Source organism: Psittacula echo (assembly GCF_963264785.1).
Source record: "Psittacula echo genome assembly, chromosome: 25".
NCBI lineage: Eukaryota > Metazoa > Chordata > Aves > Psittaciformes > Psittacidae > Psittacula > Psittacula echo.
In genome coordinates this window covers 5,952,574-6,023,659 of record NC_137760.1, presented here as the reverse complement: position 1 = coordinate 6,023,659, position 71,086 = coordinate 5,952,574, and the positions used below count along the sequence as shown (strand labels likewise).

At 52.1% G+C, this 71,086-nt stretch overlaps 1 protein-coding gene across 1 annotated transcript; it reads right to left on the bottom strand.

Moving 5' to 3' along the window:
* Nucleotides 1-47,195: 47,195 nt before the first annotated feature.
* Nucleotides 47,196-69,638, bottom strand: GFRA2 (GDNF family receptor alpha 2; the record flags this gene model as incomplete). Its single annotated transcript, XM_080634569.1, has 9 exons — nucleotides 68,965-69,638; nucleotides 63,860-64,174; nucleotides 60,777-60,860; nucleotides 56,491-56,839; nucleotides 48,486-48,595; nucleotides 48,270-48,410; nucleotides 48,012-48,187; nucleotides 47,543-47,596; nucleotides 47,196-47,324 (listed from the first exon to the last, which is right to left on the bottom strand). Exons 1-9 carry the CDS (start codon nucleotides 69,002-69,004, stop codon nucleotides 47,196-47,198), a joined length of 1,398 nt encoding a protein of 465 aa, XP_080490695.1. The 5' UTR covers nucleotides 69,005-69,638.
* Between the last annotated feature and the right edge of the window lie 1,448 nt (nucleotides 69,639-71,086).

Below are 71,086 nucleotides of genomic sequence, written 5' to 3'. Positions count from 1 at the left end.
GGGGGGGGGGGTGGTAAAGAAAGAGGGAAAAAGCAGTGAAAAAGGATCATGAACAGTTTAAAACAATCTTTTCACACTCTAAGAATTGGGCTTGTGACCTCTGTCTGCAAACTGCTGCCTCTGGTTTACCACCCATCCCTCCTGCAGCAAACCAAGCAATAAAGAAGTTTAATATTGTTTGCATATCTTCCATTAACACACTTTGATTATTGATGTGCACGAGGCCCCCTGCTTTGGCAGGACTGGGGTCAGTCCCTTCCCAGCCCAACAGGTCTGGAGCCATGGCACAGGCACAGCTCATGGATGCAGCTCGCTGTGATGCCAGCCAATACGGTAGCACCTCCCTTTCTGAGTCAATACAAGGGAATCGATGGCCTGGCATTGATCAGGCTCCTCGGGACCTGAACCCATCTGTCCCTTCTCCCCACTCCTCCAACTCGATCCTTATTAATTAAACAAGCTCCCCATGCTCCTGCAAACCCCCCTCCCCTTTCAAGGTGATGTCCTGCCTGTGGTGCAGTGAGGCCAAGCCTCTGCCTGGCCAGTTGCCTACAGGCACCATGATCTACACATTGTGCAAGCAGGAGAGGTTGTAGCAAACTAATTAAGCATTCTGTCCTCCTTTTGCCTCAAAGAAGCTATGCAAAACCAAAGCCTATTGAATGTTCAAGCAGAATTTGTATTAATTTTACGAGGGAGATAGGAGAATAATTACCTGGAAACCTGGTTTAAAGAATGGAAAGACACTCTCTCTTCTTTCTTACTTAATTTGTATTGACTTCTTTTATTTTTATTTTTGGGAGCTGAAAAGCAGAGTGTGATTTTCAATGCTTTTAAATGTGTATTATGTCCCCACTTAAGGACTTGCTGTGAAGTGGGTGCAAGCAAAATAGTACCAATAGTAATAATAATGCAAATGTCAGGCCTGTCATAGCACCACTTTGCAGAAACACTTGAGCTGGTGGGAATTGCCTTTGCCAGCCCTAAGCGTGAGGAGTATGTCACACAAGCACACAACCAGATCCCATCATGGTGCCAAGACCTCTCTCCCCCTAGGACAGCCAGTCATAAATCTCCCAGAACAGCACTTTCCTCACAAGGGAATGAAAAAATCATTTAGCTGGGAAGAGAGACAGGGCAGGGAGAAAGGAATGGAATGGGAGGAAGAGGAGGGTGAGAGGGATGGGGAGGCAGGGACGCAGCTCAGCATCTCTGCTGATGCTGCTCGCACCCCTGGTCCCATCACGGCGTCACACACTCTCGCCTTCTCCATGTTCTCCATGCAGGAGGATTGGCAGTGACCTTTAAATGTCACTTCCAAATGCCAGCTCGAGCTAAGAAGCTACAAAACGCTGTGTTTATGCTAGATTATGAGTAGTGATGGGCCTGAACCGCTCTCCTCCTGATGGGAATGTGACAGGGATGCTGAAAAAGCAAAGGGCCCCTTGGGCAGTCCGTGACCACCTTTTCCTCCACCATCATTAGAGAAATTAGGTTGTCCAGAGAAGCTGTGGCTGCCCCATCCCTGGCAGTGTTCAAGGCCAGCTTGGCCAGCGCTTGGAGCAAGCTGCTCTAGTGGAAGGTGTCCCTGCCCATGGCAGGGAGTTGGAACTGGGTGAGCTCTGAGGTCCCTCCAACCCAGTCCATTCCAGGATTCTATGAGTTTCTGGGAGATCATCATTCCCTGGTGTGGAAAATGGGGCTCTCAGATTTCCAGGGGTCAGGTTTGTACCCCGCCAGGCATTGCTGATCTGTGGCATGCAGCAAGTCAAACAGCAGCATGACTTTTCCTGTTCTTGATCTCTTTTAATTAAACTGAATTAGCAAATCACACCAGGAAATAAAACCCAACAAATCTGATGTTGTGTTTCAAATGCATTGTGGCATTTCTTTCCATGCTCCTGAACGTGCGCCTTCAATTAATCCCAGCCATTTACTGCGGGAGAAAAATCATTCAAGACTTTGTTTTCAGCTGATTTAAGTTGGGGTGAACAAGCTGTTCCTGCATGGTTTCCATCTGATCCCAATTAAAACCTGCCCCCCCCCACTTCTCACAGCACACCCCAGGCTGGCCAAGCCAAAATCACCCTGACGCGTAGTGCTTTTATGATGGAATGAAATGAAAAGCACTGGAGTTGCTGCTGCAGTGGCTGTCACGCTGGAAGCATCAGCATTACCCGGAGTGAGATAGCAATCCTGAGGAAAGTGAGAAGCTTTGGCTCCACAAATTGTATTTCCCTAGGCAGCGGATTAATTAAAACTATCAAATGTTCCCAGCTTTTTGAAATTAACTTTGAAAGTGTTTGGATTAAAAAAAAAAAAAGCCTGAACATATTTTTTTGTTGCTTTTCTTCTCTCTTGAGTGCAGGGAAAGAGGAGAAGAGGTGGAATTTCCCCCCCTTCCCAGACTATTTGCCATGGAGAAGGCCCACAGGGAGTGGGCATCATGATGCTAAACCTGGGCTCACCACAGACCTTGGTCCTTGCTATTAAGTCTCTATCTGGGGGAATGTGTGGGTTTCTTCATGGCCCCTTTGGGCTTTTTTCTCCACATCTGAGCAGGTGTTCCCTCTCCATCCCAACCCACTGGTTCTGTGCTCAAGGTGCTCAGGAGTGATGGAAACCCCAGGAGGAAAAAGCCACTGGAATGCTCAAACAACACCTGATGAAACAGGAGGAGATGGGGAAATAAAAAAGCAGAGAGAGAAAAAAAACCTACCCGACAGCCTGTGTACAAGACATGAAGGACTCTCAGGAAGAATCATACTCAGCACAGGATGAAGAGGCTGCACCAAACCTACAGGAGCTGGTTGCCGCCAGGGATGGCTTCGTGATCTAAGAGAGCAATCGGGAAGACAGTGCCTCATTCCCGAAGGATGGAGGTTTATTTCTCAGCAGGTTCAAGCCATGCAGTAGGTAAATCATTCTCAGCCATACTTCCTCAGGTCTTATTTCATGGCCCAGTGATAACTGTGCTACTGATCTTCCAAAGGCGGTTGTTTCTGGGCTGGAGAGGCCTTATAAATAAGGATGTGGAAACCTTCCAGAAGAGACAATAGCTAAACACACCATATAAACATCCTGTCTTATGACATATGGGGTAAAATACAGCCAAAGAGACACGGAATAGGAACATTTCACTATGCACCAGCTCCTCAGTGTTGGCAAAGAGAAGCAGGGGATGCTAACCCAGCCAGGCAGAGTAATATGCCTGCTAAAGGTGAGATACTTGCAGGAAAAAGCTTCATTAGGTTTAAAGCAAGCTCTCCTTTCTGTCAGTGCCAATCTGGGTTAGCACCAGGGCCTCACTGGGGCTGCCCCAGTTTTAATCTGGCTCCTGTCCTCCTCCTCAGCCCTTTCCCCAGAGCAGAGCTGGCTGGGAGCAGAGGAGACATCACTCCCATCGGCTGCAATGCCCACACGCATCTCCTTCCCTGTGAGCCTGGAAGGAGCATCACCGTGTTTGCTGGCATCGTCACCCTCGATTATCCCCAGATTTCACCATTTCTGTCTTTTGGGACAGACGAGCCTCCCACATTACATGGATGTCCCGCAACAGTGTCCCTGGCTGTGCCTCTTCCAGAGCTGCCTGTACCCCCTGCCCAGAAACCTCCTCCCAGTACCATCACACGTGCTGAAATTCCATTGCTCTGACACACACCACTTCATGATCTTCAGTAGAACATGCTGGGAGTGGAAGGAGCAGACCTGGCATCCCGAAGGGTCCTGCATCAAACCTAATTACTCTTCAAATGACTTCTAATCGTCTCTCCCGCTCTGTTCCCTGCAGCATCCATTGCTCGGGCAGCTGAGGAGCTGAAAGGAGGAAACAAATGCAAAACAAATCATTAGGAAACAACAAATCTGCCCAGCTCAAGTAGACAAAGAGCAGCTCAGGGGCTCTGCAGGATGGCTCGCCCTGCCTTCTGCTGCTCAGCGGGGTTCCTGGCACATGTTGGCTGCCTAAGGAGAGGTTTCCTCTTTCACTCACTGCCTCTGCACCTTATCTCCAGGCTCAGATGAGCTGCTTTGGCTGTGAAGACTGTGGAGTCACTAATCCTGCCTCACCCAGGGATGGTGGGAGCAGAGAGAGCAGCTCAGAGCATTCATCCTGACTTCCTCCTCCTGCTCAGCCCCTGTGTCCCCCGCCCAGGCTTCTCCTGTGATCCATCCACATGCCATGGGCTTTGGGGGACCTCAGCACCCTCCACCTGAAGCCCCCAGGGAAGGTTTTTCCCTGGCTCAGGTTTGGCATCACAGCTTGCAAAGCCTGCCCTCCCAGTTCTCCCAGTCTGACCAGTGGAGAAGGGACTGCCCAGGTCCCGGGGGGGAGGGCTGCCCTCCAGCTCCGTCACCATAGTCCCCACAGTCCCTAAGGAAGCTCCAGCACAGACTGGAGCCAAATACAGCCACAAATGCCTCCTGATCCCAAGCCCTCCCCTTCCATTAGTTAAAAACAACGATAAAAAATCAATCAGATGCTTTTTATTTGCTATTTTTCCCACGGCTGCAGCAAACTTTGCCAAGCACAAACATCCCATCCTGGCTGCTGGCTGTTTCTCCATCTCAGATGGTGGGATAGGGGAGCGGAGGCTGCAAAAAGGGCTGTGGGATCATGGAATTACAGAATAGTTGGGGTTGAAGGGACCTTAAAGCTCCTCCAGTTCCAACCCCTGCCACGGGCAGGGACACCTTCCAGCGGAGCAGAGTGCTCCAGGCCCCTGTGTCCAACCTGGTCTTGAGCACTGCCAGGGATGGGGCAGTGATGGGGCTGGGGTGGTCCAAAGCTGGCGACATCATGGAACAGGGCAGGGGGCACCTCACTGATTAACACCACGATGTAAAATACAACATAACACAAAACCTGCTCGAGTGTTCTCCGAATTACCTTGGAATTACAATTACACTAGCCCTGGATATCCCCACATCCCAGTGATTCCAGCCAGTTTACCAGCCTCCAGCTGGGATGTGATAGTAACTGCTAATCACCTCCTCTTTGTGCAGGGAAGAGCAGCCACTGCCAGCTGTCCTTGTTCGGATCAGTTCGTCAGCATCCAAAACACAGTGAGGGACAGGGATGCAGGGAAGGGGCTGGATTCTGCTTCCCTCCCAGGGCAGCCTGCTGTCCCCATCAGTCCCTTTTTCCCTTGGGCTCCATTACTGCAGCATTTGCATCCTGAGCATCCCCACCACCGATCACCCAGCCTTCCTGTGCTGCTCCCATGGGAGCAGAGAGATGAAGTTCCATTGGTCCTGCCTGATTTGCCACAAGGGAAAATGGTCAAATCCCAGGAACCAAGCAGAGGTTCGAGCCAAGCCGCCGTCAGTGCCCACCTACCAAGGGGAATGGCTTGAACACCCAGCTGCAAACAGCATCAGGATTACAGGGAAAAGATACAATAACAGCAGGGATAGACAGAGAAAAGGGTAAAAAAATCCCTCCCCAAAAAAAAACCAAAGGAAAAGAAGCCCTTTGGATTGTAGAAAATACTCTCCCTAGAGACTGATTTCAAAGACTTTTTTAATTAACTGTGCATTTCACTGGAGCTTACAGCAGAATTATTGCGCATTAAATAAATACCAGTTGATTATTAAGAACATATTTACTGAGTCTTAAGCACCACAGGTCACAGATGTAAGCTCCTGTTGGGTACAGTTGTTTCAGGGTAATCAGTTATCTACTTTACACCCTTTGATGCTGCAGGGAAGGGGAGAAAATCTAGGAGCAGAGTCATTCCCAGCCCTGAGAAAGCTGCTCTCCAAGGGGTGACGACCATAAGGCACAGGGAACTGGGGTGGAAAAGGTTTTTCTTACTCCTTTTTCCCTTCCACATCTGCCATAAGGAAAAGCCACCTTTACTGTGCATATTTATTCAAGCTGTAACAAATGAGGGTCCGAGCCTTTTCCCCTGATGATTGATGGACACAGGGATTAGTTTAAGCACAGGGGGAAGCTAAGTGGTCTGGCTCGGACCACAGCACATTCATCACATCGACAGGCAGAGCACAGGTCTTACTCCTGTCTTTGCTGGAACCCTTTTATTTTAAACAAAAAAAGAGTACTTTGGATTTTATTAGAGGAAATATACATGTATCATCTTCATTCAAGTTAACAGCAAGTGGTTGTAAGCTGGCCTTGGTTCACATTGAAGTAGAGTGTGTAAACAGCAACAGCCATTCCTGCCCCAAACAAGCCACCTGCCCACTTCTACAAGCATCCCCACCACACTGAAGCCTTCAGCATGGGGGTAAATCCAAACCCACCCTCTTTATCCCAGAAAGGGGCTGCGGAGGTAGCTGAGAGCACAGATGCAGGCATCCAGCTGTGGTTCCCTGGGAGGCAGACCTGTTGTCCCAGCAGGGCCCAGACCGCTCAGGGCAAAACTCATGGGAGCCTATGGGTGCTGGTGGAAAATCAACCCCAGATTTTGTGGCTCCCAGCCATGTCCTCTTAAAAAGCAATTCATGGCTCCTGCATGCCCGGACCATCACTTTGCAGGGTTTATGCACAAACCACATGCAAGTAGAGTGGAAACATAAAATTATATAGGGCAGTTAATTGAAAACCCGCCTGCACCGCGTTCAGTAATGGCCAGTAAGTGCTGTTTGGAGCAGGAAATCACTGATATTAAACAGGCTCAGTGGTACCAGAACAGTGCTGAGCAGCGCTGGGACCAGCCCAGCACCGCAGGAACCAGGACTTGGAGAGAAAAGGAAGTTTCCATGAAACAGGGTGTTGATACAACACAGGTCCTGTAGCATGTTCCAAACGGGATCACCAAGCAAGCCTGATGGGAAGAGTTGTAACTTCAGGAGGTGGTTTAAATCAGTGCAAGGGAACACAGCTAATGACCTTCTTATTTATCTTCCTGTAAGTAAAGAGAGTAAAAGCTTGCAGCCCCCTGTATTTCCTGGGGTTAGCTGTAGGATTTTAACCATTCACTGAGGTCAGCCAATAACTATCCCGTGATGGGCCCCATGGTCCTGGTCATGTCACATGGGGGCTGTATGCGCGCTGCTGATGAGCACTATCATTGCAAGGCATCTAAATACATGAGGAAAAAATTAGGAGGTGAAAACCAGAGCAAAGTGCTGGTAATTGCTTGGCCAAAGACACCCAGCAGGGCAAAAATCCTGCTCCAGTTATCTCCAGGGTAGGAATAACACTGTCCTGCTGCTAGACCCCAATGTGGGGGTCACCAGGAACCCCAGTTCCCCCTCCCTTGCTCTGGTGACAAGGCAGCATTTGCTCTTGGTTTCAGGCTTTGCTTTCTCTCAGCTTGGACTAAGAAGCAAAGCTTGGAAGGTTCTGATTCAGGAGCCAGGTTTTAATGTGGCGGTCACATCACCCACTGGATTATTAGCAGCATCAAGCAACCGCAATTTATAGGCACTTTTCCAAAGGGAAATTATCAATATATTTATTTTGCTGCTGACGTATAGCTGAGCTGGGCATAAGACTTACTGAGGCTTGCCAATTTGCTATAATCTCTACCATCTATAGGTTTTTTCCCCTATTTTGCTTTATCTCAGAATAGATTTTTCACTATCAAACCCCCTCTCAGACCCTGCAGCTCGCTGAGGACACGGAGGCTTTTGCTGCTGCAGCTCCTTGTCTGGGATGACTGGCTTATTCAGGAGACGTTGTAATAGGCAGAAAATATTAGCTTAATACCTTCAAGCACTGGGCTGAGCATTGTGTAACACATTTCATAAAGACACCTTTGCTGTCATCTTTCAAAGCGACACCGCAGAGTCCCAGAAAAGGGCAGGGAACTGCAAGAGCTCTGCTAACTCCGTCTCTCCAGCCATTTTTTGTCTGCCTCCCCAAGGCCCAGGATGCTCAGAGACCTGCTGCATCCCGATGCTCCCAGAGCATCCTTAGAGCTCAGCCCAGCCCTGGTCCTCGGCATCCCTGAGAACTGGCTGTGGCTGTAGGGTGAGAAAGAGCTCATCTGTGTGTCAAAGTCTTCAATCAAAGTAGCATCTCTCTGATTTCTCCTTCCTGGGGGGGGTGCTGAGAGCTGGTTGAGTTAAGGCGAGGAAGAAGAGTGCGCAGAGAGCGACTGGAGCTTGCTAATTTATTTGGGCAATGATAGTTTAGCTTTAAATATTTATAGTGCTTCCTAATGTACTAGTGAATGTACTGTAGTATATTCTGCAAAGATGATGAGCCTCTGTGAGCTCACTGCAAATATCATTGTCTCTTTGCTGCTAAATCTTTGATGAGAAGCAGGGAAAAAGGTGGATTTGTGTGTGCCTGTGTGCTGACAAGTGAGGGGAGGGCAGGACGAACTATCCTAGAGCAGACCAGCTTTTTGGGGTTTAGAAGCAGGGGGCTCTGCTTCCCACAGGTCCTCTTCCCAAGTTGGAGCTGCTCTCCCATGGAGATGTGATTGATGATGAGCCCAGCCGGACCTCACAGGGAGGAAGAACCTGTCATACAGCCACTGGCTCAGTGAATAAGGGATGGAGGTGAGCACTGGGAGGCAGCCAGCGATACCTGCCCATTACCTTGCCTCTGGGCTCACAGACAGGGCTGGAGCCCTGAGAGATGGAGCTGTGACCCCCTGTCCCCCTGGCTGGCTTGAATCCCTTCTGAGGCCCAGCACCCTCATTTCACTTGTGATGCAAGGCCAGGATTTCTTTGGGAAAGGCCTGGATCCTCCTCTGTGTAAAGGCGTTCTTACGTCAATGGACATCCTCAACCTCTCCTCAGAGCAGCGGAAAGGGGAAATTATTTAATCAGGGACTATGTAAAGTGCAGGGTGGACTTCATTTACCATTACAGCACGACATAAAAGTTTAGCAGCTTTCACACACACACGCGCACACATACACCCCACCCTCCAATCCACTTTTCCGCCCCTTCAAGTTCTTGTAATAAATCTGCAAATAAGGAATTTATCATCTCTGTAAACGTGTCCCTTCCCCGCCAGCTCCAGCGAAATCCCTCGCTCTGGGTGCAGCTCACACCATGCTGCTGCCTGGGGACACCCTGCCACTCCCAGCCCTGCTCGGGACACAGGGAAACATCTTCCCCACCATCTGCTCCACACCCCGCTGGGCACAGCCCCACTGTGCCAATGGAAAAGCTCGCCATTGATTCCAACGCTCCTTGAATGCTCTCCAAAGCACTGGGAGCACAGCCTAAACCTTCAGCCTGGCCTAAGTGATTGTTAATAATGAATCAATAATGACAATATAACCCTGCAGGGCAGTTTTGCTATTGGAGGCATCTTGTTAATAGGAACTGAACAATTAGACCCTGACATCCCAAGGAGAGGGAGGCTATGAAGTACAAAAAGCTGCTGCAGGGATGCAGGACCAGAGCATCCATTCAGGAGACTGGTCCTTGCTGGAGCCTGGAGCTGAGTCCATCCAGGGGACTCCCTGCAGCCCCTCCAGCTTCTCCCTGCAAAGCATCTGTAATACCCACGGGGAAAGGGGAACATGCAATGAAAGCCAGGGCTGGAGATGAGGCATTGCCCTCTGCTGCTCACACACAGCTAAGACCGGGCAACAATTCACAGATCATCACACAGATCAGTGCAAAGCTCAGCAGGAATCATATCCTCCCTCCCCAGCAAGCAGCCTTTAAGCTGGGACGGGGAAGGGTCTTTAAGCTGCTTTGCTCAGTCAGTCCTTGTCCCACCATTCAGCGCCTGACGCTGCTGCATAATCAACCCAGCGAGGAACATGGGCAATTGTGCAGGAGAAATAAAACTGTATCTATAATTAATGATCCTCCAAGAACACGCGGCCCTTTATTAATGTAGCAATTTGGTGAAACATAATTTATGAGACACTGAGCTTAATCATGGACAAGATCCCAAGTCAGACGCTTGGGAAGGGAGGGAAAGGGGAGTTGCCTGCTGTGATTGCACATTCAAAGGACGCTTGTAACATTCAGCTCTCTTGGCAGGAACAAACCCCCTCATGATACGGCTGGAGATAACCCATGATGAGCCCGATGATGCGGGGCAAGGGGGAAGAAACACAAATCCAAGCTGGCAGACAATCCACTGACAAACATCCCTTCCACAAGCTCTGTGTTAATTATAAAATCAATAGACCCAAATCTGCTCTGCCAAAGTGCTCTCCCCCATGTCTGGTCCATGGTGGGAGGCAGGACCTTTCTAGGGTGGCCCAGGAGGTCCCCATATCATAGAACCATAGAATCAAGTGGGTTGGAAAAGAGCTTTAAGATCACCAAATCCAAGCATTACCCCAGGACTGCTGGGTGCACCACTAAACCATGTCACTGAGATACCCCATGGGCCTTCTTCTGCACCTGCTGTAGGACAAGTCCAGAGCAACAGATTGGACCTTTTATAAGGGATACCTGAGTGAACACGAAGCCTCCCATTTGTGTGCTGGGGAGCCTGAGGCTGGGCACAGCCCTGAGAGATCCAGTAATCCCATTGAACTTGGGTTTCTGCACAGAAATTTCCCATGGGATAGAGTTTCCATGAGCTTCTGTGGGAAATACCTGTTCCCAGGGAAAACAGGAAAGCTGCAATCCTGCCTGGGTTCTGATTATCCACGCCTGGAAACACGTTCATGTGGATTCTGATTGTCAGGCTTCCAGTGAAAACCCTCGGCATATGTCGAGCAGCATATGAACAGGGAGCGGGGGTGGGCAGCGGGCAGGGAGATATTCCCAGTCAGCACTGGAAAGGGCCCAATGCAAAACCATCAGAAACATCAGCAGCTTTTGCGAAATCATGTTCTCATTTCCCATTCCTTCCCCAGCCCTGGCTTTGGATGCTCAGCACTCCTAAAGAGCAAGCCAAGCTGTGATGCCACATGCTCTTCCAGAGCTGCCAGAGTCCCTCTTCCCTGTGTGAACGGCAACGATCCTTCCTCTGGAAGCTATTAACAGTTAAACAAACGATGCTCCATTATTTATTTTGAGCCTTGAAAACACTCCGAGAGAGCCCAGGCATAAACCAGGGCCCAGGGCTGGGAGAAGCAGCTTTGAGGTGAGGTTTCCCGGGTTTAGCACACGCAGCAGAGCAGGATATCTGATGGAAACACGCTTCTCCTGTGACAGCCCCCTCTGTGCAGCATCCCTCTGCTTGCTCTGTGCGAATTAATTTTAACAGGGATAAGAAAACCCTCTTGTGCACGTGGGAAACCATGGGCAAAGCGGTTTTTCCCGGATATTTCCCAGAATATGAATGATCACAGCAGAGCAGTAACAGCAGCTCCAGGAGGCCTCCCCTTCAGGTGTGGTCTGGGCTGAGAACTGTGCTTGGCTTCATCCTCACCAGCATTTCCCAAAGAGTGGGTTGTGAAATCCTCGAGTAGCCTTGGATTTATCCCAGCCTTTTTGCCTGCAGATTTGAAAGCTCATTACACGGGGTAAGCGGCGAGGCCTCACAGTGTTCCAGGGAGGAGGGAAGCGGAAGGGAGCAGGATAATCCTACCGCCACCATCCCCAAAAGCCAGCCCGGTGGCTTCACGCACAGGAGGACAGTGAGATGCTGACGCCTGCCCACAACCCACCTCCAGAGCAGAGCTTCCTTCAGCTATCCCCCCTCCAGGCACCAGCTCAACCCTTCTTTAAACCATGCTCCAGTCTGATAAGCATTTGAGAGCCTTTAAAATGATAATTGCACAGCATGGGATAAAGCGCAGCAGCCGTCATGTGAATATTCATGAGCGGAAGACCAGGGATGCTGTGGAGCAGGAAGCGCCCAGCAAAGCATTGCTGCCCCTCTGGACCACCTTGGGGAATAATATTCCCACGCAGAATTAATTTGTCTTTCTGATCTTCATTAGAAACCCCTCTAAAATGCTTTAGTAGCACCTGGATTCCCAGCGCTTAAGGAGCAAGAGGCTCCAGAAAAAAGAGTGAGGCTGGTGACGCTTGGAAAAATCCAGGCAGCTCCCATTGTTTGCTGCCTAGCACAGCCTACAAACACCTGTATGCTCCAGCCAGCACCGCGGAGAAAAGAACAACTAATTAAACCCATTCTCACTGCCTCTGCCCCCACTCCGAGGGCTCTGACATCCATAAAGCAAAGGGACCACAAAATCAATTATCCCGAAGTCTGCTCCAAGGGGCCGCCGGGAGCCAGCAGGCAGCATTTGGATTGCCAAGGGGCCATCCACACACCGCAGCCGGCCCCCAAAGGCTGTGAAATGGGCTTTGAGGATAGTTTAATTAGTGTGATTTATGTCACTTCCAATTGATTGGGTTCCCGGAGCTTCAGGGATCTATCAGAGGGAACACGGAGCATCGACCCTTCATTTTGAACCTGCTCAGGGATCATGACAATGTGGGTGATGGGTCGTAAGCAAACATCTTGCTTGTAAATGCATCCTGGATGGATGGGTTAAGAGCTAAGCAACCAAAAGCACTGATTTGCAGTAAAATCAACCAACCTCTACCATAGCAAAGTCCCTGAGAGCTAATGAAAAGGAGGACTTTGTATCTTAGCACAAGCAGATGAGCTGTGAGTTGGTCTTGGCTATCCCCTACCATAGGAAGCAGCACTGGGACACCAAGAGCAAAGCCCCATTCCTATGGGAAAAGCACCCTGTGGGTGCTCTTCAGCCCTCTCCCCCAGTCTCCATCTTTCTTCCAAAGCACCCAGCTCTTTTTTTGCTGCTGCTGCTGCTGGTTTAGTTGTGTTTCTCTTCTCTCTTGATCCAATAAAAATTAAGTAAAAGCAAAATGAAAGCAAAAAGCTTTGCGGGGTGAGGATGGAGCGAGGCAATTAGTTTGTGTGCTCAAATTATTCACTAATTGTGCAAGGAGTTGTGTACAAAGAGGGAGGAAATAAAAGAGATTTAATTTGATTCTGGGAAGGGGAGCGGAACGAGCAGCAGAACACAGCTGAGTGCTAATGGGCTCTGCTGGTGTTCAGCAAGTCCCCGAGCCGGTCTATGTGGAATTGAATCAACTGATTTTGGGGCTCTGAGCAAATGAGCTGTGATTCTACAACTACCTTTTCCCTAAGGACCCTGCCCACAGCCTGGGGAGACTCCTGGGCTGCATGAGAGCCTTTGGGACAGCCTGGAGCTGATCTCCAGCATGCAGCAATGATGCCACCTTGCAGTGCCCTCATTTTGCAGATAGGGAAACTGAGGCACGCACGATGCAGAGTAGCACCCAGGTCTGTTTTGCTCTGCTGGGCTGGGTAGGGTGAGGGTGAGATGGGTGAGCAAACCTGCTACAAGCAGCTTGGGGGGGGGGGGCTTTTTGTATTGGATTTGTATATTCTAGGAACTTCCCACAGACCAAGGGGCTGAGAAACAGAGAGCAGAGCCTGCACAGAAACATACCGAGGATGCACAGGGAGCATGGTGGGTACCACTGGCACACGGATGCCTGTGCTGGAGGTCTTGCCTGTGTCACCAGATAGTTCTGCAGCATTTCTTTGGCTCTGCATGGAGCAGGGAAAGCAAAAACTTCTGCAAGGAACAAAGTGCCTGAGGGGAACCAAAAGCCTCTTTGGCAATGAGCTGTGAGGCACATAGTAAGAGAGCTGTGATTTTTATGGAAAATGCTTAGAGAATGAGCTTAGGGCCCTGGGGAGAAGGAGGGATCCTATAAGCACAGGGAGATAGGCTTTTGGGTGGTCATGGGGGAAATCAGTGCCAAGACTGGAATCCTCAAGGCTGGGTTTTTTCCTGTGTCTCCCCTCCCTGCATCCAGCACCTGATCCTGGAAGCCACTTTGGTTCCATGAAATCCCGGGCCGAAGATGATGTCTCCAGAATTTAGATCAGGCATTAGGCAGAAGCTCTTCCCTGTGAGGGTGCTGAGGCGCTGCCACAGGGTGCCCAGAGAAGCTGTGGCTGCCCCATCCCTGGCAGTGTTCAAGGCCAGGTTGGACACAGGGGCTTGTAGCACCCTGCTCCAGTAGAAGGTGTCCCTGCCCGTGGCAGGTGTTGGAACTGGATGAGCTTTAAGATCCCTTCCAACCCAAACCATTCTAGGCTATGATTCTGTATGTCCCTGCTGCATTCCCACCTGAAGATCAAATGTTTGAGATTTTCCACCTCTTTGAAGTGCATTTAACAGCCACAAACCACGCAGATGAACCAAGGAAAAAGGGAAGAAAACTTCAAGTGACTCCTGCAAACTTTCCGTACGGGAAAAAAATACTCAGGAAAAGCTGCCTTGAGCCAGTGGGGCTGAGCAAAGGGTGGGCAGAGAGGCTGGTCCCCGCCATCCTCATCCTCACACCATCATATCCCCGTGCAGCAGCAGAGCTAAGCAGATGTCAAATGCCAGCACAGCTGGAATAGTGGCACTTTATATTCACTTTGCACAGGTATAAATGACTGCAAGGCAATGGAAAACAAGGCCCCTGAGTCCCTGGGGCCATGCTCACACGCCTGCATCTGCTATCTAAAGCACAATAAACCACAACGTGGGATCAATCTTGACTCTGCATTATTCAGGTTCCTTGCTTGGGAAGGTCCTGCTGGGTGGAGGGTCAGTGTATCTCATTTGTGTGCTTTGCCACTCACCATAGTATCAAAGGTCCTTATTTAATGGTAGCTCCAATTTTATGCAGACAAATTGCCTTTGAACTCAAGGATTGTAAGGGAGGCTGTGGGCATTGCCAGGCTGGAAGTTTCAAGTCCTCAGGCATACAACTAATCACAAAATCCTGAAATCCTTTCTTCTCCATGACTTGATAAAGCCACAAAAGCTCCTGCTTCTTTGCACTCTCCCTTCCACAGATCTTTCCTGAGGCTGATGAGACAGCACTAAATGTTTAGTGCATCTCCAAAGGCTGTTTGCTTTGTCCATGCCTGTCTCGGCTTGTGCGTGGCCACAGCTCCCACAGAGGTAAATCCCCATCCTGTATGGATGCTCTTCCACTACCTGTCCAAGGCTGGACCACGACACAGGCATAGAGCAGGACATAGATGTGCTCCAGGGAATGGGTGTTTCCACAGGGGATGGATACCCCCAGAAGGAGTTTTGGGGTGGCAGAAAGAGGCACAAAAGGCTCTGCATGTTCTGGGAGGTAGAAAGAATGGCACAAGGAGGCCAGCACGTCGGTGCGTGAAAGGCAGCACGCGTGCTCCCTTCCAGCTCTGCTTTGTGCCAGAGCATTGCTCGTGCTGGAGGTTTTCTGTGCACAAGGCAGAGCACCTGAGCCAGCCCAAGCAGACACTGCCTTGGAGGGAGCAGAGAAGAGACGGGAAGGAGGGAAGCATTTCTCCTCTTCCCTTCAGAGCTGACGCATTGAGCTCCAACCCCATGGACAGCCCATTATAACAGCAGCACCAGTACTTCCCAGTCCAACTTTTTTCTGCAGGATTTAACTCTCCCGGTCTCCAGACAGAAGCACTGATGCCATTTCCAGCACTCCTTTGGCAGAGGAGTTTATCAGGGTTTTCCTTGCTCCCTCAGCCGCCCTGACCCACATACACACACCCGGCACCGCTGCACTGCTTTTGGGACAAGCCCCAGTGGGGTCCTGGGGAACCAAACCAGGTCAGCCCAGCACCATGGGCTCCCCAGTTCTCCTCCCCGGCTCCTGGGCAGGGAAAGTAGGGCAGGAGGAGGATCCCCACACTCCTGCTCCCTCCCAGCCGTGGCTCTGCCAGCATTCCCAAACCCACACCACATCCTCCTCCCTGAACACCCTCCAGCACCTGGAAAACCTTTGGATAAATTCATCTGGGGAGGGCATTACTTAAAGCTATCGAACTAGTTACACATGGAAGTGCTTCCCCACACTCATCTGCTGTTGCATCTCTCTAACTGCCCTTTGACTTTGCCCCCTTTCCCTTCTCCTCTCTCCAGAGTGGGAAGGGGAGATAAGGGGCAATTGGTATGCTGCAGAGAGACCTCGGGCCATCGGGGACTTCTTTTAATCCAGTCCATTAATCAATTTCTCTGTTGAAATTGAATTAAGCGTCTTTCATCAGCAGCACATCCCGGGACTTGGAAACAGTAAAAGGCACAGAGGAATGCAGATGAGGCAGCAGCCCTGCTGCACCCTTGGCTGCAGGCAGAAGGGGCTTTGCTGCCTGCCCAGTCTTGGCCAGGCACAAGGATCTTATCAACCCCTAACTGGGAAATGAAGGAGACAAGGTGTCATCCTGCAGCCCAAGCAAGGCTCCCCCCCCTTCCCTCACTAAACAAATTCCCCATCAAATCTCACTCCTTTATACTCTTCTTATTAGGGCAGGGTGGGGAATATTTGCTTGAAATGCAGTTTAAAATGAAGGCAAATCAGATCTGGCTCCCTAATTCAAAGGCAAAATGCTTATTCCTCTGTTCTTCCTGTCACTGGGATCTCTAACGCTATGTAAATTTGACTGCACTGAAAGAAACCGATCCTTGCATGTCTGCCTGGAAATCCTCCTTTTCCCCACTGCTCCTCACAGGATAAATCAAAGGCAACTGGGGACAGTGATGACTGTCAAGGATTCAGCAATTCATGCATGGTCCTGCACAGCTTTACCCTTCTTCTGTGGGTCAACATCGCCTCATCTTCATGTTGAATCCCATTTGGACTCTTCCCAGAGACTCCTCCACTACCCTCTCCGCTCATCTACCTCCACAGCTCAATCCAGCATCCGCCCAGATCAATAGGAGCCCCTTCATTCCCATCAATAGATACTGGAGTAAAGAGTAAATCTGGACTCTGGATAATGGCTTTATTTTAATTAGTCTGTGGCCTTTCAGTCATTAGTTCTCATCAGCTTAACCCAGAGCGAGGTGCAATGAAGACCCCACTGGTGCGTATCAGTCTCCAGCAAGAAGCAAGAAAATAAAAGGAGAATTTGGAAAAGAGTAAAGTTGCTGCATTATTTAAAAATTTGCTGATGAATAATTTAGCCAAATGAGTCTGGGAACATTGGGCAATATTGCCTTACAAAGAAATCAATTCCAGTGTACAGAACCCCCTCAGCCTCCCTGGCTCATTGAAAAACACTGCAAAGGCAAAGAAAATTCTCTTTATTTAAAAAAAGGAAGAGTTTTAAATAAGAATCTCTTAGAGTAACCAAGGTGGTACTGCTGGCGTCTCCTTTGAAGAGCCACAAAAGGGAGGCAGTATCCCTCTTCTCCCTCAGGAGCTGCAGCAACTTCTCTCCATCAACATTGCTCTCCTGTTTTGGCAAGGTTAATTCTGAACCTGCCAGGTATCCTGGTTTATGGAACAGTCAGGTGATTTGTCCATAAATACATAAATTAGCATCTATTCAGTTCACTGGGGAGAGATCAGGTACCAAGGGACCCCGGAGGTCCATCAGATCCCACAATGGAGATGCAAATCTGGAGCCAGCCCAGTCAAAACAGAAGCATCCACCCAGGATGCTCAAAGGGCTTTCAGCAAACTTCACTCTGGTCTTTCTGATGTTTCCAGGAGGGGGTTCAGCAAAGTCAAATGACCAAAATATAACCTGAGCTTGGCTCTGTCCTGCATAGGGCTGAGCTGTGGGGTCACAGCCAGTGACTGAAGAAAGGAGGCTCAGAATCATGCACTGATCTGCTGGAGCTGGGCTCAACGAACAAAAGCAGTCACAGATCAACCTTTCTGCTCCAGCGGCAAAGGAGACAGGTCAGGAGGGCTCCAAGCAGGACCAGGCACCTTAACCAAACTTGGGCTTTCTGGAGCTGGAAGAGAAATAGGTTTTGCTTGCATTAATTAAATCATTAGAGGAAATGATAGTGTGGATAAAGCTGGGAGCTGCTGTGAGCCGATGCTAATGATGGCTGGGGTTGCATTAGCACGACTGCCTTTGGTTAGCGGGCAGAAATCTGCTGAAGCAGAGGCTTTTGTCAAACTCAGGCCAAAACACATCTGTGAATAATTGAACAATATTCATGGCAGAGGAATCAGCAGTTTATTGCTGGCTTCCTCTGCAGCCTGGGAGAAAAGGGAATGGCTTTTGGAGAGCTCCAACTCCAGAGCTGGTCAGAAGTGGGATAATGAGATGTGCAAAGGTGATGCTGAGACCTCCCAGGCTCATGCATGAAGAGATCCCCATCGTTTCCACTGTGCAATCGTCAGGACCTATGAGTCCTATGATGGGAGAGAAAGCCAAGAGGAGGAGAACAGTGGAGGGGAAAAGGTGACAGTTTTAATAGCAGCTTTTGAATCCTGCATCATTTTTCTCCCCTTGAAAGGTCACAGACAGGCAGCCCTATTAACAAGGGCCTTTGGTGGGGAAAATTGGCTTGTGAGAGGGTGATTTCCAAGAGTGACATTCTATTGATTGCATTGACTGCCCACTAGTGTCATTTAGAGACTGTCAGGCTGCCACCCTGTTCCCAGCACACAACCCCCAGGGCTGCCCAGCCCCACTCTGCTTCTTCACAGGATGCTGGGGGATAACACAAAAAGTAACTGGAAAATTGCTGGGAAAATAAAGGAGGAGGCATGGGACAGAGCAGGGCTCTAATGTGATCAGCTAAATCCAGATTCGTCTTCCCCTCCATTGCAATCCATGGAGCTGCTGCGAGGGCTGGAACAGCTCTGCTCTGGAGCCAGGCTGAGAAAGCTGGGCTGGTTCAGGCTGGAGAAGAGAAGGCTCCTGAAGGGGAGACCTTAGAGCAGCTTCAGTGCCTAAAGGGGCTACAGGAAACCTGGAGAGGCGCTTTGGACAACGGCCCATAGTGATGGGACAAGGGGGAATGGCTTTAACCTGCAGAGGGGAGGTTGAGATGAGCTCTTAGGCACAAGTTCTTCTTTAAGGTCCCTTCATCCCAAACCATTCCATGATTCTATGATTCTGTGCTGGCAGGACAGTTCCAGGTGCACAGAGCGGCCTGAACCCATCAGCCACAAGGTCAAGGGCAGCACAACAATGCTCATCTTTTAAAACCACACCAGCCTACCCACACAGACACCTTGGCAAGCCTGAAGGTCAAGCAAAGTGGGAAACCAAAGTTATCGCTGCAACAAAAGCACTGGGAGGGGATGCAAAGGGTTTGCAGCATCTTACAAAAAAAAAAAAAAAAAAAAAACAACCACAAAAAAAAACTGGCAGAAGAGAAACATTTCTTCCTTGAAAGAATCCCTGCTCTCATTTTCAAAAGATCTTGACCTACAAAGCAGCATCAGTGAAACTCTTTGATTGTTTCTTGCTGGCTTTTAGCTGCTAAAAAATAAATCACAGCTTCTGCTTTTCCAGCTGGCAGCTTTGGCGCTGTTCCTTGGCAAAGCCACTTCCCCTCCAGCCACATACACCAGTTCCCACCACCTTCAGCACCACCACAGAGCACGCATCACACAAGGTTGGGAATCTGCAGTAATAACAGCATGAACAGCAGTAAATCTTTGCTCCCATGTTCAAAGCTGACACTTCTGCAAACTCAAGTTTCGTTTTGTCCCCTGAACAGCCCTGTTTATAAATAAAAACATCCCAACCTCTCCATCCTCTTGTTGGCTCTATCTGAGGCTACACAACAATAGAACAAAGCCCAAAGAAACAAACAGCAACTTTGCAAAGAGCAGCAGTGAAGGAGGATGCTGCAATGTTCAGTTGCCCAGGAGAGCAATCACTGGGAACCCCACCAGCACCAGCAGTTCAATGTCCCAACCTTGCAGGAATTGATACGCTTGAGGAAAATCTATTTTCCACGCCCAAATCCAGCCCAGCACACCATTAGCACGATCATCTTTAACCAGGACCATTCTCACGGAGTGTTAGCTCTTTAATTTTTTTCTGAAGCTTCATTCCATTAGCATGTCCACTCGCACTAAAGCAAGCTCCTTCCTCCCAGTGATATCTGCGGTGCTCCCAGCAATGAGCTGGAGCAGCAGCGGAGCTGGCTGAGAAGGTACAAGAGCAGAGAGATAAGGCAGAAAGGAGCTCGCATCCTCTCCCCAAGCAGGGCTCTACTTCCTCACACATCCAGGGAGACAGCCATCACCTTTCTGACTGGCAGCAGATCCCCCAAAGGAGATCTGCACATCCCTGGAGTGGGGCTGGACCAGTCTCTGTCATCCCAGAGAAGGACCCACAGGCAGCTCCCTTGACCAGCAGAACCACAGCAAGCTCACTCCAAGAAAGCATCTGCCTCCACGCTTGCTGCCAGTTTTCCTGGCTGATTTGCAAGCTATGGCACAGCAAGGCATGATCATGATGCGCTCAGCTACCAGAAAAGCAGGGAGATGCAGGGGCTGGCAGATTGAAGAATGGCTCATGCCAGATGCAGGGGAGGCTGTGGGGACCCAGGGCCCTGCTCCTCAGGGCTGGCATTGCCAAGCAAACATCCCCAGTGTGGTCCCCGAGGGAGCAGCCCAGCTCCCCAATTGCCAGCAAATGCATCCAAGGATTAGCAAGCGATCAGGAAGTGCTTTGGAAGTGTGAAGTGCAACAGAAGCGATAATTATTGAATAAGCAAGAGTAATGATGAAAAGCAAACAGGACGGAGCAGCCAGGATCAGGTCTGGAGGCTTACCAAAGGGTGAACAGGTTTAGGGAGGCTGTGCTGACCCTCCCCATCACTTCTGTCCTCCCCTATTCGCCTGGTCCTTCAGGTTCCACAGCCCAGACCCTGCCACGATCAGTACTCTGTTAAAATGGGAATAATCCCAGAAGAGGCACATTGGTGATGCCCGTGGGACCCCACTGGGGGTGGGGAGCAAAGAGCTGAGCCCATGGGATGCAGGGCTGGGGGTCATGGGGGTTTTCAGAAGGTACTGGCATTGATATCAATACTGTTGCCAACCAGCAGCATCCTCAATAGTTTTGGGCACACCCCAAAGCCATCGCTGCTCCCTGGGGGCCCAGCAAAGCACCCACCCCAGCTCCTGCTGCAGCAGGGCAGAGGGAAGGAATTGCGATCCCCTTTCCTAGCTCCCTGCAGCATTAGGGAAGGCACAAAAAGCAGGAGGGGAGTGACACACGAGGCTCCATCTGCTCCTACAAATGGCTCCCAAGTGAAGAGCCTGGGAATGTTTCTGCAGGATCCCTAAATACTTGGAGATGCACTGAGCTGCTTAATTGGGATGAAGCTGTCACCAAATCCCAGTGCTGCTGGAAGGGGCCCCACACACAGTGTGCAGCCATGCTGGAGCTTTCACCTTGCTTACAAGTTGCTGAGATTCAAGAGCCAAAAAACCTCCCTGTGAGGCTTCCTGCACTGCTGCTCCAATTCCTTTCCAGACTGGGAATTGCATGGCCAGGAGGAGTTTATTCTCCAGCCCACAGGACATTGCAATTCTTCCTCTGTTTGTGCTTGTAGCAGTGGCTGCAGCTGATGCCCATCACACATGGCTGTCCCACTCCCCTTGCTGCAGTGAGGAGGGAGAAGGGCTGTGTGCAGTGATGGCGGCCTGACCTTTTCTGGAAAATGAAGAGGCTGGAGCTGCCACCTTGTCTTTGTGGGAAAAATCATCTTCAGTGCATGGAACTAATCAGAGTAAACATAAAATTATCATGTTCCAGCCAGATTTGACGTGCTCCCCACCTCCAGAAGGATGCTTTCCCATCTCCAGCATCCAGCCTTGGCTGGGTGCTGCCATATGGATTAGATTCTTTTCCTGGAACTTGTTCTATAACACATGCATAAACCGAGTTATTTTCACTTGGGTCCAAAAGCTGCCATTGCTCCCTGTTCCCCTTTGAACTATCCTCTTTATCCAGCTTATTTACAGACATAATCACAGCCTATTGATTTTCTGACAGCTGTCTGTGGAGATGTTAACTGTTTCACAGAACCACGCTCAGTTCCACAGCAGAGGTTTCCATGGACATTGGCAGCCCCAGGAAGGCAGCTGACGCAAAGAATAATCACATTTTCTGCTGGCACTAACATAACCGGATGCTCCTGGAGCCAGGGATGCATGAGGAGGGGCGCAGGAATTGGCATCAGCAGGGACTGTGTCTGTCCCCTCCTCCAAGCAAAGGGCAAAATTGCTAGAGGTGGATGGAGACCTGCTGAGATGGTGACGCAAAGGATTCACTGCAGAACAGTTCCCACATGAGCTTCCAGGAGACATTGTTGGCTTCTGTCACACAACACATCAGCTGCTGGATTCTGCCTGGAAAAGTCTTATCCAGAGCATCAAGCAGGTTTGTTCACTCACATTTTCCCCCTCCACATGGCGCCAGTAGAAATATCAGGGACTCATGGGGAACTTTGACACATGCTTCCAGACTGGACAAGTGAAAGCAATGGCAGCTTTAATGGAATACAGACCTGAGGGGGGAAATTAAATCAACTCAGTATCGAAAGTCTCTTTTTCCAGAATTAGGATTCAAGTGAAAACACATTTAAATAGCAACACATTCCAAGTGATGCATAAAACCACAATGAATTCCTGTGCGTAGGAAGGGAGAAGAAAAAACAAGCCCCAAACCCAATGTTCTTTCTCCAATCAGAGCTGGTGGCTCAGAGTCAGCAGTGGAGCTGTGAACCCAGCAGGAAAACCAGAGTGCCCAGTCAAGAGGCCAGATACCAGGGTGATGGATGGGCAGGGACAGAAGGTGTTTCCATGAGCAGGCAGCTCTGCCTTCCCACAGGCTGCCCAGCTCTTCCTACCTCTCCGGGGACATCCAGCAACTGTTGGCTGTATCAAGGAGCTGCTGCTCCATTGTCCCCAGGCAGGGACGGTGCCTGAAGCTGCCTTCCTTCAGCGCTGTCTGCTTGGCTCTTTGGGGAGAATCTGAGAAGTGGCAATGGGTTTAGAAACCTTAAATCAGGACGGCAGGTCAGAGTAGATGAAGTTGCTGATGGCACATGCTGGGAGATCAGAATGGATGCTCAGGTCACAGCTCTGCAGAGCTGCTCTGACCCATTTGCAGGAGGAAAAGCTTCATGCAAAGGGCCCATTGGATGTTCACTGCTCACTTAACTCCTCCAAGCCTGGCTTGTTCCCAGCATCCCAACTCCTTTCTGCTTCACAGGAGCAGAGACACCCCAAAGCCTCCAAATGCGCCTCCACAGCACCATTCCCACACCCTGCTCCATCCAGGCACCCCCAAATCTTCGCCTTGTACAAACTGGGTGGGTTTCCAATTTCCCCTGCCCTCATCACTGCCTTGACTGCAGCAGAGCAGCTAAAACAACCCAAAAAGCAGAGCAAATATCCACAGAAAGGGACCACCAAAGAGCTGTCCCACCAGCCCAGGCTTCAAAGGCAGCCTAATGAGAGCCTTTGGCCGATCACCCTCCAGGGAAGCGTATTCCTCTGCGGCTTCCCCCTTTCCCTACCTGCAGCAAAGGGAAGCACAAGCTGCACTGCCAGAAACACATCTCACCTTGTGAGAGCCTTTCAAATCACTGCTGGCTTTTCCCCAGGCGCTGGTGCATCACTCCCCTCCCTGACAGCACCTATGCAGGGATGCATCCTGCACCCTCCTGGTGCCACCCAGCTCTGATCCACCCCCAAAGCCTGAGCAAAACTCTTCCTCATGTCAGAAGAAGCCCAGTGATAAACAGTGAGCAGCAGCAGCAACAGAGCAGCCCCAGTACAACTGTGTATTGATCAGCTGTGTTACAGCCGTGCTGATTGCCTCTTACTGATACAGAGCCACAGGGATGCCCACTTAGCTCAAGCAGAGGCAACAGGTCAGGAAGGGAGGCTGGGAATCACTCAGCACCCCTTACAGCAGCTCCCAGTACCTAAAGGGGCTACAGGAAACCTGGAGAGGGGCTTGGGACAAGGGCCTGTAGGGACAGGCCGAGGGGAATGGCTTTAACCTGCCAGAGGGGAGACTGAGATGAGCTCTGAGGCAGAAGCTCTGCCCTGTGAGGGTGCTGAGGCACAGGGTGCCCAGATTGCACAGCATCCCTGGGAAAGATGTGCCCAGGGGAACCCCACACCAGTGGGACAAGGAGCAAAGGGAAAAATACCATTGCAAAAGCACTTTTCCCACCCACATTCCAGCAGTGAAAGGGAAACCTCAGCAATGAGGCTGTTAACTTGTTCCCAAATGATGTTCACCAGCCAAAAACACACCCATCAGATACATATCCTTAATCCAAGTGAGCAGCAGATGCAGGATGCTCCCACAGCAGGACCTGGGATATACACAAAAGCCAACACCCCATCAGTTCACCCCATCTCTCAGCAGAGCAGTCCTGGGTTATACCAAGCAATAGTATATTGCTCCTTTTTTGCTTCCAGCAGGTCATAACAACTAGCAACCATTAAACTCATCAGCCCCAGTAAAAACAGAAGTGTGGGGGGACCCAGCAAAGGCAGTAATTGAAGCCAAATAATGAATATTTAACTCTCTTAAGTAAAGTTTAATTGAGTTATCTTATAGCTGAGGCTTTTTGCAGTATTACTGTGACTTTCAAGCACATTAAGATGAGAAAAAACACAGAAACAACCTTGCCGGAGACATGGGGCTCTCTCCTCCTCTCTACAGAGCTGCAGCACTGTTTAACCCATAGGTTCCATTAGCAGTAAAGTTGAATTCTTTTAGACTAAGGATCCTCTGACCAGGTTGCAGCAGCTTATTCACATCACAAGGGCCTGGGGACAGGCACCCCTGGGTGCTTTTTAAGGGATTTTAAGCCCTTGGTGGAGGATCCTGTGGCTCTTCCCAGAAAGAATCCCCACCCAAAACCCCCTACAATTGGAGATCAATGCAGCTGCTCCCACTTCAGAATGAAAATAATGGAAATGCAACAGGTAGTTTTAGCATCCCACTTTAAATTAACCCTCCAGCTTATGCCACATGAAGGTGGTGCTAGATTTGCTTTACTGAATGGCAACTGCAAGAGGAAACCTATGCAAGGCCAGCGATTCTGCTGGGCTCCAAGAAGTGTTTTATACCCCAAACCATTCTGGGATTCTGTGATTTTATGATTCTGACACCTTTTACCTGTCCCCACAGAGGGGGAAACGGTGCCCCTACCACTGCTCCCCCTCTCCAGGAAGGATGCAGGACTGGCTGTCGATTGCTCCAAGTCCATCCACACAATTCCCTCTCTCCTAGGTTTGCCCTTTGGAGCTCGCAATGACTTTGGTTGATGAGCATTAACTTCCCCTCCAGACGCTGGGAGAACACCTGATGAAGAGTTTTAATGTCACTCACTAATTACATCCCCCTCCGTCTCATCCATCACCAGGAGCTAATGCACCATTAGCACCAGGGCCAGAGAGGGTCCTGCTGCTGAGGGAACCAAGCCCCCCACCTCTCCCACTGAACCCTGCACTGCAATCAGCCCACCATGGCCACACTCCAAAACAGCCCAGAACACCGCTGAGCGATTTGTAACAACACCCCGTCAAACACATGAACCTCCCTATAGTTGCCTGTCCTCCTTGGGGCTCTTAAAAGCTTTCCAGTGGAAAAGAACAGAGGCTCCTTGTCAGAAACAGGCTATTATACCGATGAAAAGAGCCTCCCCCATCTGTGCTGCCTCTTGGTTTTTCAGTTGTTGTTTTATTTTCTGCTCCACCCCTACCATGGTCCTCCCCCAGGCTGTGGCTGAGGCATCACTTCGAGCTGATGCTGCTGTTGGGGAGTGTTTTACCAACCAATTTTTGGAAGCTGGCAGGGCTGTAACCTTTAGCGTGGGACTAAACGTACATGAGACCATTGCAGTCACACCAGACCAGGGCTGGGCTTTCCCCGAGTGTTTTAGTACACATTACATGCTCAACATGTGTACTAACATGGGACTTGCTGCACCCCCCCGCCCATGCGCAAGATGCCCCAAGTCCCGTATGATGGCCAAGAGGCAGCCACGGGTTACCCAGAGGAATCACCATCCAGAGCATCCCACGGGATGCACCCAGCACTGGGGATGCCTTCAGGAGTCTCATTTGCAAACATCCCCCATCCCCAGCAGCGTGGGATGACGGCGCCTGGACCAGCTTCAAAACAAACCCATTGAAAACATTTCAACCAGCTCCCTGCCCAGCTCTGGAGATCAATCCCCCAGCACAGAGCCGCTGCTGACTCATAGCCCTTCATTAGCCATTCACCAGCAATTAATTCATGTCTTGATGTTTGGTCACTTTTATACACAGGGAATCAGGTTTTCTTTGCCCTCACACTGGCTGTGTTAGTGCAGCTCTGCTGATTTCAGCAGGACCAGGTTGCTTTGTGAGAGGCCATCTCAGTACCTTCTCCTCCCACCAGAAACCAGCTCCTCTGGGCAGAGCAGCAAAAGAAGAGCCTTGCATTCAACCAGCCTTTGCTCTCATTCTTTCTTTCCTGCATCTTTCTTTAAAAGGCCTCAGCCTGGTGACTTTCCGAGGCAGGGAGACGATGCTAAACAAGCTTCTGGCTTGATCCAGCCTGACAACACTTCCACGCAGCTGGTATTTGTATGGAGGCAAAGGAAAATCAGGATTTTTCCTTTTGAATCACTGCTTTGCCAGCTTATGAGGAGCAGGCAGGGTCACTGAATGGGAAAACCATTTCATCCTCTCTAGAAATAGCCCATTCTGTTGCTGCTAAACTGCGGGAGCAGAGGGCAAGGCCACAAAAAAAAGCAGATGCACCTCAATTTGTTTAGATAAAGCAGAGGGAGGTGGGAGATTGCAACTGCTGCAGGCTCAGGGCTGCCAACACCTTCCCTGGGGCAAAGGGGGATTCTGAGGGTCCCCAGCCCAAGATTTCACCAACTATGCTCAAAAATCTGCCTTTTTAGAGCAGAGGAAGAGATAGGAGGAAGGGAGGAACAGGCAGCCCCAGTCTGCAGAGAGGGGAAACTGAGGCACGAAGTAATACTGTATAGAAATATCCATTTTAAAAGCCCAGCTCCATTCAAGATTGCTCTTCCTACCAGGCCAGACACTGCAGCCCTGCTCAGACACAGCCCTTCTTCCATTCCAGTGGGATACCTGGCCTACAGAAGAGCCAGGCTGCCACAACAGCCGGTTACAAAATAGGAATTTGGGGCCTGAAAGCACTTGACAATGCCCCTTTATTTCCCTTGTTGTCCCCAGAGGAGCTGGCACTGGATAGATGTCCTCTTTGATTTAGGGAGAGGATTCCTCTCTCAGCCTGTGATTGCCTGTGCTTTGCTGGTTGATGCTTCCCAAACACAGCAGCAGGGTTTGCAAGGAAAAGGATTCCCAGGGTGGGCTGGGAGAGGCAGGAAAAGTCAAGGGGAGGATGCTCTGACATGGCAAAGGTACTTTTCCCTCTGCTTCATCCCATAGGGATGCTCTTTGCACAGGTCAAAGACCAGACCCAAAGCACTCTTCGAGTTTTCCCTCTTTTTGGGTATTTTATACCCCATGCAAGAGGATGCAGGTCACACTCTGCACCCCTGCACCCGAACCACAAGCTCCCATCTCATCTATCCTTGCCAGCCATCCCCCATTTCTCTATTTTCATGCCCTTTTGTTCCACCTTCTTTCTTAACACTTACCCCCACTTATTTCCCTCCCCCCATATGTTACTATAGAAGGATTGAAAGTTGAGATGAGAACCCAGAAGAGAAAACACACACAAGCAGAGCAGGGTGATCCAGGGGGAAAAAACCAACCAAGACTATTTTTAACAAAAATGGAAACAATTACAACCCTAATGGAAAGCTATAATGAAGATTAGCTTGGGTTTTTTCTATCAGTAACAGCTTCCATCATGAGGGAGAGAAGCAAAACCAACAAGAAAAGGGCAGATTTTCCCATAACTTTAATTTGCAGTGATTTTCCTGCAAGGCTCAGCCAGCTCCACTCCTCCAAAGCAGTGACACAGCTGATGGCTCTGCCACAAGCACCCACATTTGCTTTGGGTGCAAGGAGGACACCCAGCATTGCTGTGGGCAAGGAGAGCACCCAGCAAGGGAAGAGGGGCTCAGAGGTGGAGGACAAGGGGTCTGGACTCATGTATATACCCCTCCACTGAACTAAGCAGCTGAATCAGCTCCCATTCATCCTCTCCCCATGCCCTGGGCTTCCTCTGAAAGCCCTTAATCATTTCTCTTATCTTCTGGATGAAAAGGCAGTGAATAAGGACAGCGGGGTCCCCTCCATGTGCTGCGAGAGGCAACTGGATGGGATGAGCACAGCCAGGATGGGGATGTGGAATAGAGGCTGAAGAGTCTATAGTCCAGTGTGTCCCCTCAACCACAACCAAATTGCTCCTTCCCATCAAAATGCCTGGGCTGACAGTAAGTTTCTGGCACCTGAACATCATCAAGGATGCTAAACAAGAGCCTTGGCACCCACCCCATCAGGGTAACAGGAGCTGGCTGCGTGCAACAAACTCCTACCCAAATCTTGCACCCATCCTCCCCCAGGCCTGACCTCCCCGGGCAGCCTCTCGCACAGATCAGCACATTTGCAATGTGAAATAAATGTTATTTTCCAGCAGACCAAAGCCCAATTCATCTTCCTGACAGGGGAAATCGCAGCAAGAGGGCGAGCAGCAGCAGGCCACTTACTGCTTACACACAGCAAAAGGGATAACGCTGCTGCTCACACAAATCCTTCCTTCCTTGTTTAATCAAGCTGAAACACAGCTTGCATGGGGCTGGGAGGAAATTAAAGCAAAATAAAATAGAAGGTGGACAAAGTTATCTTGTTCTCCTTCCCAGTCCCCTTTGTTCTGTCCAGAGCCATAAAACCCAGTGAGATTTTTATCTTTTCATAAACTTTTATTGACTATGATGTTGGGAGGGCCATGCAGTGCCATCCAATTAAACCTCCCCCTAATCCCACTCTTAACTCCACAGCACCGATGGGAGATTAAGAACTAATAAAGATGACAAATGAGAAGAGATAAACAGGAGCTGAGGAGGAAGGAGGGCAGCAGGGCACCAGGAAAAGGGCTTTGTGAAAGCTGTAACCCCAGTAACTGGAGAAATATGGGTTTCATATACTGCTGTGCAATTGGAGCCGGGTAAAGCTGGCACTAAATACAGCCCCAGCTTCCTCTGCAGCCACACAGGTCCAGGGGTGCCCAGAGCATGTGGAGGAGGTGCTTTTGCTCGCTTGCAAACCTGCTGCAGCCGTGGTGCACTTGCAAAGGTCCTTCTTTGCAGAACATCCCCAGAATTGCTCTTTATCCAAAAGTGATCTTTAGCCAATCCATCCTGCACACATCAGTGTAATTAGAGTCTCTAAGTGGCCATGCATCGCTGAGCAATCATCAAGCATGCAAACATCTCTATCAGAGAGAAAAACACATTTATGTACATAGGATGTGTTTATCCAACCACTCGAGATGGGATCTATGGCCCAAAGCCCACTGCCAGCATCACCCAGAGCAAACAGCCCATCTTTAACCTGCCAGAGGGAAGACTGAGACGGAGTCTTAGGCAGAAGCTCTTCCCTGGGAGGGTGCTGAGGCGCTGGCACAGGGTGCCCAGAGAAGCTGTGGCTGCCCCATCCCTGGCAGTGTTCAAGGCCAGGTTGGACACAGGGGCTTGGAGCACCCTGCTCCAGTGGAAGGGGTCCCTGCCCGTGGCAGGGGTTGGGGCTGGAGGAGCTTTAAGGTCCCTTCCAACCCAAACCATTCTGGGATTCTGTGATTCCTTTCTCCATCCTCCATGGAAGATTCTCATCCTTTACACCACCATTTTGCCTATTACACCAACTGAGTGCCGCTACTTTTACCATGCAATCAGATCCCAAACAACACTGCACTCCTGCACAGCGAAAAAAGGCAGAATCCGCTCAGAAGGGACCAGGGCAGGTTTCCTGGGAGCAGTCACTTTGCAGTCCACGTGCTTCCCTCCTATTTCTTTGAACAAAACGTAATTTGCCTTGAGCAGGAGCTGCTGCTTTCAATTCATTTACCACTGAATCATGCTCCCTTCCCCAGCACCCTGCTCCAGCCGCATGGCAAGCGGCACTCCAACGCACTGCAGCTATTTTGACACACTGAGTAAATAGCAATTAATTCATCCCCAAAAAAAGAAAACCGCTTAATTAAAACCAAAAAACCCACCAACCCAAAGCACCCCAGCCAGGTCCAGATTTCCAGCCTGACGTTTGCCAAAGGAGCCTTGTTCCAAGGCTTGCATTCCCCAGTTGCTGGGGATTTCACAGCTCCCACAGGCAAAAGCTCTGTCTAAAGGAACTGAATCACCCACTTGAGTGACAGAGGGGACGAAAAAAAAGAGGAGTAAAATATAAAGTATTCCCTTACAGAAGGGCCTGAGTCCCACCTTCGAGGGCAGACAGGATAAGAGGACCCCAAGAAGGAGGTTTGGGAGCAGGACCTGCGAAAACACTGAATTTACCCCCACATTTCAGGGCAGGAGCTGGTACAGATGCCCCATCACCCACCTCCCTGCACCCCACTGAGGGGCATCACTAAAGCTTTGCATTTAAGAGGGAAAATAAAATAAAGCTCCCCAGCCCCTGCAGCACGACTTAAATTAGGAAGTCACTTTGACTCACACGATTATTTGCTTTTAAAACTCAATTAACTGATGAGGCTGGGTCTTCTCCTCCACTCTGGCACTGCATACGGTAGCCAGTGCATCATTGCACTGAGGGGATGCACAAGCCCATGGTCCCCATGCCAGCAGCAGGACCAGGGCTTGTAGGCTGCTCCCTGGCAAAGGCATAAAGAGGCCTGTTCAGAGCATGGTTTGCTGCTAAATTCCCCAAAAGAGAGCCTTGAAGCAGTGATGGGAAGAGAGAAGCACACTCAATAGAGTTCATGCAACAGCAGTGATATCACCTGAAAAATCTCTTCATCCCAGTGCCTCCCTCCTTTGACACCTATTAAGGTTACTCTTTGCAGCTTTTAATTACAAGGGAGAAGGCAGAACGTGTGAGACACTGTGTTTTTAGACAACAGCAAAAAATAGGTACCTGACACATTTCCTTTCCCCCCTCTTCTTCCTCCTGTTCTGTTCTTCACAGCTGCCTTTAGCTGAGAACTTCAGCACTTGCAAGTGAGAAAGGGATAGGGGAAAGGTTAACCAAGCTGTCAGGAAGGGGTTTTTTTACCTCTTTTTAAGATGGCAAAACAGCAAAATGTGTTTGCTGTTGGGCTTTGGGTAGCTAGTGAGAAGTAGGTACTCCACTGGCCTGACACTAAGTGCCTTTGACACCGATGATGGCCCTTTGGTAAGAGCAAATTCACCCGATGCCCAAACAGATTATTTGAAGTGTCTGTTGCTGGAGAGCACCACTTTGCAAATATTCTAATGTTTGAACTGAACTCATTCACCCAGCTCTGGAGCCAGGGTATTTTACATGGTGTGGGCCACGGTGAGGAGAATTAGAACACAGAGCTGTGATTTGAGATGCTTCCCTGTCACCTATTCATAAGGGTGCAATCAGGGCCAAGTGCCAGTGAGCAAGTTGTTCCCATTTTGAAGTAATTTTATGGTACTTCCTCCCTTAACTACAATCACCCAGAGCTCAGCCTCAGCATGAGCAGCAACCAGCACTGCTGATGTACCTCCCAATGAGCCCCTATTGCAATGCATTAATGGGAAACCCTATTGGAGCTGGGTGCACACTGCTACCCCCTAATGCAGACTCCCTGGGTTTGGGGCTTCTCTTCCCCTGTTTTCCAGTGCCAATGCAGGTGTTTCCCAAGCCCAGGCAGCTATTCCTGCCCAGAGCACCGAGGAAACACCTCCAGCTCAAAGGAAAACCAGCATCTTCTCCACTATGGCTAGGAGGCAGAAAACCTTCCCATGCCCTTTGGATATCAGACTTGCAGGTTAGAGAACATCACAGAACCAGGAGAGATGATACTAGACAGACTGTGTGAGGCGGCAGCAGAAGAGACACCAACAACAAAAAACCCACCAAGAAGCATCTTTACGTTGCAAGTGGCACCAATACATTTCACTCTCACCCCCTGACATCACTTATTTTCTGCTTCACTGTTCCTTCTAATGTTGCTTTCTAAAACTCCAAATCCAGCCTGATAAAGTTGCTTCAACCGTGTTTTGCAGTAACAGTCCCTTCTAGGATTTGAACTCCAACACAACATAATCTGCCCCTCCAATGCTCACCCAGTAGTCATAAAAAAGCAGCTTCATTTCACACCACGGATGGCAAAGGTGAAAGATCCACTCCTCCTCGTTCGGGCTGCGCAGATTTGCCCATGTCCTGCCAGGCTGGAGCCCCCAGCTCATGTTAGTCTGTAGGACCTCCAGGACAAAGAAACGACTCAGAGTCACCAGGGCTGATGTCTCTCGCATACCCCACCTCTAGAAGCTCAATACTTACATCTGCTGTACTCACAGGTTGCAGCTCTCCCTCATTTGCGGCGTGATGCTGGTGGGTGACTTGTGACACCTCCCGGGGCTTGGTCTCCAGAAGTCCCAACGCTCTGGTTTTGGCTGCTGTGCCGATGGATTTGTGTAACACAGTGAGCCCTTTGTGGCTCTGAGAAAGCTGGAACCTGGATTTTCCCTTCTTGCACCACAGGTTTAACATTCAGAATTGGGGGGGAAATAACAAACCCAAGCAAAGGTGATCTGGAAAGGGAGCAGGGCTCCTGCTTGAGGACTGGTGGGCACCTCCAAAAGGACCCACTCAGGCGCAGAGACCCGGTTTTATCGGTTCCTTTCTGCTTCCCAGCTGATACCAGCGACGCCCTTAGCCCTTGCAGAGGCATTTACACATCAGTCCGCTTATGCCCCCGCCCTTAGCATCGTTAGCACCTAATAATGACCACAGCTGCTGCTCTGGGACATAATTGCCCGGGGGAAGGTGATTCTGCAGTAGTGCAATGGTACAGGCATGCAAACCTACACTAGTGCAATGGCACAGTAATCAATCCTGCACTAGTGCAAGGGCACAGCAATGCAATGCAATGCTGCACTAGTGCAATGATACAGGCATGCAAACCTACACTAGTGCAAAGCTACAGTATTCAATCCTCCACTAGTGCAATCGTGCAATGGTACAGCAATGCAATCTTGCACTAGTGCAATCATACAGCAATGCAATCCTGCAGTACTGCAATTATGCAATGGTACAGCAAGGCAACCTTGCACTAGTGCAATTGTGCAATGATACAGCAATGCAATATTGCACTAGTGCAATCATACAGCGATGCAGTACTGCAGTACTGCAATTGTGCAATGGTACAGTAATGCAATCATGCACTAGTGCAATGGTACAGCAATGCAATCATGCACTAGTGCAATGGTACAGCAATGCAATCTTGCACTAGTGCAATCATACAGCTATACAATCCTGCAGTATTGCAATTGTGCAATGGTACAGCAATGCAATCATGCACTAGTGCAATTGTGCAATGGTACAGCAATGCAATCATGCACTAGTGCAATGGTTCAGTGGCACGAGTGCAATGGTACAGCAATGCAATCCTGCATTAGTGCAATAATCAAAGGCTTCCCCTTGCTCAGGAGTATGAGGCAGCTGGAGCAGGGGCCATAAATTATGCAGCTAAAGGACAGGGAAGTGCCGTAGGAGCTGTTACCTCCTCAGGAGTCAGCCAGCGGGGATTAGAATGGGAATCACTCGGGAGTCTTGACACGGTCAGGCAGGGATTGAGGGCTCAGCAATTCTCTGTGCTTCAGCACCAGGTCGTTGATTCCCCCCTGCTTTGCTGTTTGTAGCGTGCATGAGCAGCCAGCAGCCAAAGTGACCCCAGCCCTGGGAAGTTCAGGGGGCACGAAAGGTGCCGTGTGTTTGCAGACTAGCCTTAGAGATGGGGATGGGGCTAGAAGGAGCCTGACCTTCCTGTGTCCCCCCTTCCCAGGCGCTGCCCAGCCATAGCAAGCCAGGATCTGCTCCAGTTTTGATGAGCTATTGATATCCGCCCGCGTCACCAGGCAGCCCACTCCTCGGTCCCATCCCCACGTCACCGCTGTCATCAAAGTCCCCTTTTTAAAGAACAAATCGCTGCTTCTGCTGCTGTTCCCTCACTTCTGAGCATGTAGGTGGACAAATTCTCCCAGATTTTCCCCGCACCACAGCGGGTGGTGCCAGGGAGGAGAAACAGATAAATATATATAAATATATATCTGCATTGTGAAGTCATTTGGCTCTGGGAGCTCAGACCTTAAATGCATCACCCCAACACATCACCAGGTTTGGTACCAGGGCTGCTCTGATGGACTCGGTGTCAGCTCTGATGCTGACAAAGCTGGTTAGGTTTTAGCAGTGAAATGAACTGAGCAGAGTTCTTAGTTTAGGAAAAGCCACGCAGGCAGCATTGGGGGATCTTGGTGTTGCAGGGGTCTGCAGGTGCCTGGTGCCAGGGCCATGGGGCTCAGGAGGAGCAGAGGGGATGAGGATGGACCTTCCTCCTCTCTCCATGCAACACCAGCATCCCGGTAAGCCCTGCTCATGCTTCGAGGGTGCTGTTAATGTAAGGAGCATCAGGATGAGCTGAAGTTCTCAGCGAGGGGGCTGCTCTGAGTGCGTCCATCCTGGCACATGGCTTTCCAGGCAGCTGGAAACCAGAGCCATGGCTGGGAGCTGGAAAAACCCAACCGTGAAGGCACAGAGTTGGAATACTACTATCTGGCTGCCCCCCTGTGCTCATAACCCATCCCCAGAGGGGACACCCCACGAGTGAAGAGCCTGTCCAGCACCCAGCACCCCTACCCAAGGAGAAAGGGACACAAGCCAAGCCCCTTGTCCTGCTCTGCAACCTCCTAAACCTACCTTATTTATTCCTACCCCTCACAGTCTGTGTAGGGACAAGGGAGTGAGCCTAAGCTGCACAACTGAGCACACTTCTTGCTTTATATTACCCAAAGGAATGAGCCGCTATTATGAAATCATTAAATTAATAACTTGGTAATATAGGCAGATATATAAAACAATCTGTTCCTAGAACAAAAGAAATTACTACGTCCCAAACATTCATAATTTAATTTAACAGTGAATTAAAGCGGCATACATAATTTCCCCCTCAAAATGTCAATAGCATTATGTAAATACAGCCCGGCATGCTGGTGCTGGAGAAGGTGCCCATCCACATGGGAACATCCTTTAGCACCAGCCACCAATTAAAAGGTGTAGATTAGCCTTTTAATTAAGGATGTACTAAACAGCAAAAGCAATTGGCAGGACAAGGAAGGAGAGGAGGGAGGTTGCTTGGTTTGTACCCCATTGAGAGGGTAAATGAGGGACCACAGGGAGGTTTGGAAGAAGGATTCTCGCAGGGATGTAGACACAGCCAGCCAGAAAAGATGCTGCGGCTGCAGGAATAAGACATGAACCCACTAGCAGTAAAGGCCAATAAACCATTGTGACTCCCAGCTTTTGGTATTGGCTGTTCAACAAGGCTCCTCAGGAGGAAACCAAAGCTCTCACTGTCACCAAGGCCCTCACACCCCATTTCTGCAACTTTCCTGCTCCTGCTCCATCCGTCCAGAGGAAGAACTGTACCTTAATACAGTATTTCAATTAGCCTAACTCCTATCTCCCTTATTCTTTTTTAATTCTAGTTCCATTTGTGCTACCTAATATCTTTCCCTTTTGTTTGAAATTAATTTGCTATAATTTATGGGAGCGTGTTTTGATTGCTTTTGATTAAGTTTAACAAGCAGGAAAAAAAACCTCTGCTGCATTAGACATCAAAGCAAACAAATCCGTTCCTAGGCCCGCTTGTGCATAATTAATAAATGCTGTCACTCCTCATACAGTAAATATATCTATTATGTTACAATAAAATAAGTGTTGTAGTGATTAATACACGCAACCAAAACATGTTCCAGGGAAAAGCACAGAAATCTGGGAGCTGAAGTCACTGGTTTGCAGAATAGCCTGGATTCAGGGCACTGTCAGTCCCTAAGATGTGGGGCTTGAGCTCTTTGCCAGCGGTTGGTTGCCCTTTACCACCAGATTTTATGGGTGGGAAGTGTGCAAAATAGTAAAGATTTGAGGGAATAAACATTTTAAATCAGAGGGAATTCCTGGGAAAGGAAAAAGAAAAGCCCTGGACAGTCGGTGCCACTTCTAACCACATTAAATATTTATGGACCCTTGCTCACAGCTTCAAACGAGCTGTAAATTGAAGGAAGTTATTTTCTAGGTAATTAAAAATTGAGAGAGAGATGAGGGGACTGTTTATGGGGAGCTGTAAAACCTCAGCTACCAAGAGTATTACAGATGCATCTCTGGCCGTTTCAGATCAGTTCCATGGCATCCCAGGCTGCTGCATGCCAGTTCCACTGCATCCCACGCTGTTGGATCCTGGCCAGCTACATCCCCTTCATGCACAGGGCCGACAAAAGACATTTCATATATGCATTTCAAACCCCCAGGTATTGTTTGCCCACGGTCACCCCCATCCCATTGTAAAGCTTGGTGCGACAAGCTGACAAACTCTCGGGACCACTGCTGTGATTTTCCAAGTGATGCCAAAGCATGATCCAGAGATCAAAACAAAGGGTTCATCCCACAGGTCTGGATCCCATCCCACGTCCTCACAGATACCCTCTAATTCCAGGGCTCAGCAAAAAACAACAGACCAGAGATGGTTTTCAATAACAGCCCCCTTCCATCTCTGCACAGGGTCATTAACATCCCGCTCCGCAGCAGGGCTCTAACTCAGCCTGTTATTAATGTCAGTTCTGCTGCAAAACTATTCCTGGGCAAATTAATCCTTCAGGGAATGGAAACCTCCTGGGCTGTGGATGTCTGTGCACAAGACACCGCCCTGTCAGAAGAGTCCCCAGCTGATGCTCCCAGCATGGGAGAGCAGAGCCTGCATGGCCAAGGGATCATAAACTCACGAAATGGTTTGGGTGGGAAGGGAGCTTAAGGCTCATCCAGCTCCAACACCTGCCACGGGCAGGGACCCCTTCCACTGGAGCAGGGTGCTCCAAGCCCTTGTGTCCAACCTGGCCTTGAACACTGCTAGGGATGGGGCAGCCACAGCTTCTCTGGGTACCCTGTGCCGGTGCCTGAGCACCAACAGCTCCACCAGCTCCAGTTCCCTCTTGTGTTGTTGCCCCAGAGCTGGACACAGGGCTGGGGCAATCCCAGAGTGGAGCAGAGGGGGAGAATCTGCTGCAGAGGAGCTGCAGATAACTCTGGCTTTCCTTTTCCTGCTGCTTTTTGCCCTGTTTGGCCAGCACTGCTGTTTTGCTCTGATGCAAGTATAAGGAGCCACAGCCTTTCATCCCTCCTGAGAAACCCAGAACATAGCAGGAACAAAACCAAGTCCTTGTGCTGAGCAGAAGCTGCTCCATGTCATGTTCTCCAGCTGCCTCACACTGGGGTTTGGACACGATGTTGGAGGAAGCAGGACAGGGTCTGACCCCAGAGACAGGAACAGCGGAGGGGGCCTAAGGAAGGGAAGGATAAGGACCAGATCATATGACTTCTCCTGCACCAGGGAAAAACCTCATGGCACCAACTCATCTATCTCAGCATCTTCCTGGCACTGCACCAGTCGCTGTTGAGCCACCCATCGAGCTGCCGTGCCTTGAGGCTGCGGCAGTGGTCCCTGGCTTCCAGCCACCCCTGGTACATGGACCCCTTGGAGTGGTGGGGGGACCCCAAAGCCCTGCCAGGAGCAGGGGAGACCTTCCCAAGGTTCCCACCCTCACCTGCAGAGCCTGAGTTTTGCAACTGCTTCTCTCCCGAAACAGTTCAGCAGATGGTTGCTTCCTTTAAAAAGATCCAAGCAATCCCTCTGAGGTCCCACCACTACATCCTTGCCTTCCAAGAGGTTTATTCATGGTTTTCAACCCAGTGTCTGCAGTAAAGTGTGATGGGAGAAGGGGAAGCCACACATCTTTTTGTGTTTCAGTAGCAGGACAGAAATTAGGGAAGGCAACAGCTTTGCCCCTACTGTTGCACTGGGATTGCTTGGGATAAATCACGGCTGCTGCATCCTGCTGGCTTGAAGAGGGTCAGGGACCCATGCAGTGACTTTTTCCCTCTTATTAATGCAGGGAAACAGGAGGGAAGCAGGAGGAACTCAAAAGAAGGAAGGAAAGAGGCAATGGGGGAGAGAGGAGGGGAGGAAGGAGATTAACAAACAAACAAAATCCCCAAACCCATCCCAGCGGAGGCTACAAAACAAATTAAAGTTGTTATGGCAACTGATGTGTGTGGGCAGCAACACACGACTCGGAACGCACGGAATTAAAACCAGCGTCATGTTCAGCAGCTAATTAAATACCAGCAGCCAAGCCCTGCCTCAGTGGGATGTCCCCGTGGTGCTGGGGTTGAGCTTGATGGGTTCCAGATCCCCAGTGTGTGGGGTGAGCAGAGGGTTTGCTTCCTAAAGCGCCCCTTTGGTGGCTGGGTGAGCAAGTGCCATGCACCGGCACCTCCCTGGGTTCCACAGGGTATCACTGTGGTGCCTCCCAGCATCACCAAGGCATGAGGAGGGTTTGGGAAGCACAGCAGACTTAGGTGGGAAATGCCAAGGATATTCCCATGCATCCCCCCTCCCCACACGTGATTTTTCCCAGAAATGCCTGTGCAAGGTCACCGAAAGGACCCCGAGGCCACAGAGCCCAATGGAGACAGTGAATCCCTTGTTTGTCCTGTGACACATTAGGGGCTCGGCCCCTTGGCTGCACAACAAGCCAGGAGGTGGAGGATGCTCAGCAAAATGCTGCCTTTATGCAGGGACGTCTGGGAATGGGGATTTCTGGAGCTGGAGCACTTGGCCCCATTTATCAGCACGCAGCCAAACAGGGCTGCAACGAAGACACCTTAACCTGTTCACTGCCAGCTCCTTCTCGGGAGCACCAGGGAGCAGAGCAACCCAGGTTACCCCAAGGAGAGGAGATGGGGAGCAGGAGTGATGCTTTAAAGGCAGCTGGTTCTTGCTCCAGCAAGGTCCATCAGCAGCTCCACTGTGCACACAAGGAGGGTTTGCAGTTCATGCTGCAACCACCTGTAGCTCCCCAGCTGTCTGCTTAATCCTTCTTGACATCCCAGTGGCTGCTGCTCCTATAATGAACGATACAGGCAGGAAATAAGAAGAGCCTGTGCTCAGCTTCATTTTACCCACTGAGGATGGCGAGCACATGCAAAGATGCAGCACTTGGGCAGGCACTGAGGAATAACTCCCAAGGATGCGGCTGGGCAGCAGCAGCGTTGCTGCCGCACGTGCCTTGCCCTGGCAAACCCTTTGCAGCCACTTCCTGCAAAGTCTTCAACAGTTTTGACCAAATTTTACAAGCTCTTTAAAACCCAGCAGCCAAACCCAGTGAGTTCCTTTACCGGATGAGGTGCCAGTGACCCCTCTGGGGTAAGACACCCGGTGTCAGAGCCACCAGAATTACTGCAGCTGCACTTCAGAATTTGCTTTCTGTCGTGCTGTGTAAAGCCCAGGAGCTTCCTCTCATATCCACCCTTTTCTTGCCAAGGCCAAAGGTTAAACACAAGAGCTTTGGTGCTTGCGATATTTCCTGGTAGAAGATGAGGGGTTGTTGTTTCAGCAGAGTTTTGGCAATGTTTGAATCTCCTCTTCTGGGAAGCTTGGGTCTTTCCTGCAAAGTCTTTGGAGAGATGAAGCAGTGGGGATGATTCTTAAAACATAGAATCATATCATGGAATGCTTTGGGTTGGAAGGGACCTTAAGGCTCCTCCAGCTCCAACCCCCGCCACGGGCAGGGACCCCTTCCACTGGAGCAGCTTGCTCCAAGCCCCTGTGTCCAACCTGGCCTTGAACACTGCCAGGGATGGGGCAGCCACAGCTTCTCTGGGCACCCTGTGCCAGCGCCTCAGCATCCTCACAGGGAAGAGCTTCTGCCTAAGAGCTCATCTCAGTCTCCCCTCTGGCAGGTTAAAGCCATTCCCCTTGCTCTGTCCCTACAGGCCCTTGTCCCAAGCCCCTCTCCAGGTTTCCTGCAGCCCCTTCAGGCACTGGAGCTGCTCTAAGGTCTCCCCTTCAGGAGCCTTCTCTTCTCCAGGCTGACCCAGCCCAGCTCTCCCAGCCTGGCTCCAGAGCAGAGCTGCTTCAGCCCTTGCAGCAGCTCCGTGGCCTCCTCTGGCCTCGCTCCAACAGCTCCACATCCTTCTAACCATCCATATCCTAAATCTGAAGTGGCTGGAAAGCTCCACATCCCTCCTCCATCCTTTCCCCCCTGCCTCCATTGCCTGGCCTTGCAGGACTCAGAGCTGCCCAGGAGCTGACAGTGCTGCCCTCAGACCACCAAGACCTCACTGTTCCCCCCATAACCCACTCCAGTGAACGACAGCTCTTCATACAAAGTTATTAAAATCAGTTTTCTAGAAAGTGCTTTTCCCCCATGTTTGACAGTCCTTCAGGTTTGTACTTTGGTATTTTTGGTACAAACAGAAGCTATTTTTATGTCTCTGAAAATGCTTTTTTTTCCTTCTACTTCTTTTCTTTTTTTCCTCATTGCTCCCACCAGTTGGCATTTCCTGCGAGGAGCACAGGGAGCTTTGCACCACTTAAAAAGCCTGTGTGCAGAAAGCCACCTCAACCAGAGCTCATGCCACCACTGAGCATGGTCCATGGCAGTGAGCAATGAGCATAGGTGAGTGCCCTAGGGAGGAAAAGGGAATAAAACCCAGCAAGGCAAGATGCTGAAGGTGAAATCATCAGTGGGCACAAGGTTCCCATCACTCTGCCCTGCTTTGTCCCCAAGTGTCCTTCTCTGCTCCCAAGCATCTGCAGTTGGCTGCTCCTTTGATGGCCAGGAGGAAAGAGCTTGGGAATTTGTGCACAACATGAAGCGAGATGCTTTGGTCTCCACTAGGTTACATTACTTTCTGTATTTAAATCCCCTGCTGGCTGGTCGGATGTGAGCACGGCTGTGGAAGGCAGCCTTCCTTCCACCCAGCCCACCCAGGAGGAAAGCCTCATGGATTAATCCCTTGTAATTAGATGATTTGCACCAACTTTGATGCTGCTTTCATAGGAGCCCTGGAAGGGAGAGCCAGAGGAGCTGTTGCAAAGGGTGCAGGGTGCCAGCCATGGGTGCAGTGCAGGAGCAGCCCTCACACAGTGATGTGACCCCTTCAGTTAAGCTTCTCTTGCTCTCCTGAAGTTGCAAACACCCAACACAAACCAGGTTGGATGGGGCTTGGAGCAACCTGCTCTGGTGGAAGGTGTCCCTGCCCATGGCAGGGGTTGGACCTGGATGAGCTTTAAGGCCCTTCCAACCCAGACCATCCTATGCTGCTATGAAACACTGCCCAGTGCTCTCTGCACTGCTGTTCAGAGCAAACCCTGCCACAGCAGCCATGAGGTTTGCACCCTGGCTTGCTAAGAGACCCAGAGCCCAGTTTCCCCTCTGCCTCAAGGTGCACTGCGCAGGGGTGCGAGCACCAGTTGTACCCTGTAACTCTAGAGCAGGAACGAAGCAGGATTCATGCCCGGATCCCCCCTCTCGTGCCGGGACGCTTTGGTGCTTTGCTGCTTTGCTGCAGTTATTGTTTTATGCAACACTGAAAAAACAAGAAAAGTGTTTTCAGCATTTTCTCCTATCAGGGAAGTAATTGAGTCACAATGAAGGAGAAATTACCCATGAAGTTAATTATCTGGCAGACGTGTTTTACACTCAGCCATTTTTCACTACCACGCAGTAAATGGAAGCATGGGCATTATTCTTTCGTGTAATTAATGTACTTGGAACATGGTGGGGAAATAGGGTTAGTGTTTGGTTGGAGCAGGATGGGAACACCAGGACAGCAGCTCCCACACCTGGGCAGAGGGAGGGGATCGATCCGAAGCCCGGCTTGGCTGGGGAGCTGCCTGTCAGCAAGTGGAGCAGGACCGTGCAAGGGGCCAGCTCAGGGACCTCTGCTCCAAGAGAGAGCTTCCCTGTGCCAGGAAAAAGGAAGCCCGGGGCTCCCGCCAGCCCGATGTGGAGCAGCGCCTTGATTTGCACAGGCTGGAGCAGGGTTTGCTCGCTGGCAGCCTGCGGGTGAGCTGCAGCGGCTGCTGTCACCAGTCCAGTTTCCAAGCATCTTCCCGAGTCAGGACACGAGCAGCCCCCTCGGCGCCTGCCCTCCCCGTCGCCAGTTTCCACAGAGCAGATTTTTCCAGCACTGATGAAGGGGCTCTTTTAGCCCCATCTCCAAGCAGGTGATTCCTGAGCACAGGCACTGCCCTTGCCTCCTGGTCCCGAGCCCAGGCCCCAGTGCAGCAAGCGAGGCAGAGCGAGCAGAGCATGCATCAGATCCCCTTTCTCCAGCTTTGCCTGCCCTTTGACAGCATAAGCCAAAAAGCATCCCCATGGTAGAGCCCTGCCACATCCCACACTCTGTGCCAGGCACAGAGATGCTCAGTAAATACAGAGGGCATCTGTTCCAAGCAGGAAAGTGGACACAAACAAGGATGCCAGTGAGCTTTGAGGGGGAAACCGCTCCTCATCACTCTTCCAAAGCCAAGGGAAAGGAGCACTCCCCTTTTTTTGGCTCCAGTGGGGCTGTCTGGTACCAGTTGAAGGGGCTGGGATGGTGCCTTGCTGTGGCTATGAGTAAGTGAAATCTGCTTTAAAGAAAAAAGCACCTTCCACTTCCATTAGGTCTCACAGCAGAGCTGGGACATTTCTCCATTCAGCACCAGTTTGGAGCCACCAGCTTGACTCCTGCTCCCTGCCCTGCTGCAGGCAGCTGGGCTGGCTGTCCCTGCCCTGGGTCAAAATCCAGCTCGGATTTTGTCCCTGATCGTAAGACATGCTTGGAAATCATCTCTGTGCATGGAGGTTGCTGCATCCCTGGAGCCACTCTGTGGTCCTCAGAGGAGCTCAGGCTGTGTCTGCATAGCAGCAGGATGATGCTGCAGGGACTTACCTGGGTGCTTACCTGCATCTTCACACTGGATCTGGGAGCTTCCTCATCACCATCCCTGCTGATGCTCCTTTCCCAGAAGCAAGATTTAATAGAGAAGAAAAGCCTTGAAGTAGCTGGGAAGATTATTTGCCTCCAGAGAGCCAGAGCAGTGACCCCTGGCAGCTACACACAACTGGCATCTCCCTCTGCCTTTCTCCTTGATTTAATTCATTGTTCATTTACTGCAGTAATTACATTAGGAAAGTATCAAGCAGGACACAGGAGTCCCTGCAGGCTGCTGATTGTAGCTGGAGTGGTGCCACCTGGGTGGTAATTGAGGCTGCTCCTGCTCCCCACAGGGAGTCAGGCTGCTCCAAGCCCCACATCTGCCATGCCCAGCCAGGCAGCCTGGGCTCCTTGGCCACCTCCTTAATTGCCGCTGAGACCAGGGATGTCACTGCACTGAACTGTGAGGTTCTGCATAGGGAAGGTGGTAGAGCTCACTCATGACGATAAGATAATCACATTTTTATGTGTATCCATAAATCAGGACCATTCAATGGTTTATAGCCCCATGAGCTATGGGACTTCTTGGTCCCCCCCGAGCATCTCTTCTCCTTGGGGACAGTGGCTGCAGCTGGCCTGGGCAGCTCCTTTTGCCTCCCCTGTGTCCCCAGCCCCTGAGCCACCTCCCAAAGCAGCTCCTCCAGATGGAAGCTGAGAGCCCAGGCTTTCCTGCTGCTTGGCATTGTGCTTCCCAAATCGTTTGAGTCACATGGGGTCATCCAAGGCCCCAGGACCTGTGAGACACTCCAGAGCTTCACTTACGATATTAAAGATAAGCAAATCAATCCATTCTGATTTCCTCTCCATGTCAGAGACCTCACCAAGCCTCCTCCTGGCTTCCTCCTCTGGCAAGGTTAGCCCAGACAAGGATGATGGGTGATTTGAGAAGATGTTCAGTGCCTCACTGGAATTGTTCCTATTTAACAAAAGGGACCAGGTTCCTACATCCTTCTTTTTCCTTTTCTCTCCCTGCTGGAACAGCATCAAATGAACTTCTGGGCTCAAGGATCAAGAGGTCTCTAATCTCATGCAAGCCACCCCATGCGCATCTGTATCCCTGACCTGCAGCTCCGCTCATGGCCACGTGGCCAGCAAGAAGTTATTTTTATGCCTTTGACATTAACCACAGCACGATGTGGGGGGGAAGCACCATTGATGAAGTGAAGCAGCTTGGGAAGGTTAATGAGGCAAAAATAGTTGCTCACAGGAAACCTGGAGGTGTCAGGACTGCCCCGAGATGATAACTTGCTTAATGGAGGATTAAGAAGAGGAAAGGAGGAGAGCAACAACTTCCCAACCGTGCCAGGGTGCTTGTTAAAGCTTAAAGGAGAACACCAAATTAATTAGAGGGCAAAGGAGCCATCCCACCAATTTTTAATCACCTCTCACATTGGAAAAGTCTTTCCATGCCACTGTCCTTTGGACCAAAATCCAAGTGGTCCCATGTGCTTTACAGCCCACAGGTAGGTGCAAGTCCTGGAGCTGCTGCACCCCATGCTGGGACACCGGGAAGCCACCCCAAGTCCATTAAGCTTCTTAGGGCCATGCCCATGGGTGGAATTTGAGGCTGGTTTCTGTTCCTCTGGTCATGCTGATGCTGCAATGAACCAAAACCCACCAGAGCATCCCTGCTGTGGCCAGTACACAGGACCCAGTTGGCGTACACAAGGGCTGCAGTGGTTTGGAGCAGGACTGTCCATGCTGTTGATGGCAGTGCAGCCCAAAGAGCCTGCACAAGGTCTCCCAACATCCCTCTGGCACATGGCATCTCTCTAAATCCAGGTAAGATGAGGCTTGGCTTCAGCTGAGAGGGGCTGGAACCCCCCCCAAACCCACCCAGCTCCATTCTTGTCGCTCCTTGGAAAGGATTGTTCCCAAAACACCACCAAGCAAATGAAATCCTCGTGTACATCCCGTAGGCTCTGCCAGCAGGAGAGGCAGCAGTTTAGCACACTGTATTAGCTCCACTGCATCCTTCACAATGACTTCCCACCGCCTCCATCCACCACTTCACAGGCAGAGAGTGTCTCGTCCCCTTGTTCTCCTTCCAGGAAAGGCTTTGTGTTTGGACAGAAAGACTTAGCAAGGCCTTGGGAAAATAACTCACCAGGATCTTGCATCTCAGGCTCGGTGTTCCCAGCCTCAGGATCAGCACTTTTGCCTTCAAGAGCTTAGCTTCCTGCAGCTTGAGGTATGAGGCACCTGGATGAAGGCAGCTTGCTAATGCCTTCATCCTGAATAGATGAATATTCAGCAGCTCCAGCACAGTATCTGCACCTAGCACCCAGCTGAGGGGTTCAGCTGTGCTTTATGGTGCTCCAGGCACACAGCTCCCCATCCCTGCTGCAACCAGCAGCTCCAGGCATGGCCATGGGTGCTGGGGAAAAGGCACAACACTTCCAAACTACCCACAAGAGCGAGGGGGCAGCTCCTAACTGAAGCTCACGCAAAGCTCTTTGCTTTCTGCTGATGCTGGAAGACCTGAGAAGCTCCAGGGAGCAGACAGCAGGTACCCAGCAGGCAGCAGATGTGGCATCAGCTACTGGATGGAGATGTTTCTCCATGATCTTCCCTAGCAAAGCTGGTAACATCCCTTCAGAAAAGCCTTGAGTGTTTCCAGCCTTCCCAGGGAAGAAGAAAATCAAACCACCACCAGGAACAACTGCACTTTACAGTCCTTTCCTAAAGAAACATAGTCCTGGTGCTCAGGAGCTCCATGCACCTCTGCTAAAACTTGAAACCCTTGGCTGAAGGATGGTTGGGAGCCCCCAGGTCAGTGATTTCAGCTCATCCCCTGCATAAAGGACCCCCAGAGTTGGCCAGGGAGCCTCTTGAACACCACCCTCCACGCCTGCACGTTTCTCTCGGTGCCAAACCACTCGGCACATGGAGCTCACTGTTCCAGAGCTGTCATTTTCCTGGCTGTTAGAGGGAACGTGGGAAAGAGCAGCCTGGGTTTGCAACGCAGCTCCTGCGAGAGACGTGACATGTTTATTTTCCCTGTGCCAACTTCCACATCAACCGAGGTTTCTTTTTTCCGTGCTGCAAAAGGGAATGTTCATCCATCCTTTCCCCTTACACCAGCACCCAGCCTGGTCCTTCAGCCCCGATTTCAGCATCCCCAGCTCCCCAAAACCCCCTGGCATCCCCTTTTCCATGAGCAGATCTGGATGGGGGGGTGACGTTTCTGCTCCCTTGCACAAGCAGTAAAGTGGAAAAACAATCAAAATCGAGAAGCTTGATGCTTTGTGTGACCCAAATCTCAGTGTCTCACTTTGGTTTCAAGCACGCGTCAGGTTGCTTGGGGAAGAAAAAGAAATGAACAAGAAGGGATGGTATTTTCAAAACCAAAGTTATTGCACATAACAAACCAAGCCTGCCACACGGGAACCTGGCAGCTCCTGTGAAACAGTGCTTGTTTGTTTTGTCTCCTGGAGCAAAACAGGCAGGGAATTATCTGCAGCACTGCAAAATACTTACGTTGACCCAAATCCCCATGTTTCAGAGCCTGAAGGGCCCCTTTTCCCCCTTTCAGGCTTGGGCTGCTTGGCCGGACACACGTGGATGGTCGACGGAGCTCGGTGCTGCTTCTGTCCTGGGTTGGTTGTTCTTGGTTTATTGGAATTATTCTTTTTTTTCCATTATAGACATCATTAAAAAAAATAAATTTTACAATAATACATTTTTTAAAGTAATTGCTGCCATTTGAGCAATTTTCTTTTAAAAAGAAAGGAAAAAAGGAAATGTAAAAAGCCACACTGTAGATGGATATGGTTATGTATATACATACATATATGTAGGTATAGATGAAAGGTATATACATACACTATATATGTATATAGAAAAGAAAGGGAGAGGAGCATCTAGAGCTTTCCAGCCATGGGTGGGTTGGGTCCCATCCCAAACCAGATTTGACCAGATGAAGATCAATAAAAAAAAGGGAAAAATGATAAAGGACAATCTCCCCCTCGCAGTGACAGATTGAAACATCAGGACAAGCTCACAACGTTTGAACAGTAGTTTCTTTTCTCTTCCACTTGAAAACCCTCATTGACCACGGGAAAGGGAAAAATCCAACAAAACTCCAATAACCATGTCAAGAGCTTGAGCAAGTCCCCTCGGAAGAAGTGGAAAAGCCTCCCAATGGCACATCCATCCTATGGGATGCTCTGATGTGGGAACTTCACCAGCCCTGCAGCCACCCAGGCTGACGGGTCCTGCAAATAACCTTTGCCAATGCTCGGCTCGACACCTATTTTCCCTCTGGATATTTCAGCTCTGGATCCTCTGTGGCAGAGCACATAGAGGGGTTTCACCATGAGCCGCTGTAGAAAAGAAACCCAACGCACCATAAAAGACCCCCCAAAAAAAGGGAAAAATGAAAATAGGAAGAAAACCGCCAAAGTTCCCCAACACGGTGAGGATCCTCCTGGCATCCAGGCTCAGCAGCACCGGCGCTTGGGAGCGTTCCAGTCTCCACGAGGCGAATCCTCCCCTTCCCATCGCCACAGTGGGAAGCAAGGCGAGGGCCAGCATGCCGGGGTGCTCTTGGGCGCACTGGTGTGAGCATCCCTGTCCCGCCGGCAGCTGCCGTCCTTGTCCTCTATAACACCAGCAGCAGCAGGAGGATGGGCACAATGGGCAGGATCCGGCCTGCCCAGTGTCGGCTGCCGCCTGCCTTTTGGTCCACAAAGGTCTTCTGGTCTGGCATGATGTCCGTGGTGAGCTGGGTCTGTGGGCAAGGGGAGAGCAAGGTTTCATCAAGGCTCTTTTTGGGGGGGAAAAGCACTCAAGCTTTGAAAATGCCTGTTGTCACTCTCCAGGCAGTGAAGCCAGCAGCCTTCTGCGTGACATCCCCTCTGGAATGTCCTTTGCAAGCCATTTCCAGTGGGAAACATCTCACAACCCTAAGATCCCTCCTCCCTGCACTCCCCCCTGCCCCAAACATACCTCTGAGTAGCACAGGCTCTGCTCTTTGGACCTGTTTAGCTTCAGTCCGTGCTCCTAGGGAGGAGAAAGGCTGAAGGTTTTTTAGGGATTTTCCTTTTTTTTTTTTCAAATCCATGTGGAATTCAAGCTGGTTTCACCCCCAGTGATCCAGGGCAGGAGAGTTTGGGCTCGGGACAGCTACTCCAGCTCACCTTGCCCTGGGCATAGTGCTGTGCCAGGCAGTGGATGATGCCCCAAGCAAGGAAAAGGGATGGATCTCCCTCCTTTCTCCACACCAGAGCCCCAGTTACTGGGGATGGTCACATCCTGCCAGGCATCTGGGTACCACCACGGTATCCAGACAGGGATGCAGGCACTGAGCAAGACTTACTGCTGCCCATGGGCTGCAGCCAATCTCCTGACTGATGGACCTACCAAGAGTCCAGACCAGTGCTCCCAGTTTGCAGCAACAACCAGGCTCAGCTCCTACCTGGACAGAGGTGCAGGTGGTGATGATGCTCGTGTCATACATAGTGTTGCTGTCATTGATGTCATCTGGCAACGCAGGGCTCTTCTCTGTCTTCGGTGGCAGGGTGATGGGGGGCAAGGGATTCTTGGGGGAGAGGTTCACATCAGTGCCGTTGCCAAAGGCTTGGATGGCGTTTCCTAGGAGGCAGGAGATGTTTATGGAGGCCTGCACACCAACAGGGATGGGGTAGGGTGAGAGGGGGACAGGGAAGCGCCTTACGGAGACATGGGTTTTCCGTGAAGTCTCTGAGGAACTTCTCACACTCTTCTTCCATGTTGCCACTGCCTTTGCAGGAGCACCAGGGTGAGATGGTGATGCTGGTGGTGCTGGCATCAATGTAGTTGGGCGTCATGTCAAAACCTGCAAGGAGAAAGAAGAGGGATGAGGGTTTGTGGTGGGAGAGACCCTTCAGCATCCCGACCCCACGGCACTCACCAATGAGCCCTGCATAGGACCCCAGGCACGCTTGGTAGTTGTCCCCAGGGCAGCTCGTAAGGGTCTGGAAGGAGGCTTGGCAGTTGGTGTGGAAATCAGCCAAACGGGACCTGGGTGCAAAGAGAAAGAGGGACAGGGGTGGGATTTCACCACCATTCCCAGCACAGAGCAACAGAGCAGCAAGGAGCAATAGAGCAGCAAGGAGCAACAGTCAAGGCCAGGTTACTGCATCCCTGGCAGTGCTCAAGGCCAGGCTGGACACAGGGGCTTGGAGCAAGCTGCTATAGCAGAAGGTGTCCCTGCCCATGGCAGGGGTTGACACTGGGTGAGCTTTAGGATCCCTTCCAACCCAAACCAGTCTGGGATTCTATGATCTAAGTCTATAGAAGGACAACTCACTCACCCCACCGCTCCTGCCAGCACACACCAGAAACCTCACAGCCTCATTTGGCCACCCTGCTCCCAGTGGCATGAAGTGACTGCAAAATTTCACCACTTGTTTTTATCTTCCCTCTGAATTGTTAAAGATCAGAGTGCAACTGAAATGCCTGGGGTTGGGGGTTACATTTCCCTTTCTCCTTTGGAAGCTGAGAAGGGGTAAAACCAAAAAACAGGCTTGCAGAAAACCCTGCTGAAGTGCTCCTGACCACAGAAGAAGCAGAGATAGGAGGAACCAGCAGGACCAGGAGGGATAAAAAGGGACAAGAGATGCTGATTTCCACTCCTAACTTCCTCACTGCTCAGCATAATGCACAGCAAAAGTGTAAGGAGGGATGGGAGCACAGTTGTTTCCAGGTGCAGCAGCAACTGGGCTCTGCTGACACAAGCCCACGCTTCCCATGCAATGCCCTGAGGATTTATCTTGGGATGAACCAAATCACTGAGGTGGAAGGATAAAGAAACAGGAAAGATGCCCAAGAGGACAGACAGATGGACCAAGTGGGCAAATGGACGGGCTGCAGATTCCCAAAATGACTCAGTCATTGAATGACTAGACACAAGGCTGAATTGTGCCCCACGCTGGATCTCAATCACAGGCAGGAACCGCTATGAAGCAGCCAAACTGCTGACACTGGAGATGAGACCTTGATTTCACAACAGAAAATCTCCTCAGCTCCTTTTTCCCCACATTTCATATAGAAAGCAGGAGCCATACATTATTTTCCTCAGCTTCCTTTTTCTTCCTTCTTAATTAAATGTCATCTTTGTCCAATCAGTGATCAAATCATCCAACAGTACCTGCCTAAAGTCATAAGAACTGATGAAAATAAGGGGTAGAAATTGTGTGTGGGTTTGGGTTTTGGTTTTTTTTAATAGGAATGATTTGTTTTCAGAAGGTTTCGATCAAATTAAGTGGAGGAACAAAAGCAGCAGTGATTAAATGTGGGAGAAGGAACCTGCAGTGCTACCTTCCATCCACCCAGCACTTCCCATCACACCACATCTTGAGTGCACTAAGGGAGTGAGGGGCTGAAATGCAGCCAGAGAGGAGCAGAGATGCTGGTGCTGAGCCCACAGCCCAAAGGCCACTGCGGCTTCATGGAATGAAAGGGAAAGGACATAAGAAGGAATAAAGCACAGCTGCTTGGGGCTGGATGCTCCAGCAGGAATGCAGTGGTTTTCTGTTTCCCGCTGTTTCCAGCCATCCATGACCGAGGTTTTTCCATGGAGTTTTACACTCATGGATGCAAGCATCTCCTGTGGAGCAGCTGAGCCTCTCCTGAGGACTCATGGTTCTGTGGGGACCCCAGCATCACCCCAGAACAAGCTCCCTGGGCAGCTGGGGGGTTGACAAGAGCCACCGTGCACTTGGTACCTTCCTTCTGCTGCTGAGCACACCGGTCATGCTCTGCTCTAGCCTGCCAGCGGCATGAGCTGGGTGATGTTCCCACTTCCAGCAGCTGCCTGACCCATTTCCAGCCTCCCGCCAGGCTGCACAATTCCAGGGCAAGTTCAACCTCTTCATCTGGGTTATTCCAAGGCAGGGCTCCTGGGCACCGCCGTGCTCTTCTGCACCTCAGATGCTAATAAATAGCAACACAACTGGCACAGCCCCAGGGAGAGGTGCAACCAGGGCATGTGCGGGGTGGCTGCAGCATGATATGGGGAAGGTGGGAGCAGAAGCAAAAGCCTGGGGTGGGTGCTGCAGGGTAGAACTCTGCTCCTTTGACAACATCCCCATTGCAGGCAGGTATTTGGCTTCCCTCCTCCTCTTTCCCGCAGCAGGAGAGAAATAAAGTTTCCGACAGCATTTCCCCTCTCCCCAAATGCGAGGTGAAGGCACATCAATTCTCTTAAAGAACTGGGGCAAGTTCATCACCGAGTGCCATGGAAATTTGTCACGCTGCTCCCCGGGGCCCCGCTCCTGGCTTGGAGCATCCTCTAAGGCAAATGTTATTCTTTTCATAATACATGACAAGCCAGCTGGTAATCTTTCCAGAATATCCAAGCCAGATGTCACTCTTTCCGTTGTATACAATGAGTTTGCAGTCACTGGCAGAGACTAACTGCCAGGAATAAACTTACTGGAGCTGGCCCTTAGCTTCTCAGATTGCTGCTTTTAAGTGCCCAGGCAAAATAAAAGGACAAAGAGCCAAGTCCAGCTTAGAAGAAACAGGAGGATCTGGTGCCAAATTGCTGGCTGGCAGCTTGAGACAGCAGGTGGGTCTGGCCAGGCTCTGCCTTGCAAAGACCTGGGATGGGAATTGCTGGGATGGGGATGGAGGATGCTGGCACAAGGAGCTGCAGGGCAAAGCCTCAGCCAGCACATTATTGTCCTGGAAGGCCTCCAAGGAGGGGGAGAAAAAAAAAAGAGTCAAAAAACAGATTAACAAAAAATAATTCTATATATACCACACATATCACATCCCAAACCCGCTCCAACTGTGGAGTTCGAAGATTAGGAGTTTCCAAGCTGTTTCTCTTTGATGCACTGAGAAAACTCATTTGATTTTTGGGTGAAAAGACCAGGATGATGCCAAAGGTGGACAACCCCAAGGGCTCAGGAGCTTTAATACTTCTCTTTCTCCCTGCCCAGCTCCAGACACCTCCCATCCATCCCCATACCCCCAGTGCAGATATCTCCCATGTAGGGAATTTCGTGCATCCCATCAGCTCTTGGCTGCAAACTCATCTCCTCGCCTTGTTATCACGCAGGAATTGAGGAGCAGCTTGCCAGCACCAGCAAGACACCCTCGCTCGGACATTAAAAGGTACCTACACAGCAGAGGAGTTTTGATTGGGGCTTTTCTTTTTCTTTGCGATCTTTTAAGCAGAGAAAGAAAAAATCCCCAGCACAGATGCAAGGTGCCTAATTGGGTGCTAACTGTTCCCATCACCACACGCCTCAGAGATGTCCAAGCCTGGCACTGGTAATAACTCACCACCCATCAAAGCAGCATCCGGCTCGTGAATATTTCATGCAGAAAATGTCCAAGATGTGGAGAGTACTCAAGAGGGGTTTTTTTTCACAGGCAATTTACAGGGACCAGGGAAAAATGGCTTTAAGAGACACAAGCATCAGGATGGGAAGCGCACTTCTCCCTCCTGTGGAGCCCTGGATGTTCAAAAAGCTGTGACAACATGGAAAAACTGAGCAAAACACGAGAAACCCACGGGCATCCTCCCAACAGCCAGTGTCCTGCTGGAGATGAATGCTTTCAAAGCCAGCAGATGCTGAGATAAAACAAACCAGCCTCAAACACCAACAACGGCGACCCAGGTAATTCAAAGAGCCCTGGGGACAGGGATCAGCAAAAGGAATTCGAGGGAAGCTGCAGCATAACTCCACTTTTCTGGGTGACCCTCTCCCAAAGCTAGGGAGCAGCTCACAGTGGGAGAGAAAAAAAAACATCCACGGAAATACTTGCTTTATCCAGGAAAAGTTACCTCTGGAGGTTGGATTCATTGGTTCTGACATGAGCCAAGAGGATCTATTCCTGCTTTTAGCAAAAACCATCTTTCTGCCATAGTGCAGCACTGCAGGAGGGGAACTCATCTCCCATCCTAAAGTCCCCCAGCAAGATGGGGACAGCAAGAAAGAGGCAAAACTGGAATGAACCAGAGAGAAGCAAAGAAGAAATTCCCAAATGAGAGTCAAGACAGCAAAAGGAAAAGGGAAAGTGAGGACGAGCAGACGAGAGCCCAACTGCCGAGATCGGCGCCGTTAATTAAAAGTTCGGTTCTCCATATGTATTTTTAGGACATCACATTTTGACTCATCACAGATAAGAGCAGTTGAAAGATGGGATTTTCCCCTCCTCATGCCTGTGCTCCAACCCCATCATTACCCAGTAAGAGAATGGAAGGATTAAACACACGCATCATTTGATTTTAATTGAAGGACTGTTCTATTTCATTGAACTGCTAACTAAGCTGAACAGGAGATGGTGTTTACATAAGCAAACCCTGAGTCAGTATAGACTTGCTGTCACATTAAGTCAATACTTATGAAGGTTTTCTGTTTAATTATTCAGTGTGAATTGACTTATGACTGTGCTAAGAGTAGGTTAGCCTTGAGCTCATGGAGTGAGACATCCCTTCGAGCTGTCTTCCCCCATCGGTACCCATGGGATCCCAGGGGAAAGATCCCCAGGGTGCTGCCCCACTCACCACATCCCTCCCTTTCCTCCATACAGGGAAGCCAAGCCACCCATTTTCTAATTTAAGGTTAGATTTGGAGGCTTCCCTCATTATAGCACCCAGAGGACCCATCAGCCATGGCTGGTCTCACTCCAGACTCAAGCACTGGTCCTCCCAACAGCACCCAGAGCCACAGTTAAATCCAGGAGCATTTCTCCCTCCTCCTCTCTTTCCCAGACAGCAGAGCTGCACTTCCGAGCCTCTCTCGTTACACGGTGTAACCAGAAAGTCGTGCTGCCGCTCCGCTGTTCATCAAGGAATCATTCATTATAGATGGCATTTTGTCTGGGCTAAACAAAGGGTGTGAAGACGAGGACGTGGGTTTGAAAACACAAAAGTGTTTTGTTCCTGTGATTGGTGTTTAATCAATACCCAGCAGCCTGGATCAGTCTCTTCCCTCACACAGCCCGAGCCCAGCCTCCCTTGGGGTCCTGGGGTGAGGAATACACTGAAAATAGCAAGAAAACTGAGGCAAACGAAACAGCCTGGTTCATGTCGGGAGGAACCTTAAAGCTCCTCCAGTTCCAACCCCTGCCACAGGCAGGGACCCCTTCCACTGGAGCAGGGTGCTCCAAGCCCCTGTGTCCAACCTGGCCTTGAACACTGCCAGGGATGGGGCAGCCACAGCTTCTCTGGGCACCCTGTGCCAGCACCTCAACACCCTCACAGGGAAGAGCTCCTGTTTAAGAGCTATTCCCAGTCTCCCTTCTTCAGGTTAAAGCCATTGCTCTGGTTTTGGCATTGCAGGAGCTACAGCCAGCAGAGGCTGGGAAATTCTTCAGCACCAGCATCACTGAAGCATAGAAGACCAGATTATTTGTGTTCCTGACTTGCTGATGCAAGATGAAAAATACAGCAAACTGCAGCTGCTGAAATCAGCTCTTTTCTCCCCCCGCCCTTTCCCCTTCGCTGAGGTTAGTGTTTTGCAAAGGGGTTTTATATTCTGGGAGCTCAAACCTGTCCGCTGCAATCAGCCACAAAGCTCAGGCAGCGCGTTTGGCTCCTCTATTGTGCCGGGAGAAGTTTCCTGGCAAAAAGAGCTTCCCAGATTGCAGTGATCTGGGCTTGATTGCTCTTGCTTTCACGGCCGGGAGCCGGGCGAAGGGGCTCGGGCAATTCGCTGAGGATATTCAGCAGTTTCACAGGTCACAGCCAGACGTTTAAATTGCTTTTCTAGAGCAAAGCCGAGGATTTCAGCCCCACATAGCCCAGATCCTGCATCTCACCCCTGGGAACGGAAAGCGCAGGTTTTGTCCCTCCTAACACAAACCAGTGTGTGACTGTGATTCTTTCAGAAGGAAGCAACGCGACCGCAGGGTGGGTCGTGTCCTGCAGAAGCAGCAGCCCCTGCACCCAGCTCAGCACCAACCTCAGCGAGACAGCAGCCAGAAACCTCCCTGCAAAGCCCCATCCCGGTGGAGGGCTTTGCTGCTCATTAGGCGCTCAGCCAGGAGGTTTAATTACTCTGGCAGCTCGTGCGGGAGCAGCATCTCATCTGTCACCGCGGGGTTTCGAAGCTCACGGATCTGCTCCGAGTTCAGTGCCCTTGCCAGTCCCGTGCACAGATAAGGACAAGCATCGCTCTGTGATGCTGATAAGCACAGACATAGGGAATCCCATGGCAGACCCCAGCCTTGCCTTGCCCACAGGCTCGGGAGGATGAGGGGTTTCATGCCAGGTTGCTCCTGGGTGGAGATTGGTGGATGCAGATGCCGTGGGAAGGAGGACAAAGCCTGAGTGCTCTATTTGTACACATCCCAGCACCTGGTGATGATCTCGGCAGAAGCTGCCTGCCAAAGCTTTGTTATTTATAAACACAGAGGCTTTGGAGAGGTGGAAGGGAAAGGAGAGAAGAGGAGCGGCCCCCAGCACCACAGCCCTCCACACCCAGCCCAGAGCCACTCTGCCAAGGGGACACCCAGCACCTAAACCCACCCGCGGTGCAAACCTTACCAGGCTGCTGTGCCCAGCACAAGCTGCTCCCTGGGGCTGGACCAGCAGCACCTCCAGGGATCTTGGAGAAATGCACCAGAGGTGCAGCCCCAAGCACCGAGGCCACAGCAGAGACCTCTGCGTTGACACTGAATGAGACCACCTTGCACCAAAGGGGGGCTTTGTAGAGCAAGAGCCCCCCCAGCCAGGCTGCCTCTCCCCAGCCAGGCAGCATCCACGCTGCTGTTGGAAAAACACATTCCTAACTGAGAGCAAAGCAGCTGCCTCGTGATTCCCCGTTCGCTGCTTCACCTCTTTCTAGGAGAATTTAATTTCATGCAGGAACAGGCTTATAATTAATGCTCAGCAGCTCCACTGCCTCTCTGGTCCCCCCCAACACGCTGCTAATGCAGGTTATTCCCTCCACAAACACATGCATCCTCAGCTTCACTGCCTGAGCAAGCATCAGGCTTCTGACGGAGAGGTGCTGCCATTCATTTGGTCGCATCTCAGAGCAGCCCTGGTATCTTTTATTCATAGACATTGGCTTTTTGTATTAGTTTTTGATAAAAAGCCACATTCCCACATTTCAAACACGGAAGAAGACCTGAAGCTGTGTTATTTATTTATTTTGCCACCAAGCTCTTGGAAACTCCATCACTTTGATGGCAAAAAGATCCTCCTCCTCATAGGAAATGTTCTTTATGAGGCTGAGCCAGCCCCTGGAGGGTGACAGGAGGGGTTTGTGCTGTATGAATAATGAGTTTCATAACAGAACAAAAACCTGATCTCCCAACTTTGCTCTGCCATGGGGGAAGCAGTGGATTTCACCAGCCATGGAGTTACACTGGGGATGTTGACAGCACATCAAGAGACTTTGCTGCTTGCAGGGCAGGGGTGCCCTCACTGCTGTAGTGCCTTCTGCACATTCACCCCTTTCAGAGCTTGGAGAGATGAAGTCTGAGGTGGGGAACAGAACCAGCACAGTCCCCACGCTCCATCCCCCTTGTTCTGCCCCACTGCAGCCTCCCCAAGCACAGGGAAAGGCAGAGCAGTGGCTCTGCCCTGGGGGGTTCTGGAGCAGATCAGAGCTCAGGGGAAGGTGGGAAGCTCAGTTGGCAGCCCCATGCTTGCAAACCACACACAGCCCTGCCCAAACCCATGGACTCTCTCCAGAGCAAGGGGGACCAACTTCGAGGCCATGTCTTAGCCCACGAACCACTCCATAAACAGCCAAAACCCATTAACTGCCCCATTTCATACACAGAATGGAGCTGTTACTGGAGGAGTTCCAGCCAGCAAGCGCCACACAGCACTGGGAGGATGAACTTGCAGTGGGAGCAATGCAAAGCCACAGCCCCACACAAACCCCCCTGTAGGTTCACCCTCCCAACACTGGGAAGGGTGGGAGGAGCCCACACGGATCCCTTACCGGCAGAGGTGGTCCGTGCGGCACGTGCTGCGCAGATCCAGGCAGTTGGGCTTCTCCTTGTCCTCGTAGGAGCAGGAGGGGACAATGGTTTGGCGCCGGCGCTCGGCGCAGGCCTGGTCCTTGCAGGAGCAGAAGAGCAGGCGGTAGGTGTACTCACTGGGCACGCGGTCGAAGAACTGCCGCAGCGCCTTGTGGCACTTCCTGCGGCTGCAGGGCTCACTGGCCGAGATCTCCCGGCTGCACGTGGAGATGTAGCCCGAGCGCAGGCGCTTGCAGTTGTCGTTCAGGTTGCAGGCTTTGGCCGCATCGAGGCAGTGGTTGCTTTTGGAGTTGGCGGCAGGGTCCATTCCTGCCCGGAGAGCAAGAGGGAGAAGGGCTGAGTTGGCACCAAGATGCTCTCAACAAGGGGAGATGCTACAGGGAGGAAGCAGGATGCGCCAGTGTGGTTCCCCTGCTTCATCCCTGTCCCCCTCTATTCTAGTGGTGGCCTTGGCAGTCCTTGATGATCTTAAAGGTCTTTTCCAACCCATCGATTCTATGATTTGGAGATCCCCCTACAGCACAGGAATGGTTAACACACACCAATTGCAGCAGGGAGACCTGGACAGAGTCTCCAATGCATCATTCATGCCATGAACTCGCAACAGCTTTGTTCTTTGTCATTTATTCAAAGAATAATAATGAATTATTCAGCCTGCTCCAAACCAGCAAAATCCACTGAGCTGCACGGGGCCACCTCAGCCCCAGATCCTCTCCTGGGGCACCCTAAAACTGGGTCACCCTCAGCCTGGGTGTCTACCTACTCCCTGGGCTGTCTCTGGAGGCACAAACCAGCCAGATCCCACATCTATCCTGGGAATCCATAGGCAAGTGAACAGGGATAGGATGGACAAAGCCAAACCCCTGGCTGGGAACAAATGTTGAATTGTCTCTTTTTCTGTCAAAATGATGGATCTCCCCCAGCAGCCCAGGCGCTGCTTTAGCGGCCACCTTATCCCTCACCTCCTGCCCAGCCACATCCTTGGATTCCTCTTTTGTCTCCCAGCTTCCACTTCCAAAACCAGCACTGAGGAGGAGCTTTCCAACAGCCTATTTGTAGGGCCTTGGTAATTAGTAAATGGCAAGCAGCTGCCCCAGGTGAGCGTTGAGCATCATCATCAGCCTTTGCCTCCACCAGTTGCCTGGGGGGGGCTTCCCTGCATGTGAGCAGTGGTTTGGGGTGTCTTTTGCAGCACAGGACCCTACTTTGTCTCATTTTTCCATGGTCTTTTCCAACTTGGGGTGAGCCTCCAGGCTGGGAGCCATCATCACGGTGCTGCTTCCATGAAGGGGTCTTGATTAAAAGGTGAAGCTGGAAGCCTCCCAATGCTCTCCCATGCAAAACCAGTCCACATCCCACTGCCAATGGGGGATGTTTGCAGCTTCTAAGGGCTTGGTAACATCAGTCCAAACCCACACCATGACAACTATGGGGTCCCCATGTCCCCTTCACTCAGGGCCAGCACTCCCCAGCTGGGCTGTGATGCCAGGAGACCCCAGAGCCAAAGGGTAAGGCCCTTTGGAGAGAGCCATTGAAATGCCAAACATTATCCCAGTGAGGATCACCCCTGTGGAGATGTACCAGGGCTGGGGGAGGTCGATAAGACATATGTAAAGTGAATTCTTCTTTTGATGTATGATTCATAAGCAGATCTGCCTTGAAAAATGGTGCAAGAGGCAAGAAGGTCGTCGGAGCTAGGAGAGGTGTTTGAGCTGCTGGATGATCAGAGTGTGAACCAGTGCTGGGGGAAGCCTCCTCTTGCCAGCAGGCCATAAACCCTATTAGGAATAAAGCCATGAGAGGGGAGGAAAGGTGAAGATAAACCCTTTGGGGCTCCACAGCATCCCTGAAGAAGGGATGGAGCACAGATTACCATTTTGCAACCTGGGTCCTTCCAGCTAAGGGCTGAGGATGGAGACAGCTCATAACACCGATGTCAGAGCAGCAGAAGGGGAGAAAGATGCTTGACAAGCTTAGGAGACACACGGCTCTCTTGTCGCTTTGCCCACACCAGCTCCTGGTTTTGGGGGGATGCACTGAGCCCTCTCTGTTCTCTCCCAGCTCCAAGCCCTGTGGATAACAGCGTGAGCGTGGGATCTGTGCAAAGTGCTGGCTTATTGTCTAATCCTCGGGAGCATCGCTGCTGCCCTGCCCGGGACCTGCAGGGACCTGGATGCATGTTAATAGAGCTGATGTTTAAAGTGCAGGGTTTCTGGGGAGCTCATTAATAAAACACAAGCATGAAAATTTCATGAGTCGAGAAGGAGCCGCGGAACGAGGGAGCAGGGGAGGGGTTGTGCTGGGAGGCCTGGTGCCACCAGCGGCCCCCCTACAGGCGCTGCCTCTCCTCTCCACACAGGGCAGGGTCCAGGGCAGAGGAGGAGGGTGATGGGGAAGGCAGCCCTGTGCAGCATGAGCTGAAGCCAGGGGCCTGGCACCCGCCCTCCTCTTGGGTGCTGCTGCTCCAGGTTGGTGCCCACATGGGCAGCGTAGGGCTGGTTCCCACCCGGAGCCTCTTCCTGCTTCTCTGCAGGCTGTGGTTTCCCAAGGGCACGCTCCAGCACCATTTGGCACTACAGAGCATCTTCTCTGCCTGCCTGGGATGCTCTGCTTTATGGAGGGGTCCAGGAGCAATGTGCATCAGCCTCCTCCTCACTTCCACAGCCTCTGCTCTCTGGAGAGGTGAAGTAAGCCCTCCACTATCCCCAGCAATCAGCAGCCTCTGCTCAGCCTTGTTATCCAGAGACAACGTAAATGGCTCATTTGCCTCCATCACTCGCTCCAGGTCAGAGCTGAGGGTCCTGGGGGGCAAATCACTGCTCCAGCCCAGTGTGAGGGAAACAGTGAAGGGTGCAAGAAGCATTGAGGCCACCACGATGGTCACAGCTCACCTCTAGAGTATAACAAGAGCCCATTCCCCCCGCCCCTCAGCCCCAGAATTGCCAGACAGGCTTCCTTCTCCTCACACTTTGCTTTTGTGAATGCATCAACCCCTGAGCGTTTAATCCCCCACTCCAGACACTTTGCTTTTCATACTTCCCAGCAGCTAAAATATTTCCTTGATGCTAATGTAATCCCAAAAGGCGGGCGGGAGACGGGAGGGGGTGGCAGCATCATCCCGAACCGGTGCCGAGCTCCTGGGAGAGAGCCTGGCAAATTCCCTTTGGGAGCGAAAACCTGACGGGTGATGGGATGCAGCATCAGAGCCCTCCTCCAAGATATCCCCAAGCACAGCCCGGAGGGGGCACAGCATCACTGTGGGGACCCCAAGGTTCCACCAGCCTCTGCCATGTGCCCCCCATGAGGTCTGGGGATACAGGAACCCCCGAACCCCTGCAGTGGCGGGCAGGATGGGGGAAAGGATTAAGAGAAGAAAGAGCAAGGAGAAGCCAAGGCATTGCTGACCTAATTTGAAAAGGGGAGGGGGGAGCTGCAGCAGGAGGGTTGTCATGGAAATAGATGGGGAAAAATTGTTCCTGAGGATGGTGGCAGATTTTGGGTCCCCCAGAGGAGGACGTGGAGTCAGAGAGAAGTGAGATGCTTCAAAGGGCTCAGCATCCTTCTCCCAGCAGCATCCCATATTCTGGCTTGAGGCTGTGGATGGACAGCAAAGAGGGTCCCCTCCTTGGCTTCCCCACATATGCGGTGCCCTGCTGGTCCCAAATCTTCCAGAAAACAAATCACTTTAGACCAAGCGATGGATGGGCAGCAGGAGGGTCTGGTCCCCCTCCTCTGCCGAATGCTGTGGCACTAGAGGGGACACAGCAAGACAAAGGAGGGAAATAAGGGCTCTCCAGCCACAGCTATTGTATATAAGCCCATGAAAGGTAAAATCCTAAATCACAGCCTGGGGTGAAATGGGAAGCTCGAGGAGCCATCATTGCCAGGCAGGGGCTCAAATGAGCCCTCACCTCACTGTGGCTCGACCACTCCCAGCAATGTCTCATCCCACTGGGAAGGTCTGAAACAGGGAGGATTTGTCCCAAAGTGCATCAAAACACAAAAGCATTCACCCCCTCAAGCATCGGCACCACAGCCGCTGCGGGGGCCGTGCCTCACCCCCGACTGATGCTCAAGGCATCAGGCTTGGGGTGATAGGAGAAGGACTGGCAGGAAAGTGGCCAGAGGAGCTAGAGGAGCAAAGGAGCAAGCACGGGGGAAGGAGGTGCAGGTCTTCCTCGCAGGGAGCTCGGCGGCAGGTCTGCATTCCCAGGCAGGGGAAGACAAATCGTGTTGCTTTTATTACCTGAGAAAATTGAAGCAAGTCTGAATATATCAGAGAGACGAGAGGTGACCGGCTCATAGGGGGAAGCTTCATAGAACTCTTCTCCTGGAGGGGAAAGGGAGAAAATAAAGGGGGAGAAGAAGCAAATTAAACCCTGCAGTGAATGACCGCAGCCAGCATTGAGCCTATGGCTGGGGAGGGGCACCTCCCCAGCGGGGCGATGTGGGACTTGAGAAGGGAAAACCAGAAAGCATTTAAATCACTGGAAAAGGAAAAGGCAGTTTTGGAGCAGCTCGGCTGAGCTCCTGTTGGCTGGGAGGCTGTGGCTGGGCTGGGCTGTGTCTGCAGCTGCTGACATCTGGTCCTGACACATTTGGACCTGCACATCAGGCCTGGCAGATGCTGAGTTCAAACTGAGCTCAGGACTTGAGGGAGTTCAGATCTGAAAGGTCACCATTGTGTGACCACATCCACAGGGCCAGCCAAGTGAAGGTTTCAGGGTCTATATAGGGGATACAGACCTGAGAGGAGAACCTCAGCACTTGAGCACTGGAGCATCCCCACCCCTGATCCACCCGCACTGCACTCCAGGGGCTCATCCATCACAATCCCCACTTTCCAGAGGGAACCTAAGCACAGTCCATACATCCCCAGGCTGGGAGCAAGCCCCCCTCTCTCCCACCTTGGATTGCAGTGCAAACCCCCTCTGCTTCTCTGTATCTCCAGGAAAAGCTGACTTCAGGAGAGTCAATCACGGCTCTCAGGAGAGGAAACGCTCTCCTCAAGCACCAGCAGCCACAGGAATAATACATATATATAAAATAATCAATGGCTGGACTTTGAAAGCCCCAGTCAGAGGTGACCAGTCTGGAGCATCGATCTCCCTGTGCCTGGCAGCACTTTTGGCAGGATCTCTGCCTGCATCCTTGCTCTCACTGCTGATGAGCCTGGACCACTCCAGGCCATGATGCTCCCGAGTTATTATTAGCCCAAGGCAGCAGCAGCATTTATCCCATGCAATTAAAGAGCCACTTGAAATCCAGCGCTGGAAAACAAGCTCATTGAGAGGCAGGCAGCAATGTGGGAATCTTGCTCCAAGCCCAGCACCTCCTCAGCACCATCCCTTAGAAATGTAGGAGGGCAGAACTGGCCAGGGAGAGCCGGTGGGATGCCAGGTTGAGCTGCCTCCATCTGCTGTGGGGTTTCAGCCTTGATACCACACTCAGGGCGATGCTACCTGAGTCAAGGGCAGCTGTGATGCTGCTCATCACGGGGCAGGAGCCCTGCTCCAGGCAGCCTGCACAACTTCAGGCCAAGCCCGTTCTCCTTACTGGGTTTCCTAATGCTCAGATGACAAATAGCACCTTTATTAAAGTGCATTTAGGAAACACTGGAACCTCCCGCTATATTGCTTTGCCAATGCAATAAATAATTAAATACCAGCTGAATCTTACTGCTTGCTGGGGAAATTACCGAGCATTAAAAGGGCAGTGGACTTTTCCTGAGCTCACTGAGATGCAATTAACCTCCAGGAGTGAGGCTGGAGAGGAAGCAGTCCTCCTTAATGGCAGGGACAGGTTAGCTCCCATGGCCAAAGGGCTGGGTGGGAGCATCTTCACTAAAAGGCAGATCAGAGTCTACCTCTGGGCTCCTCATTGCTTTTACACTCCCTGGTTCATGCACGTTGAAGCTAGGAGCTGCTGCATCTCCCCAAAGCTTCCACCTCTCCTTGTGACTCGGTGTAATCACTTCTCTTCCCACCTCCTCCCCCAGGTGCAGCTCCTGGAGCGCCCATCAAGCACTTGAGCATCCTTCATTCATGCTTGCAAAGCCCTGGGAACTTGCTGAATGAAGGCTGCTGAAACAATGAAGCAATTCCTGCTGGGGGCTGGGTTTCAGCTGGTGCTGACCCCTCCTTGCTGCCACCGCCGAGCGGCACCGCCAGCACCTCCTCTGGCTTCAGCCCCAGCTTGCGAGGGAGGTCAGAGACCTGCCCCCACCACAGGAACGGGGGTGCAGGGGACGGGGACTCATCCCTGGGCTCCACCGAAGGAGCCCCATTGCTGGAGCTGCTGAAGGAGGTGGCTGTCAGCAGGGAACGAAACTGCAGAGGAGGGGGCGTTTGTACCAGCCCAAATCGCTGGTGGAAGCGGGGCCAAGCTGCCAGCACGTGCCTGAGGGTCCCTCTGCTCACGAGGTGCCAGCAGCCAGGCAGGGACGTGCCCTGTGAGGGCAGTGCCGCAGCTCGGGTTTTGCTTTGGTTTAGGAGCTTCCACGCGCAGAGCCAGCCCTAAGCCCATTAAAGGGATCCATACGGTTAAAGCGGTGCTGGCCCCTCTCATCTCCAGTCTGGGGCCAGCCAGGGGCTGGCGGAGCTGTGCAGGGGTGGCCGGAGGGGTAGAGCTCACAGAACAGCGAAGCAAACCCCTGCAGCACTGGCAGCAGCCCCAGCTGAGCCCCTCACTGGTGATTCCTCCCTTTGAGCATGCCTGGACCAGCAGCATGGGAGAAGCCCCTGCAGAGGAGCAGATGATCCTGCCTGCGAGGAACAGAGCATCGCCAGGCCAGCAAAACCCAATGTCAGTTACCTGCACTGCTCCAGCTTCTGGTTCACTTCTTCATCAGGCTCCAATGACAACAGGCTCTGGTGCATCAACCAGAGGAAGGGCTAACAGGGGGCCTGAGGAGGCAGCAGCAACCTTGGCACCCTGAGGGACCCCCACAGCTGATACCGAAGTGCAAAGCTGTGCCCTAGATGTGCTTCAGCCCATGGGCACATCTCCTTTGGGGCAGACAGGAGGGATGGAGCCTGGAAAAGATCCAGTTTACAGATGCCCAGATGCCCAGGGAACATGCTCTGACATGACAGAGATCAGTTCTTGCTGCAACACATCCCCAGCCTCTTTCTCCCTTGCCCTGTGCCCATGTAGGGCAGACAATCAGCCTGGCCTCCATCAGCATCCTACGAGAAACGGGGGGGGCCATCTGCCTTGCCTGGGGTGCCCATAGAGGCAGTGAGGTGACCTTGGAGCTTCTCAAACTCAAGGTGTGGGTCCTTCTCACACCTTCATCCCACTGCACCCCCACAGAGCCCTGCCCCTTACCTTCGGTCAGCCCGAGGTGTATACTCCAGTAGATCTGAAGGCACTGAAGCTCCTTCTTCATGCCTCTCTTGCAGCGGCAGTCATAGAGGGGGCTCTCCTGCAGCACCTCCAGGGCAGCCTGGCATTCCTTGTTGGCCAGCATGGTGTTCCTGTCGCGCCCGGCCAGGCACTGCCGCAGCGTGCGGTACCGGGAGCTGCAGCTTGGCTCCGCCGCACACAGCTCGTTGGCTCGGACACAGTCCACGGGCACCCGCCAGCCATGGGGGTCCTGCCCCGGGGGGGACGGGGGGGCTGCCAGCGACCGAAGGAGCTCATCTGAGCGAGGGGCAGCAGGGGGAGAGATGAGGGCAGAGACATGAGGGTGGGTGAGCAGAGAGGGGTGAAGCCCTGCATCCCCTCCCCAGGACACACACATCAGCCTCTTGCCCAGTTCCCACCTGGCCCCCAGCATTCAGAGACCCTGCAGAACCAGAGAATCCCAGACTGGGTTGAAAGGTACCTTAAAGCTCCTCCAGCTCCTACCCCACCTTCCACTAGAGCAGGTTGCTCCAAGCCTCAACAACCTGGCCTTGAACACTTCAAAGCACCTGCAAGATGCTCCAGAGAGGGAGAGCATCCTTCCATCATGCCAAAAACAAGCCTGGATGTGGCCCCAGCCCACCCCCTCTGGGCAAAATTCAGCTGATGGCCTCAAGAAGCAAGTGGGATGTCACAGGGCAGCAGTGACGCACTCAGGAGCGTGGGGTGGGAAGGTGGGGGGTTAACCAGCACCTCACCTCCAGGGCTCTGTTTCTTATGAAAACCAAACTAAACAGAGCCTGGTTCCAGCCCCGGTGCTCAGGGACACGGAACCCCACACACGACCTCTCCAGAGCTAAGGGGAGCACGGAGCCCAGCCAAGCTCGCTGCGCACATTGCTCCTTGGTTCTCTTTTGGCAGCTCATGTTCTCAGGGCTGCCACGGGATTTGTGGGGCATCTGAGTCATGGGTTTGAGCTTCAGGCTTGGCAAAGCTGCAGCTCGGCAAAAACTCTTCCCCCCCGAGGATGTGCCTCTGTGCCAGCCGCCCTTTGGGGTGGCAAGCATCCAGCTAACCCAGCTCCTGCCTGTGTGCCCCCTTCCCACCCCACACCCCCATTCCTCTCATGTTCTCATTTCCTTTTGTTTTTTGGAAGAGACTCTTGCCAAGTCAACCCCATAAACCCATCCTCGGGTGCATGGGGAAGAGAGACACCTCTCCTATGCTTGCATCAGCCAAGTGATGGAGGTGACGAGGACAGGACCCCTTGAGTCAATTTGCAAGTGCAGGCAGTGAAAGCTCTGAAGCAGGAAAAGGTGGGGACAAGAGGACCTGGAGGGTGTCCTCAGTTGCCCACTGGGGTGATGCAGAAGGAGACCCCACTTCATGCAATGATTCCCCCCATTGCTGCCCCTGTGCCGTGGGGAGCAGCTTCCCAACCCTGTTGCTGCCACATGCAAGGCACCACAAGGGCACAGCAATCCTCAACCTCCAGCTCCAGCCCCGTCCCAACCCGTGGCCGGGTATGGCAGGAGGACAGTGACACTTACAGGAATGTGACAAGGGCCCCCCGTGTCCCCCCCACCCCGCCAGGACATGCAGGCAGCTCCCGTGCTTGATGGGCTCCCAGATCCAGCAGCAATTCCCAAATGCAGGCAGCTGCAGGCAGGGCTTGTTCCCTGCCACCATCCTGCAGGGGAACACCAGGAGAAAGCGGGCACAGGAGCCTCTGTCTTTGAGTCAAGGAGAGGGGATGCTCATGGCTCTGCAGGAAGAATAGGGCCCTGTGGAGGTGAAGGAGCAGGTCAGGCAGCAGCCCAGGGTAGGAACAGCTCCATTGCCTGCAGTCAGGCCAAGGAACATCCTCCTGGTCTTCAGCTGATGCTCCTGAACAAACACCATCGTGTTCAGAGGGGTCTGGTGGGTGTCCGGGTACCAGGAGAAGGTGCAGAGCCTCTACACCCACGTTAGATCCAATTTTGGGTGGCAGATGCCCCTTGGGATGGCCATCCTTGGCCTTTCAGGATTATATTCCACATGGGAGGCAGGCAGGATCTGTAAGCAGTGGAGGCACACTCCTGAAACACAGCCTGGACTGGTGGAGGACAAACGGGCATCCCCAGATGCTCCTCAGTGCAGAAATGCCAGCTCTTCTCCATGAGACGGATGATGCTCTGGTGTTTTGGGTAGAAAGGAGCCGCCTGTGCACCTTGACACTCCTGGAAACCCCAGTCCAAGGCATCCGGCTGCTCCTGCTGCACCCAGAGGACCCAGGGCATTCAGAGCCATCCCACAGCTCCACCGTGTGCCATTCCACTGCTGCCCTCACGCAGCTCGGCTGCAGATCCACCCCGTGCTGGCCCCAAGCCCTTTGCTTTGAGCAATCCCAGGTCTCAGCTCCAATCCAGTCTTGTCCAGATGATGCCATGAAGCCTCTTCCCAAAACACCATCTGAAGCCTCCCTGCTGGCTCCACAGGCTTCCCAGGCAGGGATCAGAGCTGCTGGCAAGCAGGCAGGAAAGGGAGACAGGTATTCCCTGATGCAGAAGGTGCTGGACCACATGGAGCATCCTCGCAAGGGGCTCCAGCACAGGGACGGGCACTTGCTTATGCCGGGATAGGAATCCCAAGAGTAAATCCAGCCACCGGGGTGAGAACATGGTGATGAGCTGGCCCCAGCTTCCCAGCTTTTGTCACCTTGCTTCCTCGCAGAGGAAGGGTGCTACATGTCCCCTTGGCAGCCCCGGGAGGGTGCCTGCAGCATCCCACATCACATCCAAGCTGGCAATGCCAGCACGGAACAGTCCCACCAGAGCAGGAAGGGCAGGAGCAGCCCTTCCCCGTGGTTCACAGCCCGCACAGGACACCTCGGTCCCCCCAGGTTCAGCAGCACACTCAACTCGGGCTGCTGGGGGCGCGATTTTTCCCAGGACCCTCCTCTGAGAAGCTGGGAAAAGCTCTGCAGACCCCCCCAGAGGCACAAGGTGGGAGCTTGGACGAAGGGGCAGGCTGGGGGGGGGGCCTAACCCAAAAGAAATCACCTCCTGGATGCACATTAACCTCCCATCAACAAAACATCTGCAGAGCGTTTAAACCCCATCCTCAGCAGCCTCTGGGGTGTGGGAGCACAGCGAGGATCAGCAGGCAGATGCACAGGCGATGGCCCGCGTCCCTCCCGCTCCCATTGCTCCCCCAGCACCATCAGGCTGTGCTGCCTCTTTCCTGGCTGGAATACACGTTCGCTCTTACCGATCCTGCCAGAGCCCTTTGGACATGGGCAGCTTTGGAGGGAAAAATTTATCCTCACAACTGACTCCAAGCTCAGGCTCCTCGGGAGCCAGCCTCCAGCCTGGCCGCGGGGGCAGCGAGCCCTAGATCCCTTTCTCCCAACCAGCTTCGCCCAAGAAAGGGCGTTCTTGGCTCAGCAGAAAGAGCCCAGATGTGAAGAGCTGAGCTCCCGCTGCCTTACTGAGGGCTGCTTCGGAAAGCAGGGAGATGAGGCACCCTGGTCACCTCATCCTTAATGCTCCATCTGGGGGCACGGCTTCCCTGCAATCACTGCTCAGGGTCTTGCAGCCCCCCTGCACCCATGAAACCTTTGGGGTACCCAGGAAAGGGGTGCAGAAGGTCTTACATTCATGAACCCCCACTGCAAGGGTGAATGGAGCACGGGTTGGATGCCTTTAAGTGGGGCATCCTGGAGGTCTCTGTCCTCCTGTATCTTGCTTGTGAGCCGTCCAGCAGCGCACTGGACATGTATAGACAGACAGCGGCCCCCCAGCCGTGCTGGAGAGCCCACTCCTCTCCCTGCCCAGACGTCTCCCACTTGTGCCCCTCAACCTGCCCCCAGAGCATCCCCCCGTGCTCTCTCTACTTCAGAAAGCGGTTTGTGACCCCTGCTCCAATACTCCCCAGCACACTGCCGCTGGCAGGTCATGGCAAAAGGCACCCCCAAATCAGAGCTTTACACCCTACTGTGCCCCACCCCACCCCACATAAAGTCACGTGAAGCAACAGCCCCCTCCTTACCTCCCCATCGTGCTGGGGAGCAGGGCAGAGGATGAGCTGATCACCCCCATTTCACCCGGGGAGCAGGGATGCAGAGCCCCCCGCACACAGTGGTCCCTCTGCCTGCATCCCAGCCCCACACCGCGGGATGCTCTGGATGGAGATCTGCTCTCCCAGCCTTCAAGCCCCTCCCAGCCTCTTTTCTCCCCATCCTCAGAGCGGGCTGACGCTGCTCCATCCCAGGCGAGCTCAGCAGAGTTATACGGGGCGCTGGCTGCTGCAGCGTGCTGGGGCTCACTGACACACAGCCAACCGTGGCAAGGCAGCGGGGCCCTGATGGCATCCTGAGCATGACCGAGGCACGGTCCTGTGAGCACCCAATCTGGCTGGGGTCGCAAAGCGGCCTTTTCACCTCAGATCCACCAAAATCTCTGGCTTTTCTCCTTTTTGGCTGCACCTTCCCCGCCCTCGGAGGAGGCTGCCCTAGAAATAACTGAGCTTTCTTCCTGGCAGAGACAAAGCTCCTGAATAACTCACCCAGGAGCTACAGCAACACGCAGGCCCCGCAGCAGAGGGGACAGCAATTCCCCACGCGCACACACACATACAATTAGCTCAACTTTCTGAACCTATTCTCCGCGCCGAGTTCCCAGGCACGAAAGGACGGAGCTGGGAGGGGACCCGGCAGCCACGGCAGCAGCTGCTGAAGGGCGCTGGGAGACTCAGAAGGGAACACACACATAGGGGTGAACATCCGAAATGCAAATCCACGTTGGACAAGGAGAGAAGGGATCAAAGGAGGGTAGGGCTTTGTCACGATCGGGGCCAAAAGAGGGGGTGTCCCGGTTGGGGTTGTGTTGTGTCCCCCCCTCTTTAAATCTGATGGAGAACAGGAAAATAAAGTTGCTCCTAGTTAAAATCCTCGTGTCTCCTCGCCTCTCTCCCAGTGCTTCTCCCACACCAGAGGTGAGCCCAGCCCCTTTCCAGTCCCCATGCGGGGGCGGGGACACCCCACCTCTGCCCCCCCAACCTGACCAGGCGACATCAGCTCTGCGGGAACCCCCGGCGGGGCCACTCACCTACGAAGAGGACGATGCAAAAGGCGTTTGCCAAGATCATGTTAGTAAATCCCCGCGTTCCTGCACGTGTGCCAAAAAAAGGGAACTAAAAAAAAAAAAAAAAAAAAAAAAAAGAAAGAAAAAAGAAAGGGAACGGGAAAAAAAAAAAGTAATTCCCAAGGAGTCCAGGTAGATCCCAGATCCGGAGGAGGATGGGCTGGAAAAGAGAAACGGGTGCGCTCCGCCCGGCGCGGAGCCGATCCTCAGCCGCGGAGCCGGGTACCGCGGCTCCCAGCCGCCCGCATCCCCGCTGCCCGCATCCCCGCCGGGCTCCGCTCCGCGCTCCGCGGGCTCCCGGCGGCTTGTGCCGGGGCGGGGGACGGGGGGAAGGCGAGAGGCGGCTGCTGCCCGTCCCCTCCCCGCCCCTGTCCTTCCCCCCCACTTCCCCAGCTCCTCTCCGCCCCCCCGCCGGGCCCGGGAGCCGCGCAGCGCGGAGGGCAGCGCAGCCGCGGACGCCCTTCCACCGCCCTTCCGCCGGGGCAGGGGCCGGGGGAGGTCTGGGTGCAGACCCCCGGATCCCCATCCTTCCCTCCACCCTTCCCTCCATCCTTCTCTGCATCCCTCCCTCCATGGTGATGCCCCCTCCTGCGCGCAACGCGGAGGATGTGGAGCCAAAGGTGAGACCCCACCGGCGCAGCCCCGGGCCCCCGACCATAGGGATGGAAGGGGGGACCCGATCCCCCCGATGGATGAAAAGCCACCAGATCCCGAGGAGGGGACACACACAGGAGAGCCCACCCAAACGGGGACCTACCGGCTGCTCGGTGCTCCCCGCTGCCGGGGCGTGGGGAGGAATTGCACACGCACAAGTGCACACACGTACATGTGCACAACCACACACACTCGCATCCAGCCGGGAATTACTCATTCACGGCTACAACAGCGTTGTTCCCTAATTCCCGGAACCCAGCCCCTCTAATCCCCACAGGGGCTGGGAATGGGGGGTCTCCAAGCGGGCAGGGTCTTCACTGCAGAGACAAGGTGCGGCTCTCTCACCATCCTTCTCCTCTTCCTCCTCCTCCTTCCAGCCTTGCTAGGGGTGGTGGAGTCTCCCCCCGCCTCTTCTTGTCCCTGCTTTGGGGTCAGGACCTTGCAAGAGCCAGCGATGGGGGATCCTCCCCCAGGACCCACGAAGGTCATGAGCAGCAAGGAGGAAGATGCTTCACTTTGTTCTACCTTTCCTTGTCCTCTTTAGGGCCCCAGGATCAGGACTGGGGCCGGAGGGTGTAGCCCCACCTTGCAAAGCCCCATAGCAGCGTGTGCTCCACACCATGGGGTTGGGGGCCACAGCACCAAGCCTCCCCGCTCACATAACCTTGTCCCTGGAGCAAAGGGCTTCGAGAAGCCGGCTGGCACATCGCCCTGGCAAACAGCACCCAGCAGCACATAGCTCTTTGAGTAAAGATTCAGACAGAAAGGGAAGAGGGGAATGACAAACAACAGATAAGAGGAATGCGCTACCGAGGCTTCCCATTAACAACATCCTTCCCCGTCCTCTTCTTTTCCTGCTCTTTGCTCTCCCTGGCTTGCCTTCTCTTTCAAAAATAACCCCCCGAACACACCGACTGACTTAGCAGGATGTTCCTGTGCCTTCACAGAGCCTGAACGGAGGCAGCAGAGAAAAGAAGTGTCCTCAGCTGCCCGGCAGCGCTTTAATTCTGCCAGGAGGCTCGGTGCTGGGTGTTACACTTGTCTTCCTGCAGTAAAACTTCCCGAAAGTGCCAGTCCTGATGAGAAGAAGCCGCCGTTCTGCTCTCCCCTTTGTGCCTGGGCTTGTCCCCTGCCTGTGCTGCCTCAGGGAGCCCAGCAGCAGGACCAGCAATAGCTGCTTCAGCCCATTGCCAGGCACCTCTGCCTCCTCCTCAGGAAGGGAAAACCTTGCTTTAATGCCACTTCAGAGGGAAAGGATTTCATCTGCCAGGGGAGGGATTCACTCTACTTCCTTCTCTCCTCTCTTCGGCCTCACCGCCCTCTCCGTCTCTGCACTCCAGCTCAAGGCTGGGCTGTGGCGGAGGGGAAGGGTTGCTAAGCCCCACCAAGATGTCACCTGGGGGCTTTTGTTCCCAGAGCTGCTCCCAGAAGA